Source organism: Adiantum capillus-veneris, chromosome 3, assembly GCF_014529385.1.
Source record: "Adiantum capillus-veneris isolate H3 chromosome 3, ASM1452938v2, whole genome shotgun sequence".
NCBI classification, from domain to species: Eukaryota; Viridiplantae; Streptophyta; class Polypodiopsida; order Polypodiales; family Pteridaceae; genus Adiantum; species Adiantum capillus-veneris.
In genome coordinates, this window is record NC_140933.1 from 77944279 (window position 1) to 78016367 (window position 72089).

The following is a 72089-nucleotide window of genomic DNA, read 5'->3' on the forward strand; positions in this document are numbered from 1 at the left end:
TCCTTTCTATTGGTTGTTTCTGTTTGTTTTTGGGTGTTTTGTTTGAAACTAAAGAAACAGAACCTTATCACTTCTACAGCTATGCACTAACTGTACGTGTGAGTATCCTTCTTGCTACTTGCTATTGTGGCGATATTTGAAAATGAACAAAATGACAATAGACACACAACCAGAATCGACATGTTTGAACTACCAACAACGCTACAGAATATTGAAAACCCATATTTGTACACACAGTAAGCAAAGTTAACAACAAATGCACCCTTCCCAACTTTTCTATTGAATTAAAAAAAAAGTGCAACTGGAGCTTGGCACACAATAGTTCACTAACAACAACACCAAAAATGTCAACTATAGGGGCCTTACTATGCACCGTGTGCGAGCCACAAAGGTTACAAACACACAACCTTGTTGTAGGCAAGCTCTACACATGTTGACAATATGTCACTCACCCTTCTGTAGTGAAGGGGGAGCTCGCAATTGTTGCTCAACTGCCTCACTGTCACTGTACTATCGTGGTTGCTCTCTCTCTCTCTCTCTCTCTCTCTCTCTCTCTCTCTCTCTCTCTCTCTCTCTCTCTCTCTCTCTCTCTCTCTCTCTCTCTCTCTCTCTCTCTCTCTCTCTCTCTCTCTCTCTCTCTCTCTCTCTCTCTCTCTCTCTCTCTCTCTCGCGTGCATGCGTGTGCTCTCCCCCACCCACCCTACTGCCCTTCTGCTCTGTCGCAGCCCCCCCCCCCCCCCCCCCCTCGTGCCCTCCCCTGCTGCCCTGCCCCCTCACGCTCTCCCCTGCAGCCCCCCCTTCGCGCTCTCCCTTGCAGCCCTGCCCCCTCGCGTTTCCCCTGGCTGCCTTGCACCCTAGCGCTCCCCCCTACTACTACCCCGCCCCCTCGTGCTCTCCCTCTGTAGCCTTGTCCCCCTTGCTGTCCCATATGTAGAGAGAAAAAAGGGGGGGAGAGAGAGAGAGAGAGAGAGAGAGAGAGAGAGAGAGAGAGAGAGAGAGAGAGAGAGAGAGAGAGAGAGAGAGAGAGAGAGAGAGAGAGAGAGAGAGAGAGAGAGAGAATGTTGAAAGAAAGTATGTAGAGAGAGAAAGTTGAAAGAAAATGCATAGAGAGAGAAAGCCTACGTTCGTAGAGAGAGAAAATCTGCATGCGTAGAGAGAGAGGGGGGGGGGGGAGTTTGGCAGTGGATATCCACCCAGGTCCCCATTTCCACCCCTCCCCCCCTCTTCCCTTTCCCCATTGTATCTTTTTCTTCACTTCATTCTATTTCTCTCCCTCTCCTTTTGCGGCCTTCAATCATGAGGAAACAAAATGGCAAGGATGACCCGATGGAGGATGCCATTCAAAAATGCAAAGAAGAAATGAGCTAGTCCATCAACAAGATCAATCGCCACCTCCTAGGTACCATTAAGGCACTCGACGAGCGCGTGTCGGCATAGGAAAGCACAATACATACACTTGCGGATCGTGTGAAGGCCCAAGATAAGGAAATCGCACTACTCAAGAAAGAGCTTGCACAGGTGCGCTCATGTTGCCCTCATGGTGTGCCTAAAGCCTATTGGTTGGCCACCCCAAGGGGTCCAATAATAATTTAAGAGAGGGAGAGCTTCAACCCTCAGTGATTGAAGAGCTTAACACGATTAAAGAAGAAGTGCGGGCCATCAAAGAAGGTGAGGAACATCAAAAAGAAATGATGACCTTGTGGGTAGATGTCATCACAAGGACCCAACAAAAAGAAGAAGAGGCCGAGAAATGGATCGAGATTGTCAAGAAAGGAAAAGGCAAGGAAATAACCCCCACACCAACCATCATTAACCTGACACTAGAAGAGGAGCAAAGGAGACGTGCGCGGGCCTTACATGTAAGGATATGTGGCCTCAAAGACCAAGATAACGTGGATGAAGAGGTGAAAGAACTCATGACTCTGGTGGGGGTTGACGAGCATACACATACGAGGGCTTGGAGAGTGGGAGATAAGAACAGTGGGAGCAACGGGGAAACCTCGAAGGAAAGGGCACTCATCCTCCGTTTCCCCTCCATGGAAGCGAAGAAGGACTCCTTGAAGAAGAGACCGACTCTAAAGAAAACTGGCATCTTTCTTGGAGATGACCTCACCCTCTCGCAGATTGCTCATATGCAAGAGGTAATGCCGGAAATTAGAGCAACAAGGGAGAAAGGGAAGATTTATTTTTACAGGGATGGAAGGGTGGTGATATTGGAGTGGCGCTCCGCATGACGATGGGAGACCTATGGGACCACACTAAAGATGGCAACCTAGAATTGTAATGGGTCACTCCGTCTGGATGTAGGTGCCTTTGAGGAAAGTTTCACTGGGAGGGACATCATTTTCTATTCTGAGACGCATCAAGATCCTGGGAAATCCATGCCACAGCTGAGCGGATATAGATGGGAGGCAGCCTGCAGACAAGACACAAGATCGGAGCATTGAGGACGGGGCTCAGGGGGAGTGGCAGTTTTATTCAGGAGGGAGGAGTTGCAGCCATTGATATATATAGCACACAAGGATGAGCAGGCTAGGTACATGTGGGTGAGGCTAAGGGAAGAGACATGCAGATACCTCTACATTGCTATTTGTTGCTTTCCTCCTAATACGTTAGTATATGCATCACCTAGAGGACAATCCCCCTTTGCTATTTTGGATAAAGACACATGGGAGTTTTCCAAGGATGATGACATTATCATACTAGGGGACTTCAATGCTAGGACTGCCCATCACCATACAATATTTTATGATACTTCCAAGGAGATGCTTAGGGAGCTGGACGTCAGAGAGATGGGCTTATCCAGACTATCACAAGATGAGGAGTACACTGAGTACGGTAGATACTTGGAACTGCACATAGATTTGGCATTTTGAATGGCCTACAAAGATTTTTGACAGTTGGAGGTTTTACATGCTTTCCACATCGACATGGTGCTGGTACACTGGATTATGTTATAGCCCAGCAAGGTCTCATTCCATTCTTTTAGGATTTCACGGTGGGCACTAGGCCAGTTGGATTAGCAGTTGATCATGCTATTGTGTCTTCGATTCTTACATTCTAGTTCAGCATAGCTTCATTAGGAGGGGTCCCCATGCACACTCGATATACCTTCATGAGGGAGACGGATTATGTGTATATGGATGAGATATACCGTCAACAATGCACTCAGGAGCCGGGACGGCCACTAGATGAACTCACTTAGATATTGACAGAGACGCTCCATGATGCAGCATCATAGGCATACCCCCACAGCCAATCTACACGAAGAAGATCTGGGAGCATGCCCCAGCACAGATGGTATGATGAGGAGTGTAAAGAGACGAGGCTCAAATTACAGAGGGAACTGCTCATGGGTATTACCACACATAGCCAGTCAAGGATTATCTTTCGCCGCCTAGTGCGACGAAAGAAAAGGGCTTATCAATCTCAGCTAGAGCGGGATCTGTACCACCCATTTATGAGTCAAGACTCAGGTGAAGCATGGAGGCTATTCCGCGAGCATTCACCACCACCAACGGTCACCTCCAGAGAGACATGGGGGGAATATGCCACATCTCTCTACACAGCATCAGGGCAACCACCTTTGCCGGACCCACTAGAGACATGCCCGGAGACATGTACTTTCTTTACTGCTGAGAGGGTAAGGAAAGCCATTGAGATAGGATGAAGACAAGGAGAGCACATGATCATGATGGCCTGGTTGCAGAGCACTTCATCCATGCCATAGACATACTTGCAAAGCTTCTTGCTATGATGTTTAATCGAGCCATTTATGAAGGCTTCCCTGAGACTTGGAGTATGTCTACGATTGTGCCTATTTTCAAGTCAGGAGATCCATGATTCCTGGGAATTATCGCACCATCATGTTTGGTCACACATTGGCTAGGTTGTATGCATCCGTTCTTGAGAAGGAGCTGAGTAGATGGGCAAAGTGAGAGGGTATACGAGCACCAGGGCAAGCAGGATTCAGGAGAGGTTTCTCCACTCTTGACCAGATTCTGACACTCAGAGCTATTATTGAGGAGAGTAGACACCATGGAAAGAGGATCTATTGTAGCTTTGTGGATTTCCGCAAAGCTTTTGACACAGTGCTGAGAGCTAGACTTATATGCAGACTACAGGACATGGGTGTGCCTATAGAGCTGATATGGGGTATTCTAGCTTTATACAGGACAGTGATGGGGCGTGTACGCACTACTGAGGGAATGTCTGCATGGTCCACTCCATTATTGGAGTGAAGCAGGGATGCCCCCTATCTCCGACTTTTTTTGGGATGTAAGTGGATGAGTTTTCAAGCTATGTAGAGCGTCAGGGAGACATAGGGGCTCAGCTAGCAGGGACATGGATTTTGTTGTTACTATATGCTGATGATATTGTGTTGATTTCTGACTCTCCAAAGGGGATGCAACGTCATTTATATGCTTTGCATACATTTGCTTGTGACGGGGGATTGTCTATCAACCTTGGGGAAACAAAGGTTATGGTGTATAACACCACACCATAGTGGGTCAGGAGGTCAACACCCACATTTGCGTATGGCCAGGAGACTGTGGAGTACACAGATGCATATACCTATCTTGGGGTAGTTTCTGGTGGACCAGTGTTTTCAATGAGAGAGCATCAGAGACTAGACTGAGGAGAGCATATGCAGCCTTGGGAGGAATGGAGAGGATGTGTTCGCAGGTTCAGTTTCAGGAACCGCGAACAAAGCTCTGCCTTTTTGACACTCTAGTGACTTCAGCTATGCTCTACGGAGTTCAGGAATGGGGACCCTCAGTAAACCATCATGGGAGATTTGACAACACATATGGATCGAGATATATGGAGAGGCCTTTGGTCTCTATGATCACTCAGATGATTTGGGCTAAGGCCTCAATGCCGCGCATGAGATTATCCGAGCCGAGCTAGCGCGCCCCCCCCCCCCCCCCCCCCCCCCCCCCCCCCCCCCCCCCTTGTGGTTGAGGCATTGACTAGATCAATATCCTTTATCAACAGTTTATGGGATCTCCCCAGGGACAGATATGCTCGGCTTGCCCTGAAGTCATCTCAACAACTAGCACTACAAGGCGATACAACATGTTGGTATGGATAGATGACAGCATGGTTTCAATCACATGGTTTCAGCATGGATAGATTGACTTCGTTTCAATACTCCCTGGATGCACCCTCCCTGTCTCTCACACGAATAGAGATCATCAGACTCATACATCAGGATCTGATTCAACTAGATACCAAGAGCACATGGATACAGCCAACACAGGTGTTGGGTACGAAGATGGCCTTCTACAGATAGCATCTTCTCCAACTCACGGAGGACGGTTTTGTGACTAGGCTTGCATACATGGATACACACTTATCTCATGGGGTACGATGCACTATTGGGTAGATATGCGCATCCTCACATCAACTCCAGATCAAGATTGGCCGATTTTGAGGGATACCAGCAGGGGCCAGGATATGTCACCTATGTCACTAAGAACCAGAGACAAAGCTGCACTACACATGTCATTGCCCGGCGTACTATGAGATACGCGGCCGCTTCCACTGTCTGTTTAGAGAGAGTTTCAGACCATTTTCTAGAGTCATGAGATACAAGGATCAGAGATGTCTCGGAGTGTTCCTGCTAGAGCTACATAGACTTAGGGAGAGCTTGCTGAGGACAAGAGGGGAGAGATAGTTGTATAGACAAGCCATAGATTTCTTTACACAAGCCAGGGGAGAGCCAAAGGAGCAGTCACCATAGTAGATCTTAGAGCCCACCCACACTAGAGGTACGTTGATTGATCGAGCCTTTGAGCTAGGTAGATCCAGACACACACGACCTCGAGGGGTCTCCACCATCGACGAAGGCTGCAAAAGAAGATACAAATCACTCTAGCTCGACATGCAAGACGCCCAAACAGAGTACTGACCATGGAGGATGTTGATGAGATTCGACAGCGACCGATGAGAAATTTTATTTAAACCCACCAACAAACCCCCCCCCCCCCCCCCCCCCCCCCTCCAAATATCGTTTCAATTTCAAATCAGCTTCAGATCCATTTCCTTAGTGTTTTTAATGTTAGCTCTTTGTACTTTCTGTATACTCAGACATGATATCAGATTCAAGAATTGTAACTTTTTGGTCTCATAGATCGTTTTGACCTTTTGAAGATGTTAATATAACATTTCATTTCATTTCATTTCTCACACACACAACCTCTCTCTCTCTCTCTCTCTCTCTCTCTCTCTCTCTCTCTCTCTCTCTCTCTCTCTCTCCCACACACACACACACACACAGCAAGAGGACAAGGAAAGAGGTAAGAAGACCAAGAGCACTCTACATTGATACCTTTAAGAATGAGAAAGTTTTAGGTTTACAAAGGCTTATTGATGGGTCAGTCCCTTTCACACACATGCATCCACACTTGGTCGATCAAAACATATCAACCTATTCTGGTAAATTTTATGGTGCGCCTCTCATCAGCGATCACTCAATCACCTACCATGCACATACCAAACTGACAAGCCCGACCCATAACTAAAAATACTCAAAATAAGAGTTAATTACAATCATGGGCTAACACCTCTCAGAAGCTTGAAGCTTCTTCGAAAGTCAAATTGTTCTATTTAGTTCAACCTTGTTGAAAGTGGACAAAAGGACAAAAACTTATCCCCAACACACAAGCAAGAGACCATGAATCTCAATGTAGATAGGAAACAAATCTCTTCATTGAACTCTCCTTGCAACCAAGAGCAACATTCCCTTCTTACACACTTGTCTGCCATGCCTATACCTTGAACAACAAAGAAGCATTGCTTGTAACGTTGCACCTTGGGTTTTCTCTCACAAGCACAACCACTCTACCTGTAAGACCTAGGGTAACTGAACTTGGGATCCTCCTCCCTACCGCCCCTTATATAGGCTAGCTCCTAGCACTTGCCCTAAGCAGATCCCCAGTCCGCACTGGTCCAGCCGGCCCTTGGCCTAGGTCCCTGACCCCCTAGGTTGGGCCTTGCCCCGTAGGACCCTTGTCCTGACATTACTCCCCCCTTAAGGAAGAGTTTTCGTCCTCAACAACACAAGTAGTGATATCTTCTTAAGAATACTGATGTTCTCTTTATTGATGTCCCATAAGTGAGCCAGTTGTCTGTATGACCGATAATTGGTGCAGTGAGGAGGTTCAATGAAACCAAGAGCAATATCTTGATTTTCAACATTGTTGTCCGTTTGCAACCACTTGGGTCTAAATGGTAACTCCATTTATAACCCACTTGAGCTGTAAAGGAGTAACCACAACTAAGAGTCACTTGGGTTTAAATGGTAACTCCATTTATAACTCACTTGAGTAATGTAAAGGAGTAACAACAACTAAGAGTTGTCCAAACGCATAACCAGTTTTCAGATCTTCTGAAGGTACTGGAATAATGCAAGGAAACCTTGGCATAACTTTCCATGCAGTTGTGAGCCAGATTTCCTACTCGCCTGAGTATCTTGAAAAGTCCGTAGATAGGGAATGTCCTCGTGTTAGAATTCTGAATAGTTTGGAACACAAAGAACTACATGTTCCTCCCTACTGAAGGTTACTTGCCAACATACTTTGCTAGCACACCTAGTAAGTCCTTGACGTATGAAAGTATTGACACAATCTCCAACCCCACCACAAGAGGTGTTCAAAGTCGAAAATCGTACTTAAGCAAATTCTAGAATAGGGAGAAAATCATCTATTTAGAAATGCGTTGTGCTAACGTATGCTCTTAGCAGATTCTTTAGCACAAGATTACTCTTTGTAATGTGCCTATCCCCTTGGATAACTGACAGTACTGAGGTGTGTTTTTCTCACGGTTTACAGACAGTCATCCTAGATGACTGGTAAACGGGGAATCACAGTAGTGTTTAACATTGGCGAAGAATCAACAATGTCCAAAATAACCATCGTGGTTAACTTGAAAAAATCCACAAACGCCCAAACCAAGCCATGACCTCTATTGGTGATTAGTGGATCCAAAAGTAATCTCATAGAGATAGTGCACATAGAGTGCAAAATGCTTCATAAGCAACAACCTGAGAAATATGCATGCCGTTTCAAATCAGCCTTTGCTAAACACAAGGGCCCATAACACCTAGTGTGCATGCATTAGCAAAAACTAACCTGAACTTGTATATCCATAATGAGCCTTGCCAATACTTATGGCAAAATGTGATGCGCGTAGCACCCATTAAAAAGAATGTAAATAGTTCTGAAAAGAAACTAAATACTTTCAGTTGCAATCTTTTGCAAGCCTTGCTGAAACGTCTGAATGGCAATAGAAGGTAAAACATTGATCACTTCTAGGTACAGACAATGAAACTTTTTCATTTACAACTTATAGCCTTGCGATATGTATAAACAACCATCTGTAATGTTGTTTAGCAGAACTTGTACCTTAACAAGTCATTCTAAGTATCCGACAATTTCTGGCCACAAAATTGCTCCTGATACGTCGTGCTAAAAATGGTATAGAAAACAGATGTGACTAGCACCTAGGGACTTTGTCATGACACATAATTGAAATAATGGCGTCAGTGTCAGTCCAGAGACTCATATTCTCCACATTTGGAATATGTCTCATGTAAGGATGTGTAAAAAAAACATCCTTCAAGTATAAGATGTACTTGTGTGTGGAGGTAACTGCAAACACTCTACGACGGGAGTGAGAGGGACCCTCATTAGCCTTGCTCCACATTGGCTAAACCGAACTCCTTGAGTTCCTAGACCATGATGTATCCCATGTGACAACATGTGCCAAATTGAACCCTACAAGTAGGCTCGTAACAGCATAAGACAGAAAGATAGATTGGACACTTGGCCCAAAATACTTTGTGCCGACATGCCCTTAGCATGGCTCTGTAACATTCAAGCGTACTTAGACGTCTTGAAAAACCAAGCAAAGCATACTAAAAATGGAATAACACCAAATCAATAGATGCGGACCTGGAGATTTGAACGTAATGTACATTTACCGGTATTCAAATGGAGAGGAACACGTCGTCCACATGGAGAGGAACATTGCACTAGAAACCCTGGGTGTTGCCTTCGCAATCCAAACCCGTTGGGTAGAAGCTACGTAGTCAATCGCCCTGGTAAGATCCTTTGTAGAACTGCGCAACTAGCAGATAAGGGTAACCAACATAGGCAACCGTGTATAGAATGATTGGAATCAACTTGGAAAGTGTGTCTGTCTGTTACTGCGTTTGGTAGATTGCGGAATTCTTTCCTTGAAAGTATAACTGGGAGAGATCAACTGTGATCCTCAATGCAGATCAAACTTTGATCCTTAATGCCTATGGGGTGATGTAACAATCACCCGCCGGGTCTTACCCCAAAAAGTATGTCCATAGACACGCCGTAGTGCTATAATCAGAGCAAGAAATCCACATAAGTCAGATATCTAGCTCGTATTAACAGCCATGTTGTCTCAACTGTGTGCTGCCTTTAGACTCCATGGTATAGATCAGCTGATGTAAGTGCAAGAGTATCAAAAACTCAACTTGAGCATCGCACTAGAAACATATAGTGCAAAAATGACACCCTAAACATCCGTAATGACAAGACTCTTGCTTATCTATTAACGTCGATGTGTACTTCCTTGGGTATATCTTGACAACAATCACCTAAAGAATGCCAATAGTTGGGTCTTACCCTTCTCCTGGCATCGGCTCTTAGCCTGTTTGGCTCATAGACCTTATGCAAAATAGTGTTAAATGGACGAACCGATGAAGACTAATTTGAGTAGCATCTTAGCCACGTGCTAGCTGTGAGTTAGAGCACCTTGGATCAAGCTGACTCATGAGCAGAATATGTATCAAAAGCTTCGTAGAAGAGTTTCGTTATTTTTGAAAGAAATAAGAAAAAGAGAGAGAAGAAGAGCATGATGGGCTGAGGAACTTTCCTTAAATTTGTAGAGTGTGTGCCCAAAATGTGTGCTCGTAGACATCTTATGCCTGAATTGCAGCTTATCATATAAGCATTTTCCAGTTTTCCGGAATGACTCTCGCATCAAGAGAGGTAACAGAAAAACACAAAACTCATTCCGATCCACCTACCTTGCAGGGGTCGTGATTACCCGTGAAATAAGTCCTAGAATTATCCTTAATCTGTTATGGACAGATTTGCGAGTGTGATAGCGGAAGCGTAATCTTTGAAGCGGTGGACTTTATGCCACTTGGTTAGCATACCTTCTAGACAGATGTTGAAACCCTCGGCGAGAGTGATGGCCTCAACGTGAGAACCAAAACCATAAGTGCCTTGCACAGTTTAGACTGGTAGGAATTCTGTGAGCTGATGTTCCTATTTGGCTAGTTTTCCAAACTTGTGTGTCACTGCTCGTGATGCCAAGTCATTGGGTTGTACCTTGGCACAAGGGAGAAGCCTTGCTTCGTATTAAATTTTCAAACCACTGGTCGTTGCGGTAACATGTGGTCCCGAGATTTGGAAGGAAAAAACGGATTCCAAACCGGCTCATAGCCATATCAACATAGACGCCCTCGCATATCCTATGCACCCGTCTGGCACATACTGAAATAATTTGTAAGCATATTGTCAAATCTCTCCCAAGTTAGTATGCGCATAGCATATGCCAAACCGTGGGCAATTTCACTACAAGATGCATAAATTGAAGCCTTGTTGATAGCCAAATCAGGCAATTGTTAACATACAGAAGGACAGAAAGAATCGACCTTGTCGAGCAATTTCAACTGGAATCAGACAATAATGTTGGGCTAGCATCCTCTAGCAGCTTCTAGAAACATGGAGAAGGAGTCGGCCATGCCGAAGAACTGGCCTCGTGCATCAAGTCAAGCAGTAGGATGTGCTAATCTCCTTGAGATTACAAAACATGGCAAATTGGCTATACTTTTGCATCAAAAGGGAACCACTGTGAAGCCGTGCTGCGGAGCAAGGCGGTTGGTACTCAAGCCTTGCTTGATTCCAATCTTTAACCCAATCAAATTTTTGGCGCTTACGATAATTGTCACAAGCCGTGCTTGTGCTTTGCGGTCGTAAAGGGTACGTACTATGCACGTCTGGTGCATGACATAGCGATGCAATATGTTCCAAAAACTTTACCAAAACAAATGCAAAAGAGTCTGCATACCGTATTACTAACTTATACCAACCTGACTTGCCGGCTTCGTGCACTTGCATGAGTAAATACTCACGTCGACGCTCCTTCTCAGCTTCTTGCTTGAAATTTGTGCAACTTGTGACAATTTACACAAATTAAAAAACAAAACAGAAATGCGAAAGGGACTTTGCGTACCTGTTGGGAAATTGACTTTGGACTATGTCATGCAACCATAGCTAGTGCCTTGCATGAGCATGCATGCCATGCTTTTCGTATCAGTACGAATGTTCACTGCTGAATAGTGAGCCATGCTCAAGTACCACAATCAACGCATCGAAGATCGTCGAATCAATCAACATAATCGTCTTTGTCGAGGCATGATGGGATATGTCAATATCTAGGTTTGATCATCTTGTTGCGTAGGTTGGACATATTGGAGCACAAATTGACTGTGCTTGGCGCCTTGAGCTTCAAGTGGCCCTTGGCCGATTGTGCTTCGTGCCTTCCATAGGGAAGCATTTTGGAAAAACCGCACATGTGTCCTGGCCATGGCTTGAAATCTTGCGCATGCTACGAGGTGTCGCTGCCGTGGGCTAAGGCCCTTAGGGTAAAGGTGCCCAATTTTGGGCGCTTGCTTGTGGACACCAAAAAAAAAAAAGAGAGAAGAAAAAAAAACCGTAGAAACCTGCAAACGTCCATGGCGGCTCTGCGCGACAGAGGAAACCACCGACCACAAGAGCTTGGCATCGAATTGGCGCTCAGGCTTGTGTCGAAGAATGCCCATCTCCGCCATGCGCTCCGATTAAGCCTATCTGCGGGCTGTTTGGTGGAGGTGGAGCTTTGCTCCCTCCCTGCTGCAAGCCTTACCCACGGCCTTTCGTCGACTCTTCCTTCCCTGCTTGTCGAGCGGTACTTCCCACGCGGCCATGCCTTTGCCTTGTCCGCCTGTCCACGAAATGAGAACGAGAGGGATAAAGAGAGAGAGCGAGAGAGAGTGCCAACGCAAATCGATAGCTTCCCTTCTCCTTCCCTCCTCCATAGCTTTCCTCTCCCCTAGCTCTGATACCAATGTAAGACCTAGGGTAACTGAACCTGGGATCCTCCTCCCTACCGCCCCTTATATAGGCTAGCTCCTACCACTTGCCCTAAGCGGATCCCCAGTCTGCACTGGTCCAGCCGCCCTTGGCCTAGGTCCCTGACCCCCTAGGTTGGGCCTTGCCCCGTAGGACCCTTGTCTTGACACTACACTGCTCATTGAATGCTACCCACAATGATAAGCTCACTGAACTTGCATCAACCCCTTTCTTGCCTGCATAGCCTCTCAGAGCCACCCTTGCTACTGCAAAATTCTCCCATGTGGGCACCAATATCGAGCCCTTTGCCCCTATCTTCTCCTTACTCAACGCCTACGCTTGCCTACACACTGGCACCCACCAGTTCTCTCCCCCCCCCCCAAACCATATGCACTTCTAGACTTTCTGCCATGTGTAGCACGGGAGCCCTCGTTAGAACCCTCTCCTTGTGCTGTCTGTGGTAGCGCTCTCGCCTTGTGTACTTAGAGCTATCAAGAGGCTCCCACACAACCTTTATTAGCAGCCCACCATAGCTCACCTCTCAACCCATTGGCTCATTGCTTCAACTTTGCCCGAGTGGAAGCAACACAATGTCCAAATGCTTTGGACTACTACCGGACCCTCAAAGTGACCACCAATTGCAACCTCATCATCCATCAAACCTTGTCCTTGCATGTGATATGAGAAGGGAATAACTTGTCGAAATGAGCTTGAAGGTTGCGAGCTCGTTGCTGCACAAACAAGGACCTTGGAGAGGCCCATGCTACAAGCACAATGGATTGGCAGAGGCAAGAAGCATGTGGTAGGAGCGTTCGATGAGCAAGTTAAACAACAGAAACCGCTCACAAGAAGGTCACACACGTAGCGTTGAAATTTGTGCAGTGTAATTTGTCAATCCTCTTTTGCTACTCTCACCAACCCACCTCTCCACTTTTAATATGGGGACACATGCTCACTCCCTAGAGATGAATAACCTTTCTCCATTGCGTGCTAAGGCTCATTAGCAGGCCAAAACAGTGCACCAAAATTGATATGTATGCCATACCTACACAAGCAGCATTCATTGATGACAAGCCATCTATGGCTAGGCCAAGAAAAACATCAATCAACAAGAAAAGGGAACCAATAAAAAGACACAACGAACAAAATACAAAGAAAAATATACCAACAATCAATAACAACAACAATCACATGGCAATAATTTCAATGACAGTATTGTCAAAAGTTGGAACATTTGTGTGAAGGGGAAAACTCCTCAGTTTGCAATAAAAAATAAACTATGTGACGTATAACACTCTATACCTCCAACCCTCATTTGTATAGTGAAGTTTGTGCGTCTACCTTTGCGATTGGGCGACTTCTGTGCTTACCCTAGTGGGTAAGGGAGGCCTCTATTTTTCTACACCTATCGGTGTTCAAGGAGAGGATTGTGTATTGTATGCCATACCCCTAGTGTGTTTTTGGGGGGGAGGATTGATCACTATGTGAGTGCAACAGAACCCTAAAGGGGAGGGTTGTTGGGGTGCTGGCTTTATTGCAACATATTTATATGAAACTCCCTCTACATGTGTATGCCTATATGTAAGGCATATGTGCAAACCCGTGTGATTGTAATCCTAGTCGACCTATCTATGTGGAAAGATAACCAGATTGTGATGTCACTTGTGCTTATGGATATCCCTATCTTGCTCTATTTAAGAGCACACAATGTACACACTCTCTAAGTATTAATCTACTCTTACTTTTGTATCAATCTCTTGCTTAAGTGGTAGCATCTTGCTAATGTGCTCAATCAAATGTTTCAAGCATTCAAATCTAATGTTTCAACCATGAATGCTTAATCTTACTTTTGTATCAATATCTTACTTAAGTGATAGCATCTTGTTCATGTGCTTAATCAAATGTATTAACCATGAATGCTACATTAACTCATCCACCTTAAATCTATATTAGGATATTGCTAAATAATTTAGGGTACTTTCACTCATAGGTAAGGCATGGATATTTATGACATAACGAAGGTGTACATCATGCAGCCTTTTGCGATTCGCCCCTGTATTTTAGTGCGAAACTTTGCCTCATTCTAGCAAAATTTTCAAAATTGAGGAGTAGGGTTCATTGGGCATCATTTTTCAAATGCAACAAGGTTACATGATGTCAACAAATGCCACCAGGGATTGCGCACAAAACATGTCTCACACACAAGCTCCCATCGGGTTCACAACTTGACATTCCAATCAACGACCAAGATTCTTTCCAACACTTATTTTCAGCCATAGATTCCGAAAAAAGTGTGGCGTTCCTTTAGTGACAATTGACAACACTTGTTTTGTGATCATCATGTTCTAGCCATAGATCCCTTCGAAAAGTGAGATGTTCTTTAGTGACGTCTAAGAAGGCTATTTTGGAGGTGGCCCTTGTTGACGATTGACGAGGGTAGCTCTCACCCACGGTGATCGCGAGAGAAGTGCACTTCATGTGCGCTCATATTATAGTCTACTAGTACGGCCGGCCGCCTTCGACGGCCTCTTTCTCTCCCCCCCTCTCTCCCTCTTTATCGCATGCAAATTCATTTTGGACTTTAACCTTCAGGTCGCAGATTGCGACACGTGTAAAGAGCTCCCCCTTCCGCCATATTATGTTGGTAGATAGTGATCGCGAGAGAAGTGCACTTCATGTGCGCTCATATTATAGTCTATAGTGATCATTGAGAATTTGAGCACCTCATTGAAAAGGGAACATAAAGAGGATTCCTGTGATTGATTAACATCCCTTAATGCCATTTCACTGTGTGAACGGTCAACGTTGTCGCGGAAAGGTGCTGTGAGGCTCTCCCTCTCTGCCACTCTCTCGAATACGTGCGGATTGTTTTCGGAGAGCCTGTGAGTCATGCTTAAATCGAAATGGGCTAGCGGCAAAGGCATCATCTAGCAGTCTCTGCATCATATGGCAACTAGAGTGTCTCCTCGCAGCAATGCCTCCTCCGCATCTTCTTCCTCTACGTCCTCTACGCGCAGAACTTACCGAAACCCTAGTTTTGGCAGACATTGCGACAACCCTAACTTGGATCCGTGGGTACCTGATGGCAGAAGTGCTTATGCAGCCAAGCAGCAGCAACAGCATACGAGAGGCCAATGGGGTCAGAAGTCTCATCAAGCTGGGAGAGGTTGGAGTGATTCCGCAACTCAATGTGCTACTAAGGAGAGTGACAGTAGGTTGGAATGGAGATCACAAAAGCAGGCAGTAGATAGCTTTTCAGGCTATTTAGACAGGGGGCAATTTCAGGGTGCCCATCAGCTGGAACGGTCATACAAATCCTCGTCCTTTCAGCCACAAGGCCTCCCTACCATGCGCACATCGAATGGCCAGTGGAATGTGAATCCTAAAGAACAAAGCTTCTATGCCCAGCAAAGTGAGCCACAATCCTCATGGGGAAGGCATCAAACCAAGCCGAATCGGCTTGTTCCAGACAAATTTGCACGTGGAGGTAATATTACTTATGACCAAGGGTATACGTCAGGCAGAAACACGCATGACAATCATGGCATCCCAGCTACAATCCTCAATGCCACTTCAGAGATAAGAGGGACAGCTGCTAGTTTTCAGCAGGGATTTAGGGACTATTCTATAACTTCCAACCACGGATCTTTAGGCCATGTCGGCCAATCTAGCCAAGGATCAAGACATTCAACAGGACGTGTTTCTGGAAGTGGAGGAGCAGTTGAATTGCAAAGGGCTCAAGGTGGTAGCAATGGATGGGAAAAGCCAAGAGTATCCAACTCAAGAGGCCTTGGAGAAAAAATTGACAGTTATCGGCCTTTAATAATCAGAGATGGAACTGGACAGAGAAACGATGAGGTTGCAAGTACATCAGGTTCTTTAGCAACAAACAGATATTGGGAAGGTATGGGTGCAGTCACAGGTAGCTGGGCAGATGAATGTGGTGATGATGCCCCACAAACATTTCAGGTGGGAGCCAAAAGCGTTGGCAATACTTACAAAGCAGAACGGGGATACCATGATGTGGCAACTATAAGAAGGCCCAATGATAGTGACAATAGTCGGAGCAGTTTTGATACAGGTGTGGCAAATAGGGATAAGTGGCGTCAGAACAGCTGGCGAGGATCAAATGACAAAGTAGGTGCTGGTACCAGCACACATTCCCTAAACAGTAAACAAGGATCTAATGTCAAGCAAGGAGAGGCTGGTAGAAACAGTGGGCAACAGGGAAGCGTGAAGCATTCCATGTCCACTGCTTTGGATCATATGGGTAAGGCAGGGACGTCCAGCAATGAGAGAGGTGGTTTGCAGAAAGAGGTTTGTTTTCGTGGCAGTGAAGGTGGTCAGGAGGCTACAACGCCTAAGAATCAAATGCTCTCTGCACAAGAAAATGTTGAAGTATCTGATGATGCAACGCTTCCCTTCATTATGGGAACGTGCGAAGACATGTGTCCTTGTAAGTGGATGTAAAGCTTTTCGCTGTTTCCGAAGGAGCCTGTTATTTGAGAGAATTGAGCATCATGAAAAATAGCTTTAGGAGCACCATTTCAAGGTATCTTTAATTATTATGCTTTTGTTGTTGTGGAACAGTAAAGGAGCGCGAGCAGAGGGAGAGATTGAGGGATCTAGCTGTTTTTGAGCGTGTCAACAGGAATCCTAGCAAAACATCCAAACAGCTAGCTGTTAAAAAGGTTTGCTGCCGTGCACCTCCCCTTATTAGGCTGCCAGTCTTTTTCTTTTGTTCTGTTGAAAGTCTATCCCTGGTGTTGTGTTTAGTCCACTCCATTCCATTAGATGGCTGTCATGTTGATATCAAAAACAAACATCTGGAACCATGTGTTTGTGGCTTTTATAAATTCTGTCAGTTTTTTAGCCTTTGGCCTATGCCCATTTCTTTTAGTGAGGATTTCAATTGTACCTGTTCTTGGCCTGCTCATTGTGTGCTGTTTGTATGCTTCTGAGCAGAGTCACCATGGCTTTGTCACTTAGAGATCTGTTACTAGGATGGCGCCTCTTCCAGGGACTCATTTATTTCTCGAGGCAGATGCAGATCCTTTGTTCATCTCGTCAGCATCTGGTTACTTGCGTGGCTCCCTAAGCATGATTCCAGATTTTTCTCACAAGGGTGATTCATTATTACAGTGTGGTTTGTACGGAAGCCCCAATGCCTTAAGATCCTTACTTAGTCTACAGCACTCTACCGCATGAGACAGCCTTACTGGGAGGTTGTAAGAAAATTCTCTTACTCTTTGTAGTCAGCGGGACACGACAGCAGGCTGCTCCAAGGCAGCGGTGGAGTGCTGCTTTTATTAGACAGTGGTCACGATTACAGTTGTTCTTTTCCTTCAGCCTAGGGCAGATGCAGCGGCCTTACACACGCCACAGTAGTTTATATTACATTCCCCTTGTAGGCTCCCTTGATGAATATATCCTCTAGGGGACCTTCCCTATGGTCTTAGTATTGTACCTCCTATTGAGCAGACTGTTGTAGCATCTCACAAGACTCCTTGTACAGAGAGAGAAGAAGAAGAAGAAGAAGAAGAAGAAGAAGAGAGAGAGAGAGAGAGAAATGAAATGAAATGAAATGTTATATTAACGTCTTCAAAAAGCCAGAGTGACCTATGAGACCAGAACGTTACAATGTGGTGGATTGATACAAAGTCAGAGTAACAAAATGACAAAATAAAAATACTATGGAATCCTAAACTGGTAGGTGTGAACTAAGCAGCTAGCTGGGATAGCGAAATAACAAGAGATCGAGCATAGGTCGCTGGCGGATCTCATCAATCTCCGCCATGGTCAGCAATTTGACCAGGCATCGTGCATGTCGGGCCAAAGTGATCCGAATCCTCTGATGTAGCCTCCGTCGATGCTGTGTAGTCTCCGCAGTCATGGGCGTCTGGATCTCCCTAGCTAAGTCGCTCGGTCGATCAGTGTGCCTCTATCGCTCGGTTGATTAGTGTGCCTCTGGTGTGAGGCGACGAGCTCTGCTGTGGTTGTAGCTCCTCCGGGCGTTGAGTGTCTGCTCTAGAGAAGTTTGTGATGTGTCTCTGAGACTGGCTAGCCTCTCCTCTCATCAGGCTCTCTGTGTGTCTGTGCAACTCGAGCAGAAACAAACCAAGGCATCTCTGATCCTCGTACCTCATGACTTTGTAGAGTGGTCCAAAGCCATCTCTGAATAAGCAGTGGAAGCGGCCTCGTATCTCGTAGTAGACGGGGCAGTGGCATGTGTCGTGGGTGTCTGGATCTCCCCAGCTCAGTCGCTCGGTCGATCAGTGTGCCTCTGGTGTGAGGCGACAAGCTCTACGTGGTAGTAGCTCCTCCGAGTGTCGAGTGTCTTCTCTATAGAAGTCTATGATGTGTCTTTGAGACTGGCTAGCCTCTCCTCACATCAGGCTCTCTCTGTGTCTGCGCAACTCGAGCATAAACAAACCCAGGCATCTCTGATCCTCGTACCTCATGACTTTGGAGAGTGGTCCAAAGCCATCTCTGAACAAGCAGTGGTAGAGGCTTCGTATCTCGTAGTAGATGGGGCAGTGGCATGTGTGGTGTAACTCTGTCTCAGGCTCCATGTCACACAGGGGGCATGTCTTGGCCTCTGTTGGTACTCCACTGTAACTCTCAGTCTCGATCCGCAGATGGTGTTAAGATGTGCGTATTTGGCCAATAGCACATCGTATCCCATGAGACAAGTGGGTGTCCATGTATCTGGGCCTCGTCACAAAACCGTCCTTCGTAAGCTGGAAAAGATGCTCTCTGTAGAAAGCCATCTTCGTGTCCAACTCCTGTGCCGACTGTATCCATGTCCTCCTGGTGTCTAGCTTAGTCAGGTCCTAGCGGATGAGCCTGGTGATCTCGGATTGTGTAACAGTCAGAGAGGGTGCATCCAATGAGTACTTGAAAGGGGGCAATCTGTCTATGCTGAACCCAGCCCCTTAAACCATGATGTCATCTCCCCATACCAACATGTTGTATCTCCCTGCATGGCTAACTATCGAGAGGATTCAAGTGCAAGACGGGTGTATCTGTCTCTAGGAAGTTTCCACATGCGGTGTATGAAGGAGACAGATCTGGTGAGCGCCTCAGCCACTAGTGGGGGGGCAGCTAGCTCTGCTCGGATAATGGCACGTGGTACTGAAGCCTTGGCTCTAATGAGCCGCGAGATCATAGAGACTAGAGGCTTCTCCATGTTCTCCCATCCATCAGTGCCACGTGTCCTCCTGTGATGATCCAATGAAGGCCCCCATATCTCAGCTGCATAGAGAAATGCAGAAGCCACCAGAGTGTCAAAGAGTCAGAGCTTCGTCCGAGGCTCCTGAAACTGAACACATTCTCTCCAATCTATCCAATGCCGCATGGGCTTTGGTCAATCTAGTCTCTACTGCTCTCCTCAATGAAAATGTTGGTCCACTAAAATCCACTTCAAGGTAAGTGTAAGTGTCATGTGACACATCCCAACCCTATGTGTCCGTGGACAAGCTACACCATAGCAGGGTTCCCGTCAGCTCAGTCAGTTTAGATTAGCAGTGATCTGGCACTTTTGTGAGTCTATTCGTAGACCGTGCATGCCAAGTCACTTAGCATAGATGCATATCCTCCGGTTGCACACAACATGATCATCGGAATTCCCATCAGAATCCATTAGCATCAGTTAGGGGAATTTTCCAATGCATTTAGCCTATTTTCCTATTTATTGGGATTTTCACTTATTATTTTTAAGTGACTTTCCAACAAAAGTAGGTAGGGCAATTTTGCTAAGTTAATATATAAGCAAACCCAAGTTAGCACTTTCTGGCAGAAGAGGCACCTTGCTCAACAGGCAACTTCTCAGCAGAACCTTGGTGGATTCCCTCCAAGCAAGATCCCAAGCCTTGGCGTTTTCTCCAAGCAGTAGATTCCTATCCCTAGCGCTTTCAACAACATTCATCGCCGGAAAGCCAAGCCCTTGGCGTTTTTGCATCAGATCGTCGCCGGAAAGACCATCACATGCCTGGCGTTTTTCACATGCCCAACGTTTTTGGAAGATCAGCTAGCGTTTTTGATCAACCTCAGTCTCTAGCGTTTTGGATTTCGGCAATAGAAAAAGTAGCAGATTCAGACCACAAGAAGTAACAGATTCAGCCCCGTAAAGATCATCAGTTTTCAGCCATGAAGAACCTCAGTTATCAGCCCTAGAATGCAGATCTGCAGCAGTCAGAAACGCAGATTTTCAGCCTATGGAATAGCAGCAGATCAGCCCCAGGTTGGTTGCAGAAGTTCCCCCATTTTCAGCCATAAAAACGCAGCCAAAACAGTCATTTTCAGCCACCAAGAAGACCATGAAAAACAGCAGATAAAAGATCCTAGATTTCAGCCATCAAGTCGTCGTCGTCATCGGCATCAGTCCATTGCATTCGCATTGTACACCTTTGTGCAATCAAAGTAGACCACTCTCGCCGACGAGAGTGGGGCCTTCGGAGGAGGGTTTTACAACCTCTCGGTGTCGTATCTCTTCTCTCTCCTTCTCTCAGTCTCATTCACTTGCACGCACAATATCCACTCACTTTGTTCGTGATCATAGCACTCTCCATAAGACGGAAAGCTCTCTCTTTCCCTAAGAACTAAAAGGAACCTTGAGCAATAAAGATCACTAATCTTGAGAAAATACAACATTCATTCTGCTGCACCTTACAGTAAGCATCTATATACTCCACCGTCTCCTGGCCGTATGTAAATGCGGGCGTTGACCTCGTGATTCACTGTGGGGTGGTATTAAATACCACGACCTTGGTTTTACCAAGGTTGACAGACAAACTACTCATGGGCAAACCTATGCAAAGCATCCAAGTGTCGTTGCATCCCCTCCGGAGAGTCGGAGATCAACACAATATCATCAACATATAACAATAGCCGAATCCATGTCCTTGCCAGCGATGCACCTCTATCACCATATCTCTCAATGTAGTCAGAAACCTCATCTACATACATACCAAATAGAGTAGGAGAGAGTGGGCAACCCTGCTTCACACCAATGGTGGAGTGAATCGGTTGTAGATAGACCCTCAAAGGTGCATACATGCCTTACTACTGATCTGTACAACGCCATAATCCCCCAAATGAACTTTGTGGGTACTACCATCTCCTGTAATCTGCGCATCAATCTAGCTCTAGGTACTGTGTCAAAAGCTTTGCGGAAGTCCACAATGCTACAATAGATCCGTCTCCCGCGGGATCTGCCCTCCTCAATGATGGCCCTGAGTGTCAAGATAAGGCCAAGAGTAGAAAAACCTCTCCTGAACCCTGCTTGCCCAGCTGCAGGCATTCCCTCCCTCTTTGCCCATCTACTTAGCTGCTGCTCAAGAATGGATGGGTACAACCGTGCCAATGTGTGTCCAATCATGATAGTGCGATAATTCCTAGGCTCCATAGGGTCTCCTGACTTGAAGATAGGTACAATCGTAGATAGGCTCCAAGTATCAGGCAAACCCTCACACATGGCACGATTAAACATAACTGCTAGAAGCTCTGCTAGTAGATCTCTGGCATGCATGGAATGCTCAGCCACTAAGCCATCATGATCATATGCTCGCCCCGTCCTCATCCTGTCGATGGCCTTCTTCACCATCTCAACGTTGAAAAAAGCACGTGTGTGGGCATGGATTGGGGGGTCGGGAAGGGGTGGCCGTCCAGGAACTGTGTACAAAGATGACGCGTACTGACTCCCGGTCTCTGTAGAGATAATGGTGGTGGTTGGGGGGGGGGGGGGGGGGGCGCTCATGAAAGAGCCGCCATGCCTCACACCAGTCCTGACTCAAGAATAGTTGGTATAGGTCCTGCTCTAGTCCAGCCAAAAATGCCCTCTTCTTTCTTCGCACTAGGCGTCGAAAGTTTACTGTGATTGTCTGTGAGTGATGTCCCTCAAAAGCACCTCCCTCTGAAGTCTAGCTCTAGTATGGTGGCATTCCTCATCATACAAGCTGTTCTTAGGCATGCTCCGTGAACGGCGACTTTGCTCAGGTTGGGTACGTGGGTATGCCTCTGCTGCTGCATTATGTAATGTCTGTGTTAGTATAGTAGTAATCTCCTCTAGAGGTCGCCCTCACTCCTCAGTGCATAGGCGTCTGTAGATCCCGTCTATGTATACATAATCCGTCTCGTGCGTGAAGGTGTAGCGAGTAGGGGTTGCTACCCGTGGCCTGTGTGCTGCATTGAACTGGAAAGAGACGATCAACGACACAAGAGCATGATCCACTGCCACCCCAACAGGTGTGGGCCCAACTGTGGATCCTGGATACTAGAGATGAGATTCTTCTGTGCCATGACATAATCCACTGTGCTGGCTCCATATCTGTGTGGAAAGCACGTGAAACCTCCTGCGGCGGGAAATCTCTGTAGGCCATTCAAGATGGCCAATCCATGTGCAGTCTCCATGTCTATCAAGTGCCGTCCATACTCACTGCTCAGTATGTTCCCCATCCTGTGATAGTTTGGATAGGCCCGTCTCTGTAACATCAAGCTCTCTCAGCATCTCCTCTGAAGTATTGTAAAATACTGTCTGATGATGGGCAATCCTATCATTGAAATCCCCTAGGATGATAATGTCACCATCTCTAGAGAACTCCCATTTGTCATCATTCAAAATAGAGAAGGGAGACTGTCCTCTGGGAGGTGCATATACTGACGTACTCGGGGGAAAGTAGCAAATAGCAATGTAAAGATATCTGTCTGTCTCTGCTCTCAATCTAACCCACATGTACCTAGCTGGCTCATCCCTGCGGGCTATATGTATCAATGGCTGCAATTCCTCCCTGAATAACACTGCCACTCCTTCTAAGCCTTGCCCTCTGCGCTCTGATCGTGTCTCCTGTCTACAGGCTGTATCCCATCTGTATCCACTAATGTTAGGCATAGACTGCCTAGGGGCCTGATGTGTCTCAGAGTAGAAGATGATGTCTCTCTCGGTAAAACTCTCCTCAAAAGCACCCACATCAAGGCGCATAGATCCATTACAATTTCAGGTAGCAACTTTGAGTGTGGTCCCATAGGCCTCACACTGTCATGTGGAACGTGGCTCCAAATTCACCACTCTTCCATCTCGATAAAAATCAATCTTACCTTTTTCCCTTGCCGCTCTAATCTCTGGCATCACCTCCTGCATATTGGCGATCTGTGAGAGGGTAAGGTCGTCCCTGAGGAAGATACCTGTCTTCTTAAGAGTTGGTCTCTTCTTCAAAAAGTCCTTCGCTTCCATGGAGGGAAAACAAAGGATGAGTGCGCTTTCTTTCGAGGTTTCCCCCTTGCTCCCATTTTTCTTGTTGCCCACTCTCGAGGCTTTTGAGTGCATCGGCTCATGAATCCCCATCAAAGCCATGAGTTTTTTTACCTCTTCGTCTACATAATCTTTGTCTTTAAGGCCGCAAATTCTCACATGTAGAGAGATTACAAGTCTTCCTTGCTCCTCTTCTAGTGTCAGGTTGATAATGGTGGGTGTAGACATTGTTTCCTTGCTTTTCCCTTTCTTGGCAACCTTAATCCATTTCTCAGCCTCATCTGCTTTCTGTTGAGTCTTTGTAATAACGTCCACCCAAGAAGTAGTCATTTCTTTATGCTTCTCTTCCCCCTCTTTGATGGCTCGCACTTGCTTTTTGATTGTGTTGAGTTCTTCTATTACAGAGGGTTGCAATTCTCCCTCTTCAAGCGTGTTTCGTGATCATGCCTCAGCGTGTTTCGTGATCATGCCTCAACGAGCTCCTTCTTGAGTGACGCTTCGTCTTGGGCCGTCACACGATCTCCCATTGCAACGATTTTGCTTTCTTGGGCCAAAACGCGATCTTCAAGTATTTTTATTGTCCCTAATAGGTTGCGTTTGATATTGTTAATGATTTCGGTCATTTCTTCTTTGCACTTTTGAACTGCATCTTCTAAGGGGTCGGGCTTATCACATTATGCATACATGTTCTCCCACATTAAGCATACATGGCGTACATTTTCTACAATTTTTGCAAATTACAACAAATGCCCGCTTTCTGCAATTTCTGCAATTCTTGCAAATTCTGCAATTTTTGAGAAAAATGCTGAAATTTGAATTTTTTGCAATTTCCTGCGATTTTCCTGATATTTGCTGATTTTTGCCTGCTAATTTTTGCAATTTCTGAGAAAAAGGCTGAAAAGAGAGAGAGAGAGAGAGAGAGAGAGAGAGAGAGAGAGAGAGAGAGAGAGAGGTATTGAAAACCTAGCATTGTAGAGGAGTGTATATGTAAATTTGTTAGTGTATACCAACATCCATAGTATGGCTGGTGGCTGCAGATGCCAGCAGTGCCAGAAAACTACTTCTTTCACTCTAGGGTTCCTTTAATGGAATGTCCAGCAGATTCCTAGAACTCAGGAGCCAAAGTTAACAAAGATGAGGTTCCCAGAAGTTTGTTGTCATTAGAGTCTCCTTCATTGTCTTCTTGGAGTTCCTCCCTAATGTTGGTCTTCAGGAGCCACCTTCAGCAAGTGGACTGGTTTCTATCCTTGTTGACAACTCCTTGTTAGCTCCACTGTAACTAAGTCAGACTTTGTAAATAATTAATTTATTTACGAGAAAAGAATTATCTAATTAGTTGTGTGCACATCAGAATAGATTTAGCAGTTCTTGGGACTCAGCTGCGCCCAAGTTTGGGCCAGTGCACCTCAGGGAGACCCTAGCAGAACATACCTTGAAGCCCTAGCGATTGGGAAATCGGGTCTTCAATGAAGGGGTAGATAGTAGCCTCAGATTTCATGCTCAGAAACTTACGCGCCCTAGTGCAAGCACAGGAATGAGATGGGGTCCTTAGAATAATAACCCCAAGGCCTAAATCATTTTACGGCCTTAGGATAAGTCAGTTAAGGTATTTTTAAATTGTCTATGCCGGACCAAATGACTGGACAAGTGCGAACAGGTAATGCCAGAGCAGTGTTGGTACGGCATTGCGCTGGGGAGCAGCTAACAATTTCATTAGTAGCATTTGTGTGTGCAGTTGTGAGTTAATTTGCACACTTCATTAATAGCCTAGGGATTTTTAAAAGTGAAAGTTGAAGGGTTTTTAAAGTTATTAAGTGAGTGTGCCAAGTGGCACACTTACCAATGCAAACTAACTCTCTCTCTCTCTCTCACCCTCTCTCTTCCTAGCGCCCCCTCTCCCTGATGGCTATTTAGGAGGCCTTACTCCCCCATTTTTAGTGTTGGCAGTGCTCCTACCCCCCCTATTGTGAGTATGCCCTACGCATTGGAGCCCTCCATGGAAGCTTGAGAGCAGCCCCTTGTGACATATGTGGTGGCCTCGTGCTCCCATTGTCTAGAACAAGGGCTCTCATAGCCATAGCCAGCTTTTGGTGAGGTTTCATCGCGAGAAGTTGCAGCAGGCACTCTCTTCGTAGAGTGTGGTGGCTTTAAATTCTCTGTTTTCAGCCCTTAATCACCTCCTTTAGGTTGAATTTCAGCAAAATACATATAGAATCTAGTTCTTCTCTACCTACACTACGCGTACACCATCGCGGAAAAGGCCTCTTTTTCGGCTCTGGCAGGTGCTCAGGTAACATTTTCATGTTATGTGCAGAAAATTACAGCAAGCATGTGTGCGTGCATTTTGCGTGTTTCTCCCTTGTTTTTGTTGCAGGAATAATTATGCATAAAGGGACTCAGTTAGCGGAAGGTAGACTCTCATTTTCGAGAGCTTCCGTTGAGTTTTGTGGAAGATAGACTCTCGTTTTTGAGAGCTTCCCAAAAATCTCATAGCAGAGGGAAGATCCTCTCAGTATTCAGAGAGTAGCGTTCGCACTCTCTCAATCAGAAGCAGAAAGAAAGAATAGAGGACGGGCTATTGCCCCGTTCTTGTGCTTGTAAAGATTCTCCCTTAGTAATAAAGATATTCTCTTTATGGGGGGGGGGACCAGCCCATCTTCTGGTCCCCAATGAAGTGTCAAGCTTTTCCTCTCTCTCTCTCTCTCTCCAATTCTCTTGAGTATTTGAAGTACAATTAAAAGTCAGTTTACGCTTCCGTATTTTTTGTGACAGTGGTATCAGAGCAAGGTCATCTCTCTCTTCCTTAAGGGATTGACGACTCTTTGCAGACTGCAGAAATGGGAGGACGCGAGATAGAGTTCTCTCTCCTTCAACAATAGGTGGAAGAGTTGTAAAAAGCTCTCTCCCATCCAGAAGTCCAAAAGATTCTCCATACTCTTGAGAAAGGGAAGGAGAAAATGCCTATGGGGTCGGGAGAAATCCCGCAGAACCCAAAGGCGCCAGAACCAAGGAAAGATCCTTTGATTGGAACCTCCCGCATGCACGAGAGGCACAGGAAACCTCCAGAATGTCATGTGCGGTTTATCCCAAAGGTTCAAGAGCAGGATCCCCCTGATTCCCCTCAGTTCTCTTTCATGAAGGATTTGGATGACATCGTTGCTCCGAAAGACATGTTTCTTGACGATCCTTCGTAGCAAGAAGTGCATTCGAGGGAAAAGACTCCTGTCCATAAGGAGTCTAAGCATAGAAAGAAGGAGCATCATAAGAAGAAGCACCACAGGCAGAAAACATTCAACTCCATTCAAGAAGATTGACGATTCGGAAAAGATGCGCAAGTTTGAAGCAGGATTGCATGAAGCCTTGCAAAAGGCTATGAAGCTTTACCCTCGAGGTAACTTGCAGATACTTATGGAATCAGCCCGCATAGCTGATGGAATACATGACAAGGGTACTCCCAGGAAGATGGAGCAAAGCACTTACCATGCTAAGCAAAAGGCTCTCCATGAGCAGCCTACCTCTACTTCTTCTTCTCAAAAGAAGAAAAGAACCGCCTGCGAAGCAGAAGCAAAGCCAAATCAGCCCAAGAAAGGGAGATATCTCTCTCCTGCTGAGTTGCGAACCTACATTAGTGAAGGAAGATGCTTTTAGTGCGGACAAGTTGGTCATATGAAGGGTGATTGTCCTACCAAACCTCCACAACCACCCTCTTCCAATGCAGTCCCAGATGTACAGGGAAATACAACCAAGGATGGAAAAGAAAGAGCTCTTCTTAAAGCATGGGGTAGCATCAACAACCAACGGGCTCTCATTTTGTTTGACCCTGGCAGTACAGACAACTTCATCTCTACCAAGCTAGCTGATGACCTGAACTTACAGCCCAATCGTTTTGGAGTTTCTATTCAAGCACAATCTGCTTTCAAAGGACAGAATTCAAACTCTACTCTAATCATAGGGAAGTTGAATCTAAAGGTCGACGACTACAAGGATCAAGAGTCTTTTTTACTAGCTTCATTTGAAGGATGCGATGTTATCTTGGGAATGCCTTGGCACTACAAGATGTATCCCATTCCGGACTATGTTCAGAAAACCTTATCCTTTGCTCATAAAGGAAAGGAGTACCTTGTACTTGCAGATGCAGGTGATTGGCGTATCCCTATCGCCAATCACATTGCCATCAAGAAAGAAATGAAAAAGTGTGTTTCAGCGTACTTGATTTTTGCAAGAGAGAGAGATGTGTCTGTTTCACAACTTTCTTCCTCTTTAGAGCAAAAAGGACTTAAGTTATTAGAAAGTTATAAAGATTGTTTTGTAGATGAACTTCCAAATGAACTCCACCTTCGCGACCTGAGGATCATACAATTGATTTGATCCAGAAAGTTCTCCTCCAAATCAGCCCCCTTATCGAGTTAGTCTAATGCTGCAAGAGGAAATTCTCAAGCAGGTTAACGAACTTTTGGAGAAGGACTTAATAAGGCCTAGTACTTCTCCATATTGTTCACCTGTCTTGCTAGTATAGAAAAAGGATGGCACATTCCGCATGTGCATAGACTATAAATCTCTAAACAAGATCACAATCAAGAATCGATTTCCAATCCCTCGGATTGACGACATTCTTGACAAGTTACAAGGAGCAAGTGTTTTTAGTCGTATAGACTTGAAGAGCGGTTATCATCAAATCTGCATAGCTCCTCAAGATGTGCATAAGACTTCATTTAGAACAACTTTCGGGTTGTATGAATTCTTAGTGATGCCTTTTGGACTCACTAATGCACCAACCACATTCAACAGAATGATGGATAGAATCTTCCACTCATATAGAAGCTTCACATGCGTTTTCTTTGATGACGTCTTAATCTTCTCAGAGACGGAAGACGAACACTATAAGCATCTTGCCTTAGTGTTTGAAGAATTACGCAAACACAAATTATTTGTGAATGCTAAGAAGAGTGAGTTCTTTCTAAAAGAAATCCACTATTTGGGCCATATAGTATCTCACAATCAGGTGAGAAATGGTCCTGATAAGATTCAAGCAGTTGTAGAAAGGCCTACGCCAACTACAGTACATGATGTACGAAGTTTCCTTGGCCTCTGTTCCTATTATCGGCATTTCATTCGAGCTTTTGCCGCGATAGCATGTCCCCTCCATGACCTGACAAAGAAGTGGATTCCATTCCATTGGGGGTCTGGACGAAAACAAGCTTTCGAAAAGCTTAAGTATCTACTCAGTCACGGACCTGTTCTCACCGTCCCTGATCTTCGCAAACCTTTCGAGGTATACTGCGATGCATCTGGAGATTGTGTAGGAGCAGTTTTGAACCAAGAGGGTCACGCGATAGCCTATGAAAGTCGGCGCCTTAAAGATGCAGAGTTACATGTCTCCATATACGAGAAAGAGCTAATGGTAGTAATTCATGCTCTTTTCATTTGGAAACACTATCTATTAGGAGCTGATTTTATTATCAAGACAGATCATCAAAGTCTTCGCTACTTTCTCACACAAAGAAAGTTATCAGAAAAGCAGATGAGATGGGCCAACTTTCTTTCAATGTTCCATTTTCAGATTTTACATACTTCTGGAACGAAGAATGCAGTTGCAGATGCTCTCTCCAGGCGTCCAAAGATCAATGCACTAACAACAATTTATCATGAGGAACTAGAATCTCTCAGCGAGATGTATCCTCAAGATCCAGACTTCGCCACAATTTGGGCAGATCTTCAAGCTGGTCACTCAAAGCCACCTTATTCCATTAGGGATAATACACTCTATCGTCAACAAGCAATATGCATAGCTCAGCCCTTACGACAGAAGGTGATGGATGAAGCACATAATTCTCCTTATGCCGGGCATCGGGGAATTGCTTCCACCACTAGTGCCCTTGAAAGGTATTTCTTTTGGCCAACACTCCGTGCGGACATTGAAAAACATGTACGTGAGTGTTTAGTCTGCCAAAAAGTAAAATATGACAGACATAAAGTTTATGGCAAGCTTCAGCCGCTCCCTGTGCCTAACACGCCATGGGAAAGTATTGCCATGGATTTTATTACGGATCTTCCTAGATCCAAGAATGGAAATGATGCAATCTGGACTATAATAGACAGATTCAGTAAGCAAGCACATTTTCTTCCAGTAAAGAAGACGATCAAAGGTGATCACATGGCTAGAATATTTCTAGCTCAGATTTTTAAACACCATGGATTGCCAAAGACTATTGTCAGTGATAGAGATCCCCGCATGACTAGTCTATTTTGGCAGGCATTGTTCGAAAACTTGGGAACTAAGCTTGATTTTTCATCAGCTTATCATCCTCAAACAGATGGTCAAAGCGAAATCGCTAATGCCACTGTTTTAGATCTCCTCAAGTGCTATGTTTCGGAACGACAATCCGAATGGGAACAGTACTTACCAATAGTTGAGTTTGCGTATAATAATACCATACATTCCTCAACTGGTAAAGCTCCCTTTGAAATTATTTATGGGAAGGCACTCTTACTTCCTATTATGGTGACCAAAGAAAACATCTTCGCCGTACATGAATTTGTGCGCAATATTGATATTGCCCATCAACAAGTAAAGCAAGCGATTCTTCGTACTCAAGAGCAATAGAAGAGAAAAGCAGACAAGCACAGAAGAAATCTCAATCTAGAAAAAGGACAATATGTCCTGCTTCGGTTTGCGAAAGGTAGATTGAAAAAGCGGGTCGGAAAAGGGAAAGTTGTCAAACTTTCCCATAGATTTTACGGCCCTTTCAAAATTACATATAAAGTCAATGACGTGACTTTCAGATTGGATTTGCCTTCTAACTGGCGCATCCATAATGCTTTTCATGTCAGTCTCCTCCAACCATATGTTGGACCTCCTCCAGTGGCGCCAGTACACGAAGATTCTCCAGAAGTCGAAGAGACTGAGGAACTCCTTCAACCTGAACAGATCATACACCACTCGGAGAGACAACTCAAGTCAGGGAGTCTACATCGAAAGTATTTAGTCAAATTCAAGAATTACACTCCTTTAGATGCAAAGTGGATGACTGAGTCCGATCTTAAGGACTACCTAGATATCTTGCACAGTTATGTTGACGCTCTACAGTTGAGGTCAACTGTTTAGAACCAAGAGGGATATAACTAAGTCAGACTTTGTAAATAATTAATTTATTTACGAGAAAAGAATTATCTAATTAGTTGTGTGCACATCAGAATAGATTTAGCAGTTCTGGGACCTCAGGTGCGCCCAAGTTTGGGCCAGTGCACCTCAGGGAGACCCTAGCAGAAAATACCCTGAAGCCCTAGCGATTGGGAAATCGGGTCTTCAATGAAGGGGTAGATAGTAGCCTCAGATTTCAGGCTCAGAAAATTACGCGCCCTAGTGCAAGCACATGAATGAGATGGGGTCCTTAGAATAATAACCCTAATGCCTAAATCATTTTACGGCCTTAGGATAAGTCAGTTAAGGTATTTTTAAATTGTCTATGCCGGACCAAATGACCGGACAAGTGCGAACAGGTAATGCCAGAGCAGTGTCGGTACGGCATTGCGCTGGGGAGCAGCTAACAATTCATTAGTAGCATTTGTGTGTGCAGTTGTGAGTTAATTTGCACACTTCATTAATAGCCTAGGGATTTTTAAAAGTGAAAGTTGAAGGGTTTTTAAAGTTATTAAGTGAGTGTGCCAAGTGGCACACTTACCAATGCAAACTAACTCTCTCACTCTCACTCTCACCCTCTCTCTCTTCCTAGCGCCCCCTCTCCCTGATGGCTATTTAGGAGGCCTTACTCCCCCATTTTTAGTGTTGGCAGTGCTCCTACCCCCCCTATTGTGAGTATGCCCTACGCATTGGAGCCCTCCATGGAAGCTTGAGAGCAGCCCCTTGTGACATATGTGGTGGCCTCGTGCTCCCATTGTCTAGAACAAGGGCTCTCATAGCCATAGCCAGCTTTTGGTGAGGTTTCATCGCGAGAAGTTGCAGCAGGCACTCTCTTCGTAGAGTGTGGTGGCTTTAAATTCTCTGTTTGCAGCCCTTAATCACCTCCTTTAGGTTGAATTTCAGCAAAATACATATAGAATCTAGTTCTTCTCTACCTACGTTACGCGTACACCATCGCGGAAAAGGTCTCTTTTTCGGTTCTGGAAGGTGCTCATGTAAAATTTTCAGGTTATGTGCAGAAAATTACAGCAAGCATGTGTGCGTGCATTTTGCGTGTTTCTCCCTTGTTTTTGTTGCAGGAATAATTATGCATAAAGGGACTCAGTTAGCGGAAGGTAGACTCTCATTTTCGAGAGCTTTCGTTGAGTTTTGTGGAAGATAGACTCTCGTTTTTGAGAGCTTCCCAAAAATCTCATAGCAGAGGGAAGATCCTCTCAGTATTCAGAGAGTAGCGTTCGCACTCTCTCAATCAGAAGCAGAAAGAAAGAATAGAGGACGGGCTATTGCCCCGTTCTTGTGCTTGTAAAGATTCTCCCTTAGTAATAAAGATATTCTCTTTATGGGGGGGGACCAGCCCATCTTCTGGTCCCCAATGAAGTGTCAAGCTTTTCCTCTCTCTCTCTCTCTCTCTCTCCAATTCTCTTGAGTATTTGAAGTACAATTAAAAGTGAGTTTACGCTTCCGTATTTTTTGTGACATCCACTGCAGTGCTTTGTTGCTCATTGTCACGTGTACATCTAACCCTATGTGTACGTGGACAAGCTACTTCATGCCTAGGGTTCAGTTCAGTTCAGTTAGCCTAGCTTAGGAAGTGATCTGGCACTTTTGTGAGTCTGTTCGTAGACCGTGCATGTCCAGACACTTAGAGAGTAGATGCATATCCTTTGGTTGCACACAGCATGATCATCAGCTTTACCATCAGAATCCATCAGGAGCATTTTACAGTGCAGAAAACCTATTTTTCCTATTTTAGTCATTTTTCACTTATTATTAATAAGTGACTTTGTTGTGAAACTGGGTAGGGAAATTTGACAAGCAAGTATATAAGAAAACCAAGCGCTAGCACTTTCTGGTAGAAGAGGCAGCAGGAACCTTGTGTTCAACAATGCACCCTCTCGGCAAGACCCCCCGGCAGCAAACCTAGCGTTTTCAGCCAACAAGGACCAGCGTTTTTCAACATTGCAGATCAGCCCCAGGGTTTTGCATTTGCAGATTAGCCTGGCGACAGCAGGACTCAGCAGATTCTCTAGCGTTTTTTCATATTGACATCAGATCAGGCCTAGTGTTTTTGGACAGCAATTCAGCCTAGCGTTTTGCAGTTTCTCGGTGACAGAACCAACATATGCATCAGCGTTTTGCATTTTCAGCATCAAGACACCGCAGAACAGCCCTTGAACTTTGCAGATCTCACCTTCCCGCAACAGATCCTCGCCGCACGGTTAGATCAACCAAAGTTTGCAGATTCAGCCCGCTATTTGTAGATTTCAGCATCTGCGTTTTCAGCGCGTCGTCGTTGCATCATTGTCATCGACATTGTCACCGACATAGAGTCAGAATTCAGCAGATCAAGGTTGGATCAAAACGTACGTACTGATCCGTTCCGTACCGTACGGACGTTATGTACAGATCCGTACCGTACATAACGATCCGTACGCCGTTTTTGTTTTTTTTTTTGGTTTTTTTTGGTTTTTTTTGTTTTTTTCGTGGTTGGTTTTGGGGGGGTGTGGGAAGCCCGTACAGTGCTGATTTAAAATAAAAATCCAAATCTCTTGCAATAGTTACGCAATAGTTACACAGTATATGGTTGTCTTGTAAAACGTGTCTTTGAAGGTCTCTATAAGTTGTTGGCTTCTCTTGTTTTTTATTGGAAATGTCCTAGAAAATTTAGTACTTTGCGGTTTTTTTACAAGAGTACGTATTTTTACGTACGTAAAAAATTTTCGTGTACGGAACAACGTACAGTACGTACATATACGCCACGTACATTACGTTTGGTACCACCTTGCAGCAGATACAACAAGATTAGCAGATTTCAGCCATTAGCATTTTCAGATTTCAGCCTGTCTTGTCGTCGTCCTCATCGTCGTTGACATCGTCGGCAAGTCCAAAGCATTGTAGAGATTTGTGCAATCAATAGTAGACCACTCTCGCCATAGAGAGTGGGGCCTTCGGAGGAGGGTTTGACAAACTTTTCTGGTGTCGTATTCTTCTGTCTCTATCTCTCAGTCTCAGCACCTTCATTTACAGTGTTCATCACTTTGTTTGTGTCCATTGCACTCTCTCACTAAAGGAACGGAAGGCTCTCCCTCCTGTAAGTAAAAGAAACCCTTGAGCACAGTTCGGAGCACTCATCTTGAGCAAAGTTCAACATTCACTTCGGCTGCACCTTACACTCATCTTGTGGCATCCTCTTGCAGTCTCTTTGTGATATCAGTTGCCTCTTCACCCTCATCTTTGAATCAAGTGCCCTCTCTCTTCTGTTTATCCATTGCCTTTTGTTGCCACATAAATCAGTTGGCGGGCAATGCCGGACATTAGAGCTCTTGCAGAGTCTTTTGGTGGAATTGCCTATCTTTTCGAGGCTACTGTCATCCTCTTTCTACTTAGCTTGCGAAGGCACTTTATACTCTCTTTGGAAAAGGCTGGCTTTCAATTTTCTACAGTTTGTGTAATATTTTTAGCCAAGGCTACAGAAGAATGAAAAATGATTTTTGTGCACACAGAATAGATTTATGAATTTATTGGTACCAATTAATATTTCAAATGAACGGGTAAATTTTTCGGTGCAATGTGCCATTTGGGAATTTATCTGTGCTCGGATAATATGATAAGTAGAACAGTAGCCGGACATAGTGCAGAACAGATCAGAACAAGCACATGAATAAGATGGTGTCCCTAGTTCGCTCAGAAAAGTCATGATTCCGGCCGGACACAGTGTAAGTTTTTTTTGGAGGCCTGTGGCTGAAATATATTCAGCCTTTGTAGTACTCGGTGCCACAATTTTCTGTAATCTCGAACACCAAGAGATAGCCCCACCAGCTAAAGTAACATACCCCTGGTGGATTTCCTACTGTCAAGATCTCTTGCCATATTTGGATCACAGAACCCTCGCAATTCTAGTGTACCGTGTCCATAGCATATACATTTCTCTTGTGTACCTTCTAAGTATTGAAAGATTCCCGTAACTGCTTCCCAATGTGGTTTGCGAGGATAAGACATAAATCTACTGACAAGTCCCACTGCATGAGAAAGGTCAGGCTGTGTGGCAACCATGGCACCATGCATATATCAAAGATCCGCAAGCTGATGCATAAGGTATACCCTTCATAGCATTTGCAGCTACATCATCTTTTGGACAATCAACTTTGCTAAGTTTTGTATATGGTTGGCAGGTGCAGCGGAATTGAAATGGTGAAGATCTAGTTTTACACTTCCACAAAATCGTTTCTTTCTTTCCTTGTGTTAGTGATTTCTTTTTGCTTGAATGATGGTTCCTTTTACTTTCCCCTAAAGGAGGGGCTGAGAGAATGCATGCAGTAGAGATGTGGAGAGAGAGAGAGAGAGAGAGAGAGAGAGAGAGAGAGAGAGAGAGAGAGAAGAGCGACACTAGTCCCAACCAACCCTCTCAATGGCCCCTCACACCATTGCCGATGTGGTATCTGCATTAGATTGCGTAAATGGAATGTACACACAATGCAATACCTCAAGTGCAGACTCTACTGATTCGAATGATGACAATCACCTTGGTAACTCCTCAAGACGAGGCACCATTGGGGCTGATTTGATGCACCTTTGGATCCCTCTCGATGTGCGATTGCGGATGGCCACAAGGGGAAGATTCGGGGCTGAATTACGATCCCGATGTGAGAGGAATGAAGGGGTGGAAGCTGGCTGCAAAAACGCAGATATGGTGTGCAAAACGCAGCAAATCTCACGTGTAAAGCAGGATTGAAAACGCAGATCTAGATGATGGCAATGATGGACAGCAAAGGAGCACTCGATGCCGGCAAGGGAATGGCAGAGGGGAGGCTCGATGGGATGGCGAAGTACCCGACCGCAACAGGACAAGCTAGCGAGAGCAGATTTGGCACGCTTCCAACGATGGAAGGGTGTAACGGGGACGGGCACCACGTGCCAACAAAGAACAGACTAAACAACTTTAAGCACTTCAAATAACAACTGAATTGAAAGAGATGCACGATACACGAGACACGGAGTAAGAGAGCACTGGCCCCAAACGCAAACGCTGGCACCCCTTTCGATATTTCTTTATATTGCTTTAATTCAGTTCAAGCCAGTACTCCTTGCTCGTATGTGCAGCAATGTCAATGAATTCGACTCAGCTGAGTAAAATTTCACTGATGCATGAAACGTCCCAAAAATTTCGAAGCTTTTGTGCACCAAATCTGCAATTTTTGACGCAGATTTTGCTGTTGTGCATGAGCAGCACAAGGGCTGTATTTACATGCATGAACCGGGGTCTGGCTTGCCTTGCGTGAAGTAGTTTAGGCTGCCTCAGATCTGCAAACAATCTACGCGCGCTGCCTCAGATTTCGCTGGCTGCTGTATGCCTAGAAAGAGGCTCTGATACCAGTTTGTAGTGCACAGAGGAAAGTGCAGGTGGAGCGCTGCAGGGACTCGTACGGCAGAGAGAGCGAACGTGAGAGAGAGCGCAGAGTTTTTGCATGTACTACTTACGATAGTACACAAAGAATAAAAATGTAATTTTATGTGTTAGGGTACATTAAGGGTGTGTTCACACCAGTATGAGTGTAAACAAGGAAGGAAGGGCCTTTACACCCAACATTGAAACGCCCAACATGAAACTTGAGCTGAGACGCTCATGTCCTTTCATGGCTAACAAAGTTGAGTCATTCTGGGTAATGAATTTCTCTACGTGATCACGTTTTGGTTTGAAGTTTTGTGTCCTCTTTCCAATGAGGTGAAACATTTCATACTGAAACTCTATGTTCAGAATGAAATGTTTCAGGGCTGAAATATTTCGCGTTGATGTTGCGCCCACATGCACAACCATCATCTGAAAGATTCAACTGTCTGTAAGGGAAAATGAACTGAAAACCACCTATTAAATGGGTAAAAAGTGGAAATGAGGCTATAGTAAGGGTAAGCCAAACTGTAGAGTACAAAGTAAAAGCAAATGAATCAACACTCGTCAATATTGGATAGGAGGTAAGATTAATACAAATTCTAAAACTAAACTGGGGGGTGGGAGAGAAATCATCCAATTAAGTGTTGCATGGTTCTCAGCGGTACAGAATGGGTCTCCTACATTATGTATGAAAGACCTATGTCTCTTAATTTTTAAGAGAGAGAGAGAGAGATACCAACTAAGATCAATTTATAGACTGTATTGCTGCCTTTATTAAATTCCTCCCTAGTCATGAAAGGTCTTTTGAGCATCTTCTCTCTCTTATCATGATCAAATCACTATTTTATTCACTTTAACCTCAAATTAACAAAATCGGCATGTAGGCAAGCACGAAGGTGTGTTTGTGTGTGTTCATTGAAGCATGCTGATTCATGAAACTTTGCTAGACACACAGTCAGAAATTGAAGAAGATGATTTTACATTAGGTGATCTGTTCATAACAATCTGGTGGTGAAGTCGACCTTCACATCATGTAACCAAACCAAAGCAATATGGTGTTGTCATGTACCTGAGCAGATGGAAATTGGAATCTCTGACTTCAGCGTTTTTTAATTCCCAAATATGAAATGCACAGCCATGCTCTTTCTTTTTTAAAGTTATTTTGTTGGACTACTAAATACTTATTGAGTGTATTGGTGTGGGTAAATATTTGGTCAGTAGAATGTGGTGGTGCAAGTTAGTAGCGGCACAATATCAATAACCTAGGGACTAATTGTTCGATTTTGACAGTTTTGCAGGACCTTTACAGGTGTGAAATTGCTCTCAGAGGATGTGCGTCCTTTACGCATCTTGTGGAGCACTTTGCAGTATCTTTTGAATCTTTTGGATGACACCGAATTTGCATTTGATGTCATTCATAATTTCCTGTTCGACCGCACCCGAGCTATTCGACAAGAGCTCGGTATGCAACGCATAGCTAACAGTCAAGCCATCAATATGTATGAAGAGATCGTATGTTGCTGACTTTTTCACACTTATCAAGTACAATTCATAATCGCTTGCATGATGTATGTCCAAACGTCTCTCTCTCTCTCTCTCTCTCAAAACGCATGTACTTTTACAAAACACTTTCCTCTGCTTGAGCAATTCATAGGACTCTTGGATGACTCCATTTGCCTTGGAGTCTTGTGTCCTAGGAAAATTTAATGCTTCCTATCGATTTCAGACACATTTGAGTATTTGCTGCTTGCTTTTCACCGCACCTTTTTTTCTTTTGCATAGTTTTTTTATGGGTAACAACTGCCGTAGAGTGGTCTGTTTGTCTACACTGATTGAAGACTAGCCTCTTACATAACTTAGCAGTCACACATTTTGCGCAGATTGTGTGGGGGGAGTTTCACCTGAGATTAGTGATCTATATTGCATTGATTGCCGCAGAATTGCACAACCATGGGGATGTGCACATTACATGCATACATGGGCGTGTGTGCATGTGCTTGCAGGCGCACACGCCCACACAGCATTGCCTTCATAATGGGGTCGAGGAACAGAGATATGGTGTGTAGGTACTGGGGCCTGAAACAATGATTCTTTTGACCAGTAAGCTAAAATTGGATATGGAAGTCTGTGGAGGCTCAACATGAGAATACTAGCGAGGTCTAAACCAAAAGTTTTTGGCAAGTATTTCTGTTGCATGAAGACATATGCATCTGTTTCCATTTCAATTCGATACATTGTTGACGACTCTTTAGTAGTGGGATTAACATTATCTTTTGAGATTAAGGAATGTGTCCGTGCCTTTTGGTATGTTTTTGACCCAGTACGTTCTTTGTGAAAGCTGCATGCTGAGGCATCTTATAATTGCACTTTACATGTACAAAATGCAATTTAGTTAGCCTCCCATTCTTTCCATTGACTAAATTGTTGCTACTCCAGCTCCATTTCCTGGTCACGGTTTTACAAACTGCAGTTTCTGATGCTTGCTTTGGATGGTAATTTGCTTAATTATTTTGCATTCTCTATGGCTCCTTCTGCTTTTTTTCACCTTTTCTGTAATCTTGTGGGGTTTGTTATTGTTAATTTGCTTGAAGGTTGGATGGTTTTCATTACACCTCTTTGTTTTCCGCTAGCTGTTTGAGTAGGAGCATGTTTATTGGCCTCTTAGAATTCAGGGTGCTGTGGACACTACAGGTTCGCTTCCATATCTTGTCAGAACATGAGCTCAATCAGCGAGGGTCAGGGCGACGTTTGTCCGATTCGCATCTCAATCTTCAACAGCTTTCGAAGTCTCTTTTAAGCCTTTTTGACCTGTATTCTCTCAATCGTAAAGAAAAGCCTGCAAATGAAGCAGAGTTCAGGGCTTACTATGTATTACTGAACCTTGATAGCAATAAACATCATCAGGTATTTGGAGGCTTACTATTTGGAAGTTATGTCAAATAATGCGATTCTTGACAGTGTCCAGTCCTTGCTGCAGGCTGATTTATTATCAGTTTGGTTCCGCCAGTGTCCAGCCGTATTATTGAAATCTTGGGAGCTCAAATTTACACGAGCAATCTTAAGGTATTCATACAGTACATCTTGATTGTTAGATTTGCAGTTAAATCATTTTGTTTCTCGTTTTCTAGGTTTCGACTACTAGTCTCTACGTCTTGGCTGTGATTAAATTTGGCTTAAACATATATGAGCTACAAACTTGCTTTCCTTTTTGTTAAGCTGCCCAAATGGAATCTTTAGATTATTCTACTTTACTGATTTATCTCTCTTTGTGATGCATGCTAGATGCTACCGTCTGGGCAATTATAGAGCCTTCTTTCAACTGGCTCAGGAAGCCACATTCTTACAAAGTTGTCTCATGGAACTTCATTTTAATGAGGTAATGTTTTGTCTTCGAATGTTGGCGCATGTTAATTACCAGTTAAAGTGTTACTTATCACTGTGCCACACTAGGCTCCCACTTAATTCGATTAGAGAAGTTCATAACTTAGGAGTGTAGGAATTCTGTACACCCTCTTTGATTTGGGGCGTGGGCATGCCGAAAACATGTGGATAGGTAAAGAACTCCTATTAAAGGGTTCTGCTGCAGAAGAATGCTAGAAAGGCCTCTTGGGTGTAACAAGGTTTCTCTTTGACAAGACTGTATTTTGCACGTTCCTGGGAAAAATTTCCTGGTTTGTCAAGATGCAGGCCTGAATCTGGGTCTGACGTGTTATGTAAATAGGAGCTTCTTGAGGCCAAGCCTGTTCTGCTTCGCACAGGTGGCTTGAAAAAGGTCCTGTGCAGGAGTTGTTCATGTGCTTGAGTACAGAGTACTCTTGCTAGTCGTGGTGGTAAAGCATATTGCACCACCCCAAGGTTCACACGTAGTGTACCAGACTCTTTGAGCCACAGTTTTTGAATACATCCCCCTTGCTGCTTCTATAGTTTGTGCATGCCTGTATGGCGGGATTACATCTTGGCTTTGTCACTTGGCTGGCAGTTTCCTAGCTCTTACAATTTCCTGGGTCACATTTGGTTTTTGAACGGCCAGCTGCGAATCTTGTTTTCATGGGGACAACTTTCAGTCATTGATGTGGTACTGTGGATATGCTACCAGCTTCGGTTCATGAGTTTGATATGCACCATTGTCCCATCACTCGATGGATTGGTTTGGAAGGCTCACTATATGCACGTGCTGTGCCTTCCACTGCTACCCACACCCTAATGACTGAACTACTGCATACTTTTTGCAGTAACCGATACAGTTCAGCTAGCTCTCAAGGGCAGCGGGGGGTGTCACCCCTCGTTCTTGAGACAATGGTTCATACTAAGGGTGTTTTTTTTGGCCTGATCGGGGCAGATCACTTAGTGGCATAATTTTTGGGCTAAACTTGTGAATTTACAAAGAAAAGATCACCTTTTGAAGACATATTTCTGTCTGTATGTGAAGTTCTTAAAAGCATTGTCAACAGTTGATAACATTTGAAGTTCATGACAGGTTCGACTTCAAAGTCTTTCAGCGATGAATCAAGGAGGTTATAAACTTCACCCTATTCCACTTGCAGACATTGCCAAACAACTTCTGATTAAGGTATGTCTCTGCTTTTGATAAGAGTAGCACATTGCCTTCTATAAGAACTGGCCCGATCCTTCCTGATACAGAATCTATAACCTTATGTTAGTCCTCTATTTGATTCATTCAATAGTACATGATAATGTCTCAATACAACAAAAATGTTCTAGCAGGAAGGAGATTTGGAAGAGCTCTGCACCCTTTGCGGTCTTTCAGCTGGAATGGATTCGTCCAGAGTAAGGTGTCTTTTTGTAAAGCAATCTCAATTCTCAGCTCCAAAGGAGCTTCCTTTCTACAGGTGTCCTTGTATAATAAACAAAAAGCCAGCGTCTTATTTTGAAGAAGTCACTGGCACAAGGCAAAGATTGTAATAATCAGTCTTCTATTCATTCTATTTGAAAACAATAATGTCATCACAGACAGTACATACATCTATGCTGTTGGTATGCCATCGGATTAGGTGCATTGGACTCTCTCTCTCTCTCTCTCTCTCTCTCTCTCTCTCTCTCTCTCTCTGCGCTGCACGCAGCCTTACCTGAGCTCTGCCTGCGCGCTGCCTTACCTGAGCCCTGCCTGCGCGCTGTCCCTGCTCACGCTGCCCCTGCCCCATCGCGTAACGTAATGTAAACTGCAGGCATTTCGTGCGCAACCCACAACCCCCCCCCCCCCCCCCCCCCCCCCCCGCCCCCTCGCAGGTGCAGGTTTTTCCGAAAAACAGAGTCTCATCCCCTTTTTTCAGCCCTGCAGAAAATTGAAAATAGAGAGCGCAAAATTCAGAATTTTACAGGGAATTTACAGGAAATTCAAAAACTGCAGAATTTACAGAAATTGCAAGATTGGCAGGTGCAGAAAGCGAATGTATGCCATGTAGGCTTAATGTGGGAGAACATGTATGCATAATGTGGTGCGTGTAGGTTGGTCTCCTACTACAGTCGTAGATTTTCTCTCGTTTTTTTGGCGGCGACCAAGCATGAGTAAACAGAATGATAAGCCCGATGCTTTAGAGGATGCAGTTCAAAAGTGCAAAGAAGACCGAAACCATCAACGAAATCAACCGCAACTTATTGGGGACAATAAAAATGCGCGACGACCACGTGTTGGCCCAAGAATGCAAGATAACTACACTGGGAGATGGCCCAAGACGAAGAGATTGCGTCACTCAAGAGGGAGCTAGCTGAGGCACGATCACGAAATACACTTGAAGAAGGAGAATTGCAACCTTCAGTAATAGAAAAGCTCAACACGATCAAAGAACAAATGCGAGCCATCAAAGAGGGGGAAGAGCAGCATAAAGAAATGACGACCTCATGGGTAGACGTTATTACAAAGACTCAAAAGAAGGCAGATGAGGCTGAGAAATGGATTGAGGTTGCTAAGAAAGGGAAAAGCAAGTAAACAACAACGTCCACACCCACCGCAATTAACCTGACGCTAGAAGAGGAGCAAAGAAAGTGTGTGCGTTCTCTACATGTGAGAATTTGCGGCCTTAAGGACAAAGATAATGTGGACGAAGAGGTAAAAGAACCAAGACGACAATCCCCCTTTTCTATTTTGGATGATGACATCTGGGAGTTCTCTAGAGATGGTGACATCATCATTTTAGGGGACTTCAATGCTAGGACTACCCATCATCAGACAATTTTTTATGATACTTAAGAGGGGATGCTGAGAGAGCTAGATGTTGCAGAGACGGGGCTATCCAGACTATCACAGGATGGGAACATATTGAGTATGGGCGACACTTGATAGACATGGGGACTGCACATGGATTGGTCATCTTGAATGGCCTACAGAGATTTCCCGATGCGGGGGGTTTTACATGCTTTCCACACAGACATGGAGCCAGCACAGTGGATTATGTCATGGCACACCCGAGTCTCATCCCTAGTATTCAGGATCTTACGGTTGGACCCAGAACTGTTGGTGTGGCAATGGATAATGCTCGTGTCGCTGACCATCTCTTTCCAGTTTAGTGTAGCACACAGGCCACAGGCAGTAGCCCCTACTCGCTACACCTTCACACGGGAGACGGACTGTGTATACATAGATGGGATCTATAGACGCCTGTGTACAGAAGAGCCAGGGCGACCTGTGGAGGCGCTTACTACTATACTTACACAGACATTACATGATGCAACAGTAGAGGCATACCCACACACCCAGCCTGAGCAGAGACGCCGTTCTGAGAGCATGTCCCAGAATAACTAGTATGATGAGGAATGCCACGAGACTAGAGCTAGACTTCAGAGGGAGGTGCTTTTGGGGGACATCACTCACAGACAATCACAGATTGCCTTCCGACGCCTAGTGCTGTGGAAGAAGAGGGCACTTTTGGCTCGCCTAGAGCAGGACCTATACCAACTATTCTTGAGTCAGGATTTACGTGAGGCATGGCGGCTCTTTCATGAGCACTCTCCCCCCCTTGCCATTACCTCTATAAAGGCTTGGGGCTAGTACGCATCATCTCTGTACACAGTTCCTGGACATCCGCCCTTTCCCGACCCCCTCAATCCATGCCCCCACACATGTGCTTTTTTCACCCCGGTGAGATGGTGAGGAATGCCATCGACAGGATGAGGATTGGGAGAGCATATGATCATGATGGCTTAATGGCTGAGCACTTCATGCATGTCAGAGATCTACTAGTAGAGCTTCTAGCGGTTATTTTTAACCGTGCCATGTGTGAGGGCTTGCTTGATACTTGGAGCCTATCTACTATTGTACCTATCTTCAAATCAAGAGACCCTATGGAGCCCGTGAATTATTGCACTATCATGATCGGACACACATTGACACGGTTGTACGCATCCATTCTTGAGTAGCAGCTGAGCAGATTGGTAGAGAGAGAGAGAGAGAGAGAGAGAGGATACACTCAGCCGGGCAGACAGGGTTTAGGAGAGGTTTTTCTACTCTTGACCATATCTTGACACTCAGAGCCATCATTGAGGAGGGCAATGTTGGGGGTAAAGGCCCCCTGTGGCCCCCCTCTTGTATAGTGTACACATACTTATACTCAAAACTCACTTATAAGTGAGTACACACATTTTATTAAGTGTTCGGGCACTTTGGCCGGACAACTTATAAGTGTACTTAATAAATCAAAGAACCCTCACAAAAAAACACAATCGTGGGTTTCTTACGTTTGAGCTTTCTCTCTCTCTCTCTCTCTCTCTCTCTCTCTTTCGATCTGCTGCGCATCCTTCTTCTTGCATTGTGTGCCCATCTCCTCCTGCTCTTGCACACTCCCTGCACTCAGCAAACTGGTATCAGAGCAAGGCTACGTGCCTTGGGCGAATCTCTCTCGCGTAGGAAGGAGTTTCTCTCTCCTGCGCAGATTTTCTCTCTCTAGAAACAGCAGTGCAACAACTTTCTCTCTCTTCTCCAAGTACGGTACGTCGACTACCATTGCTTACACGTTGAAAACATGGAATTACAGGTCCAAGACAGGTGTTTTTTGGCTGTTTTTGGCTAAAAATAGGCCATTTTCTGCATATTCAGGTGTATGAACAACAAAACACGTTTACAGGCTGTCACAGGGCACTTTGGGGAACCCAATTTCACGTTTGGAATTGGGGCTTTCTACCACTTTGCTGAAATTTGTCAAATTTCAGCAATTATTCGCGACAAAACTTGGGGCTTTTGCTAATTTCAACAAAAACTACCAAGTTTACTCCTTACAGGTGCAGGTGGCGAAGCTACAGTGGAGAATTGAGCAGTGAGAATTTGGGACTTTTGCTGAATTTTGAAAAATTCGGCAAAATTTCACTCATGTATTTACATTTGTGGTCAATTTGAGCAAAGAGATTGAGGCTTGTGGAGCCTACAGGTGTTTATTCAATTATTTGAGCAACTTTCCCCTGTTATGTGTATTGCCAAATGTACTTTATGCAGTGAAACTGTGGCATGTACAACATTGGGGTCATTGCAAATGCATTTGGTGATGTATACTTGATGTGAGGTTGTTCTACGCGTTGAGTTTGACATGCTCAATATGTCATCTTGCTGAAATTTTTTCTTTTGAAGTAAATTACAGCATTATATTTGCTCTTGTAGGCACTTTTACAGTGTATATTTGCATTTGCTTTTGCGGTACAGTGATTGTACTTCTTGGCTGAAAATTATCAGTTTTTGTTTTGTCTCATTATGGTTGACACTCCATCATCCTCGGACTCTAAGAGCCTCTTTGAGATCCGTAGGTTTGATGGTACAGGTTTTGATTTGTGGAAGGATCGCATACAGGGCATTCTTTTCTTGAAAGAGTGCGATGATGCATTGTCTGCAAATAAGCCAGAGGGTATGTTAGATGCAGATTGAACTAAGCTTAACAGGAAAACCATTACTTACATCAAGATGGCTGTGACTGATGATATCCTTGTTGATATCAAGGGACTTGACACAGCTATGGCTGTGTGGGATAAGGTTAAAGCAACTTATGAGAATACGACTCCTATAAATCAGGTCCATCTCATGAGGAAGCTTGTAAGCTTAGAGCTTGATGAGTCCAAATCTGTCTCTGATCACTTGAATGCCTTTGGTGGGATTTTGAGTCAGTGGAGTGATTCAGGTTTGCAGGCTTTTGAGGATGATAAGCTCAAGGCTATCTTTCTACTTATGACACTGCCAGAGTCTTGGGAAGCATTGGTTGTTTCTTTGAGTAACAACCCCAACTTGACCTATGATGGCGTGCGTGGTTCTATCATCAATGCGGAGATTAGACACAAGTCAAGTGGGAGTGGCAGTGGATCAACCTATAATGTGTGTGGACACAATGAAAAAAGGCAAAATGTTGCAAATAAGCAAAGAAATCGCAGCAAAAGCAAGGAAAAACAGCAAGACATCACTTGTTATCAATGCAGAAGAAAGGGGCATAAAAAGCCCGATTGTAGGTATTTTAAGAAAGAGAAGGAGCGCAAGAAGCAAATGAATGCAAAAGGCAAGAAAAATGACAAAGATGGCAACTCTATTCCTAAGGAAAGTGAGCTTGAAAAGGCAAATGTGATCTTTAGTGTTGTCATTAAAGAGATTGATGAAAATGAAGACACTAGTGATCTTTGTGTTGCATCTTTAGATCCACATGTCATGACTGTTGAGGATATGCATGTCACTAAGCATGATGTGATAGATGCTTTGCTTTCTACTCATGATGGCCTGTCACAATCTTGGATTGTTGACAGTGGTGCCTCTTTTCATGTAACTCCCTCTTTGGAGTGTTTTGCCTCATACACTGCAGGAAACCTTGGAAAAGTGTATTTGGGCAATAACTATGCTTGTGACATTGAGGGAGTTGGCACCATACACCTGGCACTTGATAATGGCCAGGAACTCACTCTTCATGATGTTAGATATGTGCCTGGTATCAAGAAGAGTTTGCTTTCAGTTGGGCAGTTGGATAGCAGAGGCTTCTTCACTACATTTGGTGGTGGCATGTGGAAGATCCAAAAGGGATCTATGCTTGTGACTAGAGGCAGTAAGAAGGGTACTTTATACTATCTGCATTGCAAGGCATTACCTGGTCGTTTTGTTGCAATTGCAGAAGTGCAATCACACATGGAGCTTTGGCATAAGCGTCTTGGACATATGAGTCATAAGGGACTGCAGACTCTTTTCTCCCTTGGTAGGATTGATGTAAAAGGCTTTAAACTTGATTTTTGTGATGATTGTGTACTTGGAAAGCATGTAAAAGTTTCTTACTCTCATGGAGCCTCTAAAAAGGCTAGTATTTTGGATCTTGTACATTCTGATGTATGCACAATGCCAATAAAAACTCATGGTGGTTCTCGTTACTTTGTGTCTTTCATTGATGATTGTTCACGTAAGCTATGGGTTTATTTGCTCAAGGACAAGAGCGAGGTTTTAAATGCATTTAAAATTTTTTTTGCCTTTGTTTGTGCTCAAAAGGGTTTGAAAATTAAATGCATACGTACAGATAATGGGGGGGAGTATGTTTCTAAAGATTTTAATGTTTTTTGTGATGAGAATGGGATTAAAAGGGAGCTCACTGTCCCTTATAATCCATCTTCAAATGGTGTGGCTGAGCGTATAAATCGCACGTTATGTGAGAAGATTCGGTGCATGCTGTCTATAACTAATCTTTCGCAATTGTTTTGGGGGGAGGCACTTAAAACCGCGGTGCATATATGCAACCGATCTCCACATCGTGCGCTTGATGGTGGCATCCTTGAAGAGGTTTGGTCTGTCAAACCGTCTTCATATGACCTCTTGAAAGTCTTTGGTTGTGAATGCTATGTACATGTGCCTGTTGACTTGAGGACCAAACTCGATATGAAATCCTTGAAAGGCATCTTCTTGGGTTATGGAGAAATGGGATATAGAGTTTGGATTCCGGGGTCACATAAGGTAATTCGCAGCCGGGATGTGGTATTTAATGAACCTAAGCTGCTGAAAAATGCCACAGCTAATGACTTTGATAAGAAAAAGGTGAAATTTCAGCATGATTAGTCACTTCCACAGCCATTTTCTACTGAAAATTCCGCTCCTTTTTGATGCTGGTCATGAGGGTTAGCGTGTTATCATTGAGCCAGATGATAATGGACAGCAAGGGGATGCTGAAATTCAGCCTGAGGGTCAAAATCAGCATGCTGAAAAGCAATTACAGTAGGGTATAAATGCTGAAAATCCTATTCCTAACAAGTGGGTTTATAAGGTCAAATGTATTGATGACAAACCCAAGTACAAAGCACGTCTAGTTGCTAAGGGTTATGCACAGAAGGAAGGGATCGATTTCCAGGAGATTCTTTCACATGTGGTGAAGATGTCTACTCTCCGTGTGCTGTTTGCTTTATGTGCTATCTTGGATTTGGAGCTGGTTCAAATGGATGTGATCACTGCTTTCTTACATGGTGACTAGGATGAGGAGCTGTATATGCAGCAGCCTGAGGGCTTTGTCATTCCAGGGAAAGAGCATTTGGTATGCAAATTGAAACGTAGCTTGTATGGGTTGAAACAATCCCCTAGATAGTGGTACAAGAAGTTTGATACTTTTATGCTCAACCATGGGTTCAAACGCAGCCATGCAGATCATTGCCTTTACACTAAAAGGGCTGAGGATGGAAGCCTTATTGTGTTGGTCCTTTATGTGGATGATATGCTACTTGCAGGAAAGCATAAAGAGACATTAGATGCATTGAAGAAAGAGTTGAATTCAGCCTTTTCTATGAAGGATTTGGGTGCAGCTGAGAATATTTTGGGCATGCGCATTAAGCGAGATTATAGATAGAAAGAAACGATTGTTGTTTCTCTCACAGGACAAGTACATCAAAAAGGTACTTGAACGTTTTCATATAGCTGATGCTAAGCCTCTTGGTGTGCGTTTACCGCCACACAGAAAGCTTAGCAAGCTTGATTGCCCAAAAGATGATGCTGCCAAACAAGTCATGAAAGGGATTCCTTATGCATCCGCCTGTGGTTCTTTGATGTATGCCATGGTTGCTACACGTCCAGACATTGCTCATGCAGTGGGAGTTGTTAGCCAGTTTATGTCCAACCCTGGCAAACCACATTGGGAGGCAGTGAAATGCATCTTTAGATATTTGAAAGGTACACAGGACATATGTATATGCTATGGTGGGAGTACACTTGCGCTGCGGGGTTATTGTGATTCGGACATGGCAGGCGATCTTGACACTAGGAAATCTACCAGTGGGTATGTCTTCACACTAGCTGGAGGTGCTATTTCTTGGTGTTCAAGGTTGGAAAAGATTGTGGCACTGAGCACTACAGAGGCTGAATATATTTCAGCCACAGAGGCTTTTAAGGAAGCCATATGGCTTGGCAGGTTGGTCAGGGATTTTGGTCTTCCTGCACATGCTCCAGTGCTTGGTTGTGATAGTTAGATTCAGTATGCCTGGCTAAGAATGCCATGTTTCATGCTCGTACCAAACACATAGATGTGCTGTACCACTTTATACGACAAGTCTTGGATGATGGTCTTGTCTCATTGACAAAGATCAAAACACAAGACAACCCTGTAGATGTCCTCACTAAGAGTCTTGCAAAGTCTCAACATGCATTGCATACGCTTAGTAGGAGTTGCTTAAAGGTACCACATTGGGCCTCTAAGTGGGAGCTTGTTGGGGGTAAAGGCCCCCTGTGGCCCCCCTCTTGTATAGTGTACACATACTTATACTCAAAACTCACTTATAAGTGAGTACACACATTTTATTAAGTGTCCGTTCACTTTGGCCGGACAACTTATAAGTGTACTTAATAAAACAAAGAACCCTCACAAAAAAATTCAATCGTGGGTTTCTTACGTTTGAGCTTTCTCTCTCTCTCTCTTTCGATCTGCTGCGCATCCTTCTTCCTTCATTGTGTGCCCATCTCCTCCTTCTCTTGCACACTCCTTGCACTCAGCAGACAGATCACATGGGAGACGGATTTATTGTAGCTTTGTGGACTTCCGCAAAGCATTTGACACAGTACCCAGAGCTAGATTGATACGCAGATTACACGAGTTGGGAGTACCCACAGAGCTCATTTGGGGGGTCATGGCATTATACAGGTTAGTAGTGGGGCATGTACGCACCTCAGAGGGCCTATCTACAGCGGTTTACTCCACTATTAGAGTGAAGCAGGGTTGCCCGCTCTCTCCTACTCTATTTGGTATGCATGTGGAGAGGTTTCTGACTACATTGAGAGAGATGGTGATAGAGGTGCACAGCTGGCAGGGACATGGATTCCATTATTGTTATATGCTGATAATATTGCGTTGATCTCCGACTCTCCAGAGGGGATGCAACGTCACTTGGATGCCAAGGTCATGGTATTTAATACCACCCCATAGTGGATCAGGAGGTCAATGCCCGCATTCACATACGGCCAGGAGACAGTGGAGTATATAGATGCTTACACTTACCTTGGAGTGGTTTTCAGTGGACCAACATTTTCATTGAGGAGAGAAGCAGAGACTAGATTGACCAGAGCCCACACAGCATTGGGTAGATTGGAGAGGATATGTTCACATGTTTAGTTTCAATAGCCTCGGACGAAGCTTTGGCTGTTTGACACTTTGGTGGCTTTTGCATTGCTCTATGGAGCTGAGATATGGGGACCTTCATTGGACCATCACGGGAGGACAAGTCGCACTGATGGATGGGGGGACATGGAGAAGCCACTAGTCTCTATGATCTCGCGACTCATTAGAGCCAAGGCTTCAATACTACGTGCCATTATCTGGCAGAGGTAGCTGCCCCCCCACTAGTGGTGGAGGCGTTCACCAGATCTGTCTCCTTCGTACACCGCATGCGGAAACTTCCCAGAGACAGATATGCCCGCCTTGCACTTGAGTCCTCTTGACAGTTAGCCATGCAGGGAGATACAACATGTTGGTATGGGGAAATGATATCATGGTTTCAAGCGCATGGGTTCAACGTAGACAGATTGCCCCCCTTCTAGTACTCACTGGATGCACCCTCTCTGACTCTTACACAGTCCGAGATCACCAGGCTCATCTGCCAGGACCTGACTCAGCTAGACACAAGGAGGACATGGATACAACCAGCACAGGAGTTGGGCACGAAGATAGATTTCTACAGAGAGCATCTTCTCCAGCTTACGGAGGACGGTTTTGTGACGAGGCCCAGATACATGGACACCCACTCGTCTCATGGGATACGATGTGCTATTGGTCAGATACGCACATCTTCACACCAGCTGCGGATCGAGATTGGGAGATACAGTGGAGTACCGCGGCAGACGCCAGTACATGCCTCCTGTGTGACATGGAGCCTGAGACAGAGTTGCACTACACTTGCCACTGCCCCGTTTACTACGAGATACGTGCCCGCTTCCACTGCTTGTTCAAAGAGGGCTTCGGACGACTCTCCAGAGTCATGCGATATGAGGATCAGAGATACTTGGGTCTCTTTTTGCTGGAGCTGCACACAGAGAGAGCGTGATGAAGGGAGAGGCTAGCCAGTCTCAGAGACGGATCACAGACTTCTTTAGAGCAGACACTGGACACCCGGAGGGAGCTACTACCACAGGAGAGCTCGTAGGCTCACACTAGAGGCGACCGAGCTAGGGAGATCCAGACGCCCACGACTGCGGAGGACTACACAGCATCGACGGAGGTTGCATCAGAGGATTCGGATCACTTAAGCCCGACATGCATGACGCTTGGTCAGGCTATTGACCATGGAGGAGATTGACGAGATCCGCCAGCGCGACTGATGCTGGATCTTTTGTGATTTATCTATCCCACCTAGTTGCTTAGCTCACACCTAGCAGTTTAGGATTCCATAGTATTTTATTTTGTCATTTTTATTTTTTGTTACTCTCACCTTGTATCAGATCCACCACATTGTAACTTTTTGGTCTCATAGGTCACTTTGGCCTTTTGAAGACGTTAATATAACATTTCTTTTCATTTCTCTCTCTCGTCGGATAGATCTTTAAGGTCTCTTGGGATAGTTTCCTAGGACGTTAAAATACTCTTCTTCTTCTTCTTCTCCTCCTCCTCCTCCTCCTCCTCCTCTGTGTGCGCGCGCGTGTGTGTGTGTGTGTGTGGTGTTTCCCACAGTCGGGCAACAGCGCTAGGGTTTCACAGCCGGACAGCAGCGCGTCAAGGTTTCGTAGTCGGACAGCAACGAGTCAGGGTTTCGTAGTCAGGCTGCAGCACGCTAGGGTTTCGCAGTCGGACAGCAGCGCGTCAGGGTTTCGCAGTTGGGAGCAGCGCGCTAGGGTTTCACAGTCGGACAACAGCGCGTCAAGGTTTCGTAGTCGGATAGCAGTACGCTAGGGTTTCGTAGTCGGGCAGCCGCGTGCTAGGGTTTTGCAGTCGCACAGCAGCGCGTCAGGGTTTTTCCAGTCGGACAGGGTTTTTGGAGGAGGTCGCGAAAAGGCAGCAGGTGTGGGTCGCGAGCAGAGTGTGAGGAGTGGTGGTCGCGAACAGGCAGCAGGTGTGTGTCGTCAGCAGAGTGTGAGGAGTGTTTGTATGAAACCCATTTGCTCCTCTGTCGTGCAGTTATGCCCTTTGCGCAGCCTCTACTCTGTGCGTTCTCTGCTGAGTGACCCCGTAGCTGCAGTCTGCCCTTGCCTGCACGCAGCTCTTCAAAGCTCACGGGAGCCTCAATAGCGGGCTAGTTTCGGCTAGGGTTTTCAGTCAGTTTGCGTGTGTGTGTATGTGTGTGTGTTTGCAAGCAGCAGGGTTTGTGTATAGCCAGTCTGTGTGTGTGTGAATAACAGTCAAAATTCAAAAACACCAAAAAAGAGTGTATGTGTGTGTGAGCTTCACATGTATTCGATTGAGCAGTGTATATACAAGCACCGGAAAGCCATGGAAACTTCGGTTATGGATGCTTTAAGCCTTATCAAAGAATGTTTGCATGAGGACTTCGAGGATGCACGCCAAGCCTGCAAAGGATCCGCTTCCGTCATGGAAGTGCGCATTCCTATGCAGGAGCTTATAGATCCTGTTGCTCAATATGCACTTAACGCTATCATTCTTTTTTTCCTAGGTAGAATGCCTACGGCTCAGGATGTAGGCCAATGGGTTGATTTCCTACTCAAACGGCAAGCAGTCCGAGGGGTTTACTTTGGCACGCGAGGTTTCTATGAAGTCCTACTGGCCGACATGGATGCTCGAGATGCTTTGCTTGAAATGTCTCCTCTTTTCTTCAATACGCAAATGACTCATGTACTGCCCTGGGCTCTCACCAAGGACTATCAGGGCCTCATTCGTCACAAGTGTCCCGTATGGGTTGAGGTGGTTGACTTTCCTCGCACTTGGCGTGTTTTTCTTCCTTTCTTGACTGTTGAGTTGGGCAAAGTCATTTGCCCTCCTAAGCTGGATGCAAACACAAATCAGTTTTGTATCCTGTGGGTCACGAATATCCCCACATGAGTAGGTATTTCGATCGATTCTGGGATGTAGTGGTTGGAAAGTGTCCATTTAAACTTAAATGGGGCAAATTTGCAAATTCTTGCTTCCGTTGTGGCAAATTTGGTCATATGCAGCCCGAATGTCCGAAACCAAATCTGCAACCACCTCCTTCAGCTGTCCCTAACCCTCAACCTCCTTCACCTCCGAAATCTTCTGCTGAGGTTCAAACCAAAGGTGCTTCAACCTCCTCACCGACAGCTGGGGTAAATAAAGGCAAAGGGAAACAATTACAATTGTCTGCACTTTCGCTTCTCCTAATATTAAAGACAAAGGAAAAGAACAGGTTTCAACCTCTCAAACTTGGATAGTGCCCAAGAAGAAACTCGCTAAAGCCGCTACAGCCCGTATTCTGGCATCTTCTCGTAATTATGTGTCCCCTTTTGAAGATTGTTGCTCAGAAAAAACTCCCTTGTAATGACAACAATTCTTTGGTTGAAGCCTGGGACAAGGTGGTTCGCTCTTACAAGGAAGTTGTTACAGGAGAAGCCTCTTCATTGCAAGGTGCCTTTATTTTCAATCATCCTGGTCCGGGTCTTGAGCGACCTCCTCAGGTCCCTACATCTGGGGAGGATGTGTCGATGGGCATTGGTACTTGAGTTTTCTCCCATTTTCCCGTTTCCTCGCCCACTGTATATACCATATAGAATGCATAGTTCTTTGAGTTGCATCTCTTATAATGTGCGTTGGTTATGCATTCACGACAAGTGGCGGCTTACTAGGCACTATGTACATACATGTAAAGCGGACATTGTGGTTCTTCAAGAGCATAACCAACATGTGATTTTGTATGTGAGATGAGGATTGATTATGCTATGTGTCTCTCGGATCATTTTCCCGTATGCTTGAAACTTCGTTTTGGCTCTTTTGATGTCAATGACACCATACCCAAGAAGAGACTTTTACATGTCAATAATGCTTATCTCAAGCATGATCTTTTTCGCGCTATGATTGTGGAGATCATCCCGCCTTTGATATCTTAGATGTATGTTGATATGGACATAGCCTGGTTCCGCTTTGTTATCCATGTTCAATGTGTTATCTAGGATTATGGCGGGATTATTTGTCACAATTAAGGGAACAGGTTAATCATGCAGAGGATGCTTGTAGCAGATTAATGCACTTGGCTAATCATTCTTCTCTTACTGACACTCAAATGATTGAGTTACTTTTTGCTCGCATTATGTTACGTCACAATGTGAGAGGAAATTGGCCAAATGGCAGCCTGGAGCTCGTCAACAAGCTTTTGCATATAAAGGATTCTTCTAGCATTTGCATCACTCTAGGCAGTCTCAAGCTATATAGAGAGTTAAATTACCGTCAAGAGAGTGGACCTCCACTTTACGGGGGCTAGCACTAGCCCTACACTCATTATGGCAATATTTTTGAGGCCCCTTCTTCTCCCTCGAGAGAAGCTCACCAAGCACGTGACATGTTTCTATCGCATGTTACTCCCATTCTTTCGATGCAGCATGCTCAAGACTTGGAAGCTGTTTTCACTGAGTCAGAATTGTATGCCAACTTGCTTGATTTTGGTCGGTGGAGAGCTCTTGGTTGGGATGGTCTCTCTGTGGAATTTTTATTGTCTTTCTGGGATTTTTTGAAGTTGCCTCTCTTGTTCATGATGAAGACAGCTTGGAAATAACATGAATTGCCCTCCTCTTGGAAAGAAGGTTTGCTTAAGTTGATACCTAAGCTTGCATTGTGTGAAGAATTCTCTCATTGGCGGCCGATTACACTCATGCTTGTGGTATATAAATTAATGGCAAAAATGTTTGTTAACCGACTCAAGTGCTTTCTGCATGAAGGCTTGCATCAATCTTAATACGGCTTCATTCCACGACGTCAAATTACTGATGACCTCGCGAATGTCATCATCGGTATGGAATATGCAAAATATACTCGACAGGATGTCTTGGTCGTGCAGGTTGACATTGAGAAGGCATTTGATACTGTTCTTTGGGATTATATTGTGGATACCATGCACCACTTGGGATTTGGGCCTAGGCTATCCTGTGTCGTGCTTTTCTTGTATGCACACATCACTTCTACAGGTTTGTTGGAAGGATCTCTCATAGAATCTTGGCCTTTGGGACGGTCGGTAAGGCAGGGTTGCCCTCTCAGTGCTTTGCTCTTTGCGATCGCTACTCACCCCTTGTTTATGTATTTGGATTCCTTGACTTCCAATGGTAGATTACATGGCTTGGCATTACCTTCTGGATGGCAGTTTGCTGGCAGGCCTATGCGGATGACTCTTTGTTTATGCCTCGCTATCATTATGATGATGTACATCAAATTATGCATACTCTTCATTTGTTTGGATTGGGAGCAGGTCTCAAAGTTAACTTCTGTAAATCCAAGCTATTGTCTCTGAAAGAGTGTGACTGGCATAAGATATTGTTAGGAAATAAGACGTAGCTAAATAGATATTTGAGTAGATTACTTAATCGAGAGAGATAGATTTCACACACAAGAGATTATAGAGTAGAGAGAGAGAGAGAGAGAGAGAGAGAGAGAGAGAGAGAGAGAGAGAGTACACACGATATACGTAGTTCACCCAATGTTCGCTACGTCCTCCACGGGAAAGCAGCCACTCAATGGCTTTAGTACTTCAAAACAAGAAGTAGTTTACAAAGGGATTATACCCTTAATAGAGCTCCCGCCTTGCTTCACTCTCACCACCTCACACTCACCTTGTTGCATAAACTTCACACTATGAAATGTGTGTAGAAATGCCCTCCTTTATAGGCCAAAAAGGTTGCCCTCTCTCATGAGAGGCAGCCATCTGTAGCCGCCCTTGTGTAGATAAGTCCAAATCGGACCCTCCAATCCGCCCACTTGTGGCCGCCCTTGAGAAGACAAGTCCGCTTTTGAATTCGGCCACCGGCCAACCGACCGATCGTTTTTCGACCACTTTTCGGCCGCCGTCCGGTCATAAAATTCCGACGAAGCTAATCTTGAGCAAGGGCCGTGGAAATTTTGGTTTCTGACGAGTGATTTTTATTTTCGGCGAGTGATTTTCCTTCATGCATGATGGCTTCTCCTCATAATGGGGGCCTTACAAATGTGCGTTTTTACCACAGTAAATTACAAGGGATAAATCAGGCTCCACTTAACAGATATTGTGGCCTGGGGAGATTGTTCCTCCGCACGTTTTGGTTCGCCATTTGGGTTATCCGTTGGGTTGGAATATATCGGCTATGCAGAACCTGGATTGGGTGCTCCAACGCCTGCATTCCAAGTTAAATTATTGGAAACTGTTCACGTGGCCACTTCATGTGCGTCTCATGATTGTCCAATGCATCCTTGTGGTTTATGTGCAGTTTTACTTGCCTTTGCTATCCTGGCCTCGGTTGCGCTTGCAGTCCCTCATGTCTAGTATTTTAGAGCATTTTTGGCGGACCTTGTCTAGCACAATGGGTCTTCGACTTCTATCTATGGACAAACTGTGTTCTCCCAAGTGGCTTGGAGGGTTAAATATTTTGGACTTGCAACGTCATGTTTTGGCTCGGAAAGCTATGCTGTTGCCAGTTTTGATGGCAACCCTTGGCTCTCATGGTCACACATTTGTGTAGGCACATTGTCACCCCATCCTTTGGTCATTGGAAACCGACTTATTGGGATGTTGTTTTAGGGAAGCTTGAAGGACACATTCCTGGATGTCCCTTAACTTCTTCTCTCATTGTTGATTGGAAGGTTGTCACTTTGCATTTGGTCCCTTCGTTTGGAGAGTCTGCATTGGAGCAGGGCCTTCGCTTCGACTTTGGTTCAACGGTCTCCTCTCCAAGTGTATTTTCTTTCCCAAAAAGGAATCTGTCATGTGCATCAGGTAGTTGATGACTGGGGTTATGTTCTTTCGTTTGCTGATGTGGTGTCTCGCTTTCGGTTGGTCCTCACTATTCTCCTCTCTGGCGGGAAATTCAAAGGATGCTTCCTGATCACTCACCCATTCCTCCTTTGGATGTGGACTCCCGCTTCTCTAGTTGGAATTTGGCTACTATTAGATTGGATTGCATTTCAGCTGGCAACGTCTGTGCCATCCTTTAGTCTGATGTAGATGTATGGATTGTGCATCATGGTAATCAGTTGTGGTCGCTTTTCGAGTCATCCTTGTGTTGGGAACACACATTGTCTCGCATTTGGCAAAGTCATCTACCTTTGAAGGAACGTGTGGCGTTGCTTGGTGGGAGCTCTACCTGTTGGCAATGTGTTATGTGCACGACATATTGCGCCTTCCTGTTGTCTCATATGCCTTGAAGCTGAGGAGACCGTGCCACACTTATTGTGGCGTTGTCGCCATTCTAGAACCTTCATGCTCCTCGGTTGTGTTTTCCTTCCGGCTCTTTTTGCAGACGCTTTTGGCTTCTTGGGGTGCTCCAGTCACCGCAATCTCAGTTTGCGGTGTTCTTTACCTGGGTCAGATTTTGGACTCTGTGCACCATTTGGCACCATAGGAACTCCTTAATGTTCCAAGGCACTTATGTTGACCCCTTTCCCTATTTCAAATTATCTCTTGGTCAAGGATTGCATTTCGCTTATGACACTGGAGACATCACTCTTGATACCTATAGGATTTACTTTGACTGTTTCTAGCCTTCGGAGCCTCATAGTGCTCCACTTTTTGTATCCTTTTCTTCCTATGGGGTTTCCTCGCTTTGAGGTTTCCCACCTGTAAATTCTATCAAACATGATCTACAAAAAAAGCGTGTACCCATTCTCTGTATGTACTTGGTAACACATCGGAAGGCAAATTGCAAGATGTCAAGGAAAAACTTGTGAATATTTTGCAATGAGATGGTGCATTTCACTGTAGACAAAAATGATTCCCAAAAGTTGGGTTTTTCTTTGAATAGACAATGTTTGGTCATCGGAATTTTAACTTTTGGCTTCACACAGTTTTCTTAGACGTGGAGCGTCGTCGATGCTAAGTGGCATTGGGTCTTTAATGAAGACCCCGTCATGGGATCCACTGAGGAGAAATGGGCGTGCAAATCTCGAGGAAATTCGATGGCATCCAAAAGTTTTGTGTGGCAGGTTGCCCCTATATTTTAACCCGGACATGTGTTGTGGCAATCCAATGCCTTAACACTAGGTTGGTAACCTAAGAGGACATACATGTGTCCTTTTAGGGTTCTGAAAGAAACCTCTAAATTAATATGAGATCCCGATAAATCCTTTCTTGTGCTTGAAGTTACGACACCACTACTTGTGGGACAAATGAGCAACTTTGAAAATTCTTTATTATATGGTTGCGGTAAGCCTCCAAAGTTGATGTACCATAGCATTTCACTCAAGACCGTGATTTTTTGCAATCAATTGTTGATGATTTTTCTAAACCATATCAATATTTTTTCCGTAAACTTCAATGAGTTATTGATCATACCGTGTTGTTCTTTTAGTCTCACCAATTTTGTTTTGGAACAAGGAAAAAAGTTTCAAAGATTATATAGCCACGCTTGGTGGCATTGCTAAGTGCATGCTTTCTTAGGTTCTTGCCTTTACATTCACAAGTAGCCATGGACCACTTCAAAAACATAAAAAAAGCTTTTACCATTGACAATTTTGTGCAATAATATGATCATACTGGTTGAACTCGTATTTTAAAATCTCTTGAGTTCCCTTTGTTGCTCACCTTTTACGACATTCACTAAAAATCCTAGTATAGAGTTTGAACATGGGTAAATTGATTCTGTCTCTATATGAGTAACCATCTAGGTAGTCTCCATATGTTGCCATGCACTCCTCTTATTTTATAATAAAAAAGGAAGAGCGCACTTCCTCCTCTCATCGTCTCTCAGTTGCACATGCCTTCGGACCTGCATTTGTCCCTGGACTGATGCTCCTTGTTGTGAAAGACCAAAAGGCATTGTGAAAAGATTCCTATTAATGGGGATTTTGGATTATCCTAGACACATACTCAAAAAGAGATATGGAATAACTTGGCTTCACCTTTTGATCTAGTTCTCGTTGAATTTAAAAAATCATGCTTGTATAGTTCGCTATATGGTGTATTTGGTGCCCAAAGACTCAAGGAAGAATACTTTCATGTCATGAAACTCACGTGCATAGCCAAAATTGTCAATGGATTTTATTAAAGCCACTTAAAAGATCATTCGGAAAGTGTAAAATTTGGTTAAAAAATCAAGATTAAGAAATTCTTGTATTTAGGTCATAACTTTCACAATAACCATTTGATTCTCTTTAGAAGCATGAAAACATGTTGAGAAGTACTAAGACTAATTCTCTAGCACTATAGACCTTACAAAGATGAATTTTCATGTTACGTAGGTGCACTTCTTTGGAAAAAGGCAAAAAATAACACATTTTTTTCACAGTTTAGGTTGAGAATGCTTTTTAAGAATAAAGTTAAAGGTTGAATTAGTCAAAAAATGTTAATTTTTTTTCCCAAGTAAGCTGAATTTGTGGATATAAAAGTTTGTGGATATAATGTCAAAATGCCCAAGTAAGCTAATGAGTGTGAGCTAGCCTTTAGATATAAAGAGTTTCTTGCCCAAGTAGCATCATAAAAGCCATGAATTTTTGTTTGTATAGTAATCTTCAAGAATACAAAGTTAATAAAAAACGTGAGAGGACGATATGAATATGTAGTATAGTGAGCTCAAATAACTCCTAGAGTCTACTACCATGGTCACAAGCAACAATACTACGCTTTGCACTAAATCTTCAAGGTAGCACCGAGCCCAACGGAGGAAGAAGATGACTTTGCATGGACATTTAGGGCCAAGTAGAGAAGTAGATACGTATCAGGATCACCATCCATGATAGAATCAATGGAGTTATGGGGGATTGATCCATGAATTTGTAGGCAAATGTACTTGCAATTGAAGCTATGAAATAGTTAGGCATAGATATAGCAATGTACGAAAGGGAGCAAGGGAAAAATGTGATCAAAACATGCTCAATTTAGTTTCTTACAAGTAACCTTGTGCTTGTGCAAAGTACTAGATTTGAGTTAAAATACTTAAATTCTTTTGTTGCACTGACATATAAACTTTCTTAAGAGTACCTTGTAGCTGTCTCCCCATTCTGTACCGTGACAAAGATGGTTGCAAAATTTGTGTTTGTAGCATATTAGCATCTCATCAAAACTCTGATGATGCATTTCAATGATTGTGGATATCTATGGCTTGTGAGATAACACATCAGCCTCTAAATTCTTCTTTCCCATGCGATAAACAATATGGAAACGAAACTCAAAGAATATGTGAACCCATCTTAGTTACTTCTCTAAAAGATGCTTTTGGGAAAAGAAATACTTCAAACGCTGATGATATATACCTTCATTAAATCAGAATAGTTTGAACTTACGAATTATAAGACCATCATTAAATCAGAATAGTTTGAACTTACGAATTATAAGAGAGGATAAGACTATGAGGTCCCCACTTGACTACTTTGAAGTACGAGGTACCTTTGATAAGTCTCCAAGCACTATTTCTATAGATTGAGAGAGAACTAATGGACATTGTCCTTGCTACACTTGCAACTTTAGGCATGAACCACTATTGAAGCGTTGGTCTCATCTTGCATCGCAAAAACTAAGGAAAAAGCATAACCCAACAGTGATGTCTTTCTTTCTAAACTGCATGCAAACACCATAGGGTTGTGAGTCTTAACTCCATAGAACCTCACACTAGGACACATTGGCTGTTGAGCTTCACTATTCCCTACAACATTACACATTTAAATAGAAATCAACCTCGAGAGTGCATACTCCAAGTTAGGTAACCTTGACACTTTTTAGCTTATAGACGTCAGAGGCACAACCATCAAGTTTCTCTAGTCCTTAAGGAATAACACCACTTAGGATGATAAAAAAGAAACAAAAAAAGAATTTGGAAAGCTACTTGACTTATAGGGTCCAACAATCCATAGAATGTTGCCGTTGTGGACTCATCCTCCGAGTTTCCACATTGTACTCACACCACTTTGTTTTTTGTTTTCTAATTACCATCAAATTGTGAAAAACATTCAACTTCTTTATTGGTTTATACTACATGTTCTCTTCAACAACCTTTCAAATAGTATTGAAAGCATTCCTTCAAAACAAAGGAGTTGCATCAATTTTCTCCAAGACTCTCTTGAAATATGTCTCTCTTATAAATTTTACTTGCACAATCAGGGTAGATCTTTTAAAACATAATACAAAACCCTTGCTAGTATGAGCGTCCACACCACTCTCGACAAGTAGCTTGCTGAGCCAATTTGAGTGTACTCTCGCCACAACAACAGTGATGCTAACCTGAACGTTCTCACGCCACAACAAAACAAGAAGTCTACAATATTCTATTGAGACTTGAATGTATTCCCATCACAGTGACAATGGTGTGCCGTGGGTGTCATCTGATGCCACAATAATTGCCACCCGATATCAATGTTAGTAAGTAGAGAGTCTAAGAAAACCATACCAAAAAGCTCGATGATAATTCTTTTCTAGTTAATCAGTCCGTCCCTAACATTTCTTTCTTAGTTATGACAATATGTAGTGTTTTCATGGATAATCACTATGTTTCTATCAATGTTTTTCTTATTGACTTTCTATGGTCATATATGCAGTGTATGCATAACTTAAATAACATTGTTAACCTCTATAACGTCCGTGGCAGGTATAATCTATAGTCCCTTTTCATGCTCCATTGGTGCTGCTTGATTGTTGGGACCGGCCTAATGGCCGTTTGCTGCTACTCTCTTACATGGTGCCATAGCCTATGTAGATGGTAGCCTATAAATTTTCTTGAGGTAATGATATCTAAGTGGTTTGTGAGTGCACTTTTGGGAGAAGTATATATTTTGAATGCAACTATGTCCAACACAATGTGTGTGTGAGGGAGCTCTTAGGACCTTTTTATAACTTTTTCCAAGCAAGGGGCCTGCTAGTAGATGTCCCTTGTTGCAGGAGTAAGCTTCCCCCCCCAGCTTCATAGCTTGCCCTAACATGCTATTTGAAGCCTAGTGAGGTCCTGGAGGCCGCCTACTGCTTCTACATTCTCAATTGGTCGAGTTCTAGGGCTTCCGGGCATTGCAGTTGCTTCCATGCTTGATCTCAGTGCGACACTGCCTCCATGTGATTCCATGTGCAACCTTCCTAGAAATGAGACACACACACAACCTCTAAATGAATAAATATTTAAATCCTAATGTAAGCTAAATATTAAAAATGAAAACTAGTACGAACCTACCTAGAAGAGGCAAACATAACCAAAGTAGTACAACGTGTAAAACTTGACAATATGCAACCTCAACTTTGCTGCTTGTCCAAACACGAAGAATACGATTATTTTATCATACAGAGGGTGAACAACAACTATGACATCCCTACTCATCTTATCAGTGCCTAAGACAAGGTACATGTTTATATGGAGTTCATTCACCCTTTGAACATACTCTATAAAACCAAGGAAGTGAGTTTCGATCACCTCTGCTGGTGATGGCTATCATGATAAAGGCTAGCATTTGTCAAGTAAGAGCAAAAATACTTAAAGGCTAGCATTTGTCATGATAAAGGCTAGCATCTGTCAAGTAAGAGAAAAAATACTAAAAGCATTAAAGATCTAAATAGAAAATTAGTGTGTTAGTAAACCAAGGAAATGAGTTTCTATCATCTTTGCTGGTGATGGGTATAATCAATTATGATAAAGGCTAGGATTTGTCAAGTAAGAGCAAAAATACTGAAAAGGCTAGCATTTGTCGAGTAAGAGCAAAAATACTAAAAGCATTAAAGATCTAAATAGCAAATTAACGTGTTACTAAGTCAAAGAAAAATTGTCCTTTTAAGCTCCCTGCATTTATTGAATTTACTACTTCATTATCTTGAACATTCCAAAGGAAGAAACATAAAAAATAAACTTACTGTAATACAAAAATGAAAGAACTTTGTTCATAATTCTTGTGAATGGCTATCTTTTCTCAATAAAGAAATAAGATGACATGACTGAACAACAAAAATGGATTTACAAGAAAAAAGAGTCTAATCAGTTGAGAACAAATGACACTATAGGTGCCCTTGGCTCCACCCTCGAAAAATATCACGGCATCCTAACCATGTATTGAGCTTAGAACTCTCTCGTTTATCCCCTGGGTTCTCTTGCTTTTCCTTCTTTGGACACTTAACTAAAATACACCTAGCTTCTCCATAGCCATAGCACTTGCCCTCCTTGTAGTATTTTGCACATTGCCATACTGTTACTTTAGGCCCTGTGGATTTTTGTGGATTTCTTCTTCTGTTCCTTGCCTTTCTTCTTCTCCTTGAAAGAGACTTTCTTGGATGGCTTCGCCACCACTAGCATATGTCAAAGAGCTTGAATGCATGGAAAAATTGTCCATCACATGCTCCATAAGGTGTTGAATGCTTGTGGATTTCTGTTTTCAAATAGTATCATCGGATCTCTTTGTGTAATCCACAACAATACCATTGCAATTGCTCCACTAGAAAAACGCCTTCCCAAAAAAAAGAAGAAATTGGCAAAAAGGTATCCCAAAGACACTAATTGTAGGTAGCCAAAGGAGCATCTTTTTGCATTTTTAGATAATTTCAAACTATAATCACATTGTGATGCACTATGACTGCACCTCAACCCCCTAGCACATAAAGCTAGTTTTGACCTAGAAGGGTGGAAAGCAACATATACATAGATATGAGGTATCCATATTCATTTGTGAGGTTCCATACATCATATGACATCACTCCATCAACATAAACATGATGAAAAACAGCCCCGTCACTTTGATAAACCATAAACCATAAAATCACATATATGCGAAAAATAACTTTTTGCCATTTCATGCATAACACACAAATGAAAGTATTTGACCTCAAACCAATGCATCAAGATCAACTCCATAATATATACTAACACATTATCACATCACTTTGCCCATAATATATACTAACACATTATCACCTCACTTTGCCCATATCAGACTCATCCAACATACGGTAACATGAAAAGAAATCCACTTCATTCATATCTGCCTGTACGGTTCGAGTTGGTTAACCATATACCCCCATATAAGTTTATGGACATCAAACACTTGCAATCAACTCACCAAAACAAACCATAAATCATATATAAACAACTCGTCCAACTCACGACGCCATATGGTACTCTCCCTAGGTAGCATCCCTACACGCGTAGGTAAACCAATACATAAAATAGTTAATAACCCGCACTCATGAAGTGATATTGGAGATCTAAATACATTTATCATCAAATTTAATCAAGATTTTTATTTATCTAAATGGGTTTGCTTATCCAAAGAGCTTATATAGTGGTTCTCCAAGGAGCATGTGTGCAATGGGATGCAAGCTGTTTTTGGATCTAACTCGTAGCTTGTGCAAAGTTTTCATATGACACCCGAGAAAGAAAATGTTTTAAATGATGTTTTTTATCTCTGGTTTAAAGGGTTTGACTTGATTCATAGTGATTTGTGAAATATGACCAAAATAGTGTTCCTACCGTCTACATGACGTAAAACGAAAAGCGCTTTTTATGTATATGTGTGACCATAGACACATCGAATGCATAAATCGATGTGCTAAACATGATGAAACAAACATGGAGCAACCTCATACACACCCGAAAAGTCTATACATGTTCTCGTATGCAAAAAAGCAACCATCGAGAGGGTAGCTACTCAGAATAACAACGCAGAGAGAGAAAGAGATGATGGCTATGGAGTTTAGAGATTCTTATCGTACTTTAGAATTGATTACGGAGTGTTGAAAGGCTTCTTGATTTGCGACAAGAGAGCGATGATGAGAGCTATGTAGAGATTTTCACACGAAGTCGTTGGAGAATGCGTACACCATGAAAAGAGAAGAGAAGATAGTAAACAAATAGAGAGAGAATGTTCTTCTTCTTCTGCTTTCCACAAACGAGAGAGAAGATATTATGGAGATGGAAATGGAGAGCTTGCACCATTCCATATGATAGATACGTATTGTCGTGCAATAGTAGATGCAACTGTCGGGACTGAAAACTGAGGCATGTAGGTCAATTTATAGGCCAAGCAAGGGTGATGCCCAAGGCAACCAAGTAGCGCTACCTCCTTTCTAGGATAGATGCATACTTTTGGGCACTTTGCTAAAAATATGGCATAGCTTTTGACAATCAACTCTCCCACTTATTATTCAATTTTTACAATAAAAAATGACTAACTGGCTAGTAACCTCGCAACTACTATGACCGTTATTAAACTATGCTGCACTATAATGCCCCGACATAATTATGAATTTCTCGTACTGTCCCGGATTTACTGTGGTTCTTTTCATAAAAATAGTTTCCATAAAAATCCTATTTAATCCCTTTTTTTCTCCAGGTGGTCGTTTTTAAATCCGACGGTGACTAAAAATAATGTTTTTATATTGAGGTCATCCTAAAAAACACGTTTCTTTAAAAAAACACTGAAAAACACAAAAAGCTGAAAATAGCATTAAAAAAAAAGAAAACTTTTTTAAAACTGAAAAGCGAGCTCGTTTTTCATTAGAAAACACTAAAAATCATAAAATGCTAAAAATAGTGTTAAATACGCATGAAAAGCAGATTAAAAAAAATTTGAATCATAGCTCAGCGAAACTCGTACATAAAGAATTTGGCTCTGTCTTTTTGCAAAAAAGCACCGAAAAGTATGAAAAGACTAAAAAAGCGGATTTCTCCAAAATTGAACCAAATGGCCGTATGACCTATCGGAACACAAAAACAACTTTGTTTTTCACTTTAGAACCTTACAACACTGGCAAATAAGCATTCTAAACAAAAAATATACAAAACAGACATTAGAATCTATTTTTCATATTTTCAAAAGAGACCCAAAAAGTCAAGGATCTTATAGGAAAACGCATCGCGTTTTACATTAGTTGCCACGTCAACATTACGACCACATTTTAGGGAAGCTGCCATGACAATGAGGCTTTTTGCTTTTCGACTGTCCGATCACCATGTCACATTATCAACTTTGTGACAAGAGCTTAGGTGATTTTGTGGCAGTAGTTTTCGTTAGGTTGTTCAATTGATTAACATTTCCTATCGAGTCCATTAGATTAGATTAGTGTAAGTCGGAATCCTTTTTTCCTTAACACTAGTTTTGTAATTGGCCACTCAAGTGTCTTGAGATACTTAAGTGTCCTGTTTTTTCAACAACTTGTCATAATTATTTGGTGAAGCTAGAAACAAAATATATACATCATGTTTATGCCTTAGGTGAGCTATCAGGTGAAGAACATAGCCAAATTTTGATTTTGCCAAAATTCATAGCATATTAAGATTATGATGATAAGTTTTAAGATGAAAAAATCATAAAACTTAAGTACAATTTTAACAAGATTTTGCATAGATTTCAAGGTTTATGGATAGGAAAAAACTTATTATAACAAGAAATTGAGCTTCATAACTTAGTTCTTAGACCAAATTTTTGTTATAATAAAAAAAATCCAAATCTTTAAAACACTGACTTTGAGTCAACTTGTGGGACTTCTATGAGAGCTGAATGTCTACAACATTTTATCTTTGAGTTCTAGTCCATTGGTACATCAAAATGAGTTTGATGTGAAATGTCAAACCATGGTGTGATGGCTGGTGATAGATCTTTGGATGAGTCAAATGTGAAATGTTGGACCAAGAAGTAAAATTCAACGTGTAATGTTGGATCAACATGCAAACTCCAATGTGACATGTTGGACTATCATGCAAAGTTTAATGTAAAATGTCGAATCGGCACATATGTTGATGAATGTTTTAAGGTGTCTGCATAACATATTGTGAACTGCTTGGATGAACTATTGGAAAGTCCAATGTGACATGTTGGACTAACATGCAAAGTTTAATGTAAAATGTTGAATCAATACATATGTTGATGAATGTTTTAAGGTGTCTACATAACATATTGTGAAGTGCTTGGATGAGCTGTTGATGAATGTTTTGTGGTGTTTGCATAATGTATTGTGAACTACTTGGATGAAATGTTGATGTGCATGAATGCTTTGATAGAAATCTCTAACCATCTTTGTTGTTTCTACAGGTGTAATTGAGGACTATTCCTCTTCTTTCAAGGGAAGGGAATGCTTGCTTGCAACCCAAAAATAGCAAGTGGCTAACCGAAAGTAGTAGGTGGTTGATGGCCCAAAGTAGTAGGTGGTTGATTCAACTACCTAGCATTAGCAAGTGACTGACTTGTTGACCCAGAAATAGCAATGACTGATTTGGCTATCCAAAAATAACAAGTGGTTGACTTGGCCATCAAAAAATAGCAAGTGATGAAGGCGTACCAGCGGAAGTGTGACGCGAGAGAGAGTGCGAGAGGAAGAGCACGACGATATGGTGAACTCGCTCTACTGTAATGTGTAGAGCATAGTGAGTTCTTATTAGGTTTTAACAAAAGAATATGTGTACATACCTGGCGGCCCGCCCACTTACCTGGGCGACCACATTGGGCTGTATACCCCAACAACCTCCCACTTAAAGTCCAATGTGGTACTTTAAGTGTGAGAGAAGCTAATATACAAGCTAATATACAAGAGATGTAGAGAAATGTACTACCCTACACCTAACTGCTTGCGAAAATGCCCAAAGCTCTCTGAGGGAAGTCCTTTTGTAAGTAGATCAGCAGGATTTTCTGTGGTGTGAACTTTGACAAGCTGAAGTTGCTTATCCTCGAGAATTTCCCTGATGAAATGATACTTCACATCCACATGCTTTGTCTTTGAGTGATAAACTGGATTGCGAGCCAATTGTATAGCACTTTGACTATCACAATATAACACATGCATCTCTTCTTTGATTCCCAAATCTGTTACTAGTTGATTAAGCCAAATTGATTCTTTGCATGCCTCTGATGCTGCAACATATTCAGCCTCTGTAGTAGACTGAGTAACACAATCTTGTAATCTAGAACGCCATGATACTGCTCCACCAGCCAATGTAAAGACATACCTTGACGTAGACCTTCGGTTGTCTAAGTCACCTGCATAATCTGAGTCTGTAAAACCCTTTACACTTAGCTCCTGACTCCCATAGCATATACGCATACTCTTTGTAGCTTTCAGGCATCTCAATATTCCTTTCACTGCCTCCCAATGTTTCTTGCCTGGGTTTGACATGTATCGACTTACTACTCCCAATGCAAATGCAATGTCTGGGCGAGTAGCAATCATTGCATACATCAAACTACCCACTGCAGACGCATATGGAATCTTATCCATTTCAGCCTGTTCTTCCTCAGACACAGGACAATCTTGTTTGCTAAGTTTCACATATGGTGGCAATGGAACACTCAATGCCTTTCCCTTCTCTATATTGAAACGTTGCAAAACCTTGTCAATATACTCTGTTTGCGATAACCAAATCAAATTCTTTGATCTGTCTCTCTCAATGCGCATACCAAGTATATGACTTGCCTCACCCATGTCTTTCATGTCAAACGATTTTGCCATCTTTGACTTCAAAGCTGAAATTTCTTCCAAGTGCTTGCCAGCAATCAACATGTCATCCACATACAAAATAAGGATCAGCAAACTACCATCCTTAGCCCTCTTTGTAAATAGACAGTGATCGAACTCACTACGTTTGTAGCCTTGAGAAAGCATAAACTTGGGGAATTTATGGTACCATGCCCTCGGTGATTGTTTTAAGCCATAACGACTCTTTAACAACTGGCATACCCAATCTTCCTTGCCTTTCTCAACAAACCCTTCTGGTTGTTGCATGTAAATTTCCACATCTAAATCACCATGCAAGAACGCTGTCTTGACATCCATTTGGTGCAACACCAAATCTAATATGGCAACCAATGCAAGAAAGCATCTCAATGTAGTCATCTTGACCACCGGAGAGAAGACTTCCTCAAAGTCAATGCCTTGTCTTGCTTAAAGACCTTGGCAACAAGCCTTGCTTTGTACTTTGGCTGACTATCATGAGCGATGATCTTATACCTGTAACTCCATTTACAGGGTAGAGCCTTTTTGCCCCGTGGTAATTTAACTAGCTTCCATGTCTGGTTTTTAGGCAGAGCTGTCATCTCTGACTGCATGGCCAATTGCCAATTCCCGGAGTCCTTCATTTGCACTGCTTCCTTGTAACATGAAGGCTCATTGCAATCAATCAACATGACATAGTTACTAGATGGAACAAACCTATCAGGAGGTCGCGTGACACGTCCAGATCTACGCACAATAGGTGGCTCAGCCACAACCTGGCTCAGCCACAACCCGCGGTTCCACTCTATCCTGTCCTTGCTCCTCTTGAGCCCTGACATTTTGTCTTGCACGTGCAGGTCCATGTTCTTGGAAGACAACTCTTCTAATCTCCTCAACCCTCTCTGGTTTAGAATGATATTTGGATTCATTAAAGTGAACATCATTGCTGCGGACAACCTTTCTGGATTCGGGATCCCAAAGTCTGTACTCCATCTCACCAGAATTACCATAGCCTAGAAAGATGCACTTTCTACTCTTTGGCTCAAGTTTGTTCTTAAATTCCTTTGGAACGTGAGTATATGCCTCACAGCCAAAGACTCTGAGATGCTTGTATCAGGGCATTTTGCCTGACCATACCATCTCTGGCACTGAATCCTTCTGCAAAACCTTGCTAGGAGATCTATTTACAAGATGAACAGCTGTTGATACAGCTTCAGCCCAAAACCCATTTGGCAGCTGTGCATTAGACAACATACTTCTGACCTTCTCTTGTATGGTCCTATTCATCCTCTCAGCAACACCATTTTGAGGAGGATTGTAAGGAGCAGTAAGTTCACATTTTATACCTTTTGACTCACAAAAGTCCTGAAAGGCCTTTGAAACATACTCTCCACCATTGTCAGTGCGTAAGCATTTAAGCTTCTTGCCACTTTGATTCTCCACAAGTGTCACAAACGTTTTGAAAACACTAAACGTTTCATCCTTGTGCTTGAGAAAGTAAACCCATACTTTCCTCGAGTAATCATCTATAAATGTCATAAAGTAAGAAGCTCCCCCTAGAGATAGGTTAGGCATAGGTCCACACAAATCACTATGAACAAGTGCCAACTGTGTATCTCTTCTACTGCTTCTATGCTTATGTGGCTGCTGTGTTTGCTTACCATACAGACAATATTCACAGAATTCAAAATCATTAAATGAAAAGCCAGGCAAATAACCAGAACGAGACAAGATTTCCATTCCCTTCTTGGACATATGTCCTAACCGGCTATGCCACAAAGAAACGTTCGGCTGCTCGGTTACATTGATTACATTTTTAGAGACATTTGATACATAAATCATGTAAAGTCCTCCAGACTTTACTCCATGTGCTACTGTCATTGAACCCTTGGATATCTTCCACATGTTCTGTCCAAAAGTGGTGACGTAGCCAGCATCATCAAGTAAACCTGTGCTGATCAAGCTCTTTGTAATTGCGGGAACATGTCTCACATTCTTCAGCATGAAAGAAGAGCCATTCTGAAACTTCAATTGAACATCTCCAACACCTAAGATCTCACATGTCTACCCATTGCCTAGCCGAACATGATCTTAAGTGGTCACATAAGAAGTTAACCACTCCTTGTTTGGAGACACATGAAGTGATGCCCCTGAGTCTATAATCCAGTCACTCATTGCATTTCCATCAGATGCTGTAAGAAGAGCTGAGTCCATTGTATTCTTCAAGAAGTAGATGTCTCCTGACACTAGACTGTCATCCTCTGCAACAGTGTTTGTCACATTTATTTCTTGAATCTTCACTAAGGACTTGTTCTTCTCACCATGGTCTTCAGCTTTCTCTTTGCCTTTTTCTGCTTTCCATTCTCTGCAGTCTCTTTTCATGTGACCCTTCTTGCCACAATGGTAGCATTCTATGTCACTCTTGCCTTTAGCACTGCGGGACTTGCTACGAGACTGATTCCTTTTTCCACCTTTGTACTTTTTTTGGTCCTTCCCCTGACAACTAAGGCTGTTCCTTTGCCTTTGTCCATTGCTTTCTATTGGTTTCTTCAGTAAGCAGACTTCCTTCTACACCTGCTATGTTCAAACCATTTGGAGGTGCAAAATTACTCAAAGTTGTACGAAAAGTGTCGCAACTTTCCGGCAATGTGATCAATAGGAACATAGCTCTAACAGGTTCATCAAACTTGACACCTTGAGCTGACAACTGACTGTAGATTGTGTTGAATTCATTCAGATGATTGGACATAGGTGTCCCTTCTTTCATCTTCAAGTCAACAAGCTTCTTAAGCCAGTATACCTGTGAAGCTGCACTCTGCTTCTCATAAAGATCACTCAGCTTTAACCATGCTTGATAAGCCGACATCTCGTCTGCTACATTGAAGTAAACGCATTATGCCAAAGTCAGCATAATGGTAGAAAGTGCCAATTCATCCATTTCGCTCCATTCATCTTCGTCCATATCTTCTGGTTTTATCCCCTTGAGCTTTATAGGTTTTATCTGCTTCTTTTGTACCAACACGTGCCAAATCTGCTTCTTCCACAATGGGAAATTGGTTCCATCCAGCTTCTTGATATTGTAAAGAGCAGTGTCCTGCGATCCAGCCATAGCTACGCTTCACAGTGGTTTACTTTCGTGGGAAAAATTCGGCAGAGTTTCCCCTGTAAACTGACCTCTGAACCAATATCAACCTGTCAAATGAACCAAGAAAGCTTCAGATTCTGCATAAATTTCGGTAGAGTCTCCTTTGTAAAATGGCTCTCGTGTACTAAAAAAATAGACCAAAAAACAGCTCAAAAAACACTGTCTCTCTGACACTGTAAGCTGTGGGTAAACCTGTCCTGCACCTGTACTGTCTCTCACTGTCCTGTCACTGTCCTGTAAGCATAGACTGTGACAATGCCTCAACGGCAGTAAAGCAAAGATGCAATCCCAACTATCTAACTCATAGTCAATACATCCTAGCTGCCTATCTAAGGGTGCTCGAGGGATCGCTCCAAGACCTGTATCACCGAAAGGATCTCAACATTTGAGAATCCCCTAGCTCAATAAAACCTCACTCGACCCTCAACAAAGGCTGCAGTAAATCTAACAGTACATAGACTTCCCACAAAGTCATACATCCACAAATTTCCCACTGTATGCTGTAACCGCTGCGGCGGTTGTTTGCTGCGTGACTCACAACCAGCAAACCCTCAACAGAGATACATCATCTCTGACAATACATCCCATGTGGAAGTACCTGCAATGTCAGGATGAAATCTAGAATATCAAGCAGCAAACACAAGCTACCTGATGAACTAGTGGATGTCGCCTACAGTCTGTGTGTAGATGCGTCCGTGTCGTATGTGACACGCCTCCAAGAACTGTGAGCCGTCCTTCGATGTGTAGACAGCCACAAATCAACACTCTGGGAGTGTCGATATCCTCAGCACCTGCAGTCATAGGCCAAAAACCCCAAATTTGCAGAGTCGGATCTGCACCCACCTAGACCACGTAGTCGAAAATGGCCTGCGCAGACCTTTGTCGAAGCCGAACGGTGGCCGAGATGACCTTAGAATGAAATTCTGAGAACGCCAAGTCCTTCGGATGCTCCCACAGGATTTGGGGCCGTGTCTTCGCCTGTCGAATTTCACTCCAATCTGAGCTGGTGACTCTAGCCTCCTGCAGTGCTGCCCCGAGCCTCGATCTGAGCTCTGATACCAATTGAAGGCGTACGAGCGGAAGTGTGACGCGAGAGAGAGTGCGAGAGGAAGAGCACGACGATA

General features: G+C 43.6%; 1 protein-coding gene across 2 annotated transcripts; it reads left to right on the forward strand.

The window, feature by feature from the left end:
* Positions 1 to 14947: 14947 nt before the first annotated feature.
* Positions 14948 to 40956, forward strand: SAC3C (SAC3/GANP/Nin1/mts3/eIF-3 p25 family). 2 transcript variants are annotated; one of them, XM_086508776.1, is made up of 8 exons: positions 14948 to 16617; positions 16752 to 16852; positions 37230 to 37401; positions 38605 to 38843; positions 38917 to 39002; positions 39222 to 39315; positions 40417 to 40509; positions 40665 to 40956. In XM_086508776.1, the coding sequence occupies exons 1-8, from the start codon at positions 15108 to 15110 to the stop codon at positions 40860 to 40862; spliced, it is 2493 nt and encodes an 830-aa protein (XP_086364902.1). In that variant the 5' UTR covers positions 14948 to 15107; the 3' UTR covers positions 40863 to 40956. The 2 variants fall into 2 exon arrangements, with proteins under 2 accessions (XP_086364902.1, XP_086364901.1); XM_086508775.1 differs by having other exon boundaries at positions 14949 to 16617; positions 37230 to 37451; positions 38631 to 38843.
* The last annotated feature ends 31133 nt before the right edge of the window (positions 40957 to 72089 follow it).

What these genes read in the sequence shown, in the direction of transcription:
- SAC3C (XM_086508775.1), top strand. Translation starts at nt 15,108, where the DNA reads ATGGCAACTAGAGTGTCTCCTCGCAGCAATGCCTCCTCCGCATCTTCT. An exon ending in AACAGCTAGCTGTTAAAAAG is followed by an intron (nt 16,853 to 37,229) that starts GTTTGCTGCCGT and finishes CGATTTTGACAG; the next exon opens with TTTTGCAGGACCTTTACAGG. An exon ending in TCAATATGTATGAAGAGATC is followed by an intron (nt 37,452 to 38,630) that starts GTATGTTGCTGA and finishes TGGACACTACAG; the next exon opens with GTTCGCTTCCATATCTTGTC.